The sequence below is a fragment of the Apodemus sylvaticus genome, chromosome 4, assembly GCF_947179515.1.
Source record: "Apodemus sylvaticus chromosome 4, mApoSyl1.1, whole genome shotgun sequence".
NCBI lineage: Eukaryota > Metazoa > Chordata > Mammalia > Rodentia > Muridae > Apodemus > Apodemus sylvaticus.
In genome coordinates, this window is record NC_067475.1 from 130,610,703 (window position 1) to 130,682,136 (window position 71,434).

General features: G+C 45.9%; 1 protein-coding gene and 1 long non-coding RNA gene across 2 annotated transcripts; both read left to right on the top strand.

Annotated features, from left to right (window-relative positions):
- The first annotated feature begins 18,118 nt into the window (after nucleotides 1-18,118).
- Nucleotides 18,119-55,166, top strand: Ankrd50 (ankyrin repeat domain containing 50). The gene is made up of 5 exons (XM_052180594.1): nucleotides 18,119-18,289; nucleotides 18,973-20,270; nucleotides 42,609-42,838; nucleotides 48,301-51,845; nucleotides 53,329-55,166. The coding sequence occupies exons 2-4, from the start codon at nucleotides 19,759-19,761 to the stop codon at nucleotides 51,840-51,842; spliced, it is 4,284 nt and encodes a 1,427-aa protein (XP_052036554.1). The 5' UTR covers nucleotides 18,119-18,289; nucleotides 18,973-19,758; the 3' UTR covers nucleotides 51,843-51,845; nucleotides 53,329-55,166.
- On the top strand, nucleotides 38,134-38,695 carry LOC127683392 (uncharacterized). The gene is made up of 4 exons (XR_007977533.1): nucleotides 38,134-38,177; nucleotides 38,211-38,309; nucleotides 38,475-38,573; nucleotides 38,640-38,695. It is a non-coding gene; the product is annotated as an uncharacterized LOC127683392 (long non-coding RNA).
- Nucleotides 55,167-71,434: the final 16,268 nt, after the last annotated feature.

Here is a 71,434-nt window from a genome sequence, read left to right on the forward strand (position 1 = left end):
GCTGTGAGGTGACCTCCATCACTAAGACATTTGCTTTCCAGGACTTGAGTTCCTTATCCAAATCTGTAAGAAAGAGTTGGAATTGGCTGGCCACAGCACAATCGTGCTGAAGATGTGGAGACTGACAGATCTCTGTGGCTGGATGGTCAGCTAGTATAGTCCACTTAGTTAGTTTCAGGCCAGTGAGAGATCCAGCCTCACCAAAAACAAGATGGACAGTGTTAGCAGTATTTTTTTTAACCATTTTATTGGGTTCCTATATCTCTCACCCTTCCAACCTTTATTCCATCCTGATTCCTTCCAACCCTAACACTAGGTAGGAGAGAAAATATGGTAGAGAAGAAATGGGGCATAAAGTAATCTTTAGATGACTTCCTGTTAATTAGGGTCATTGTCTTCCTAGGAGCAAGACCAATCTTCAGAGTCAGCGTATCTCCAACAACAGAAAATAAGAGCAACAGCCTTCTCAAAGTGCTCAAGGCTCTCTCAGGACTCTGATGTCACCAAAGGCCCCAGAATTAAACCAGCAGCAGCTGGCAATGATCACGCCCCTGATAGTGCCTGGTGCAAATCATAATCACCTGCTTTGTAGCAGCCTCTGATCTTATTCCTGGGATTAAAACAAAAACATATTCACATAACATAACTGAGTTTTTATAGAAACTGAAACTCTCACTACAAGACAATGTCAGAGAAACAATAGCATGGTTGTCCTCTGACCTCTGTGCACATGCATATTTGTGCATATGAATAAGCACACAGACACACACAGACACACACACACACACACACACACACAGAGAGAGAGAGAGAGAGAGAGAGAGAGAGAGAGAGAGAGAGAGAGAATCACTCTTTACTATGTAGGGGTGAAGGTTAGCCCTCATGCAGTAGCAGTAGCAGAAGAGACCAGAGAAAGTCACAGGAGAGGTGATATTTTTGGCATGTATATAGTTTGTTTATGTATTTTTTTCCTGCAAAGTGTAAAGTGAACTCACTGCATCAGTAAAGAAGAAGGAAGTAATAAAGTATCCCAAGAGTGGAAAAGGTTTTAAACAGAGGAAAAGTGGGTCAGGGCCTAATTGAGAAGGGTCATGAATAACAGTAGAGACCCGGTGAATAACTTACAGTCACCTCGCCTCACTGGAGACCTGACATATCAGCTGTTGGCTTTGTAATTAAAACCTTGTTCATAATATTAATGAGGACTGTTTCAATACGGGTGAAAGGCAAGTGCTAATCAAATAAGGAGTAATGGAGTGGGGGAAGCTAAGGTGCAGAGAGGTGTTTCGGGAACTGTGCCCCCAATGCCTTCACCCACCCCACCCCACCCCACTCCCATCCCCCCCCCCCCCAGTTCTACTCTTGGGAGTCATTCCTGAAGTTTCTCTCAGGACTTGTCTCACTCAATCTCCTCTGCAAGTTCTGAGCCTACAGTCAGACACACCCACAGATTCAACCACCCACAGATGGAAAACATCTGAAAATAATCACATCTGTTCCCAACATTGGGCTTCATTCCTTGTCATAAGTCAGTGGGCAGTACATAGAAGCTACACTGACAAACTGTGATGATGAAGATGCTTACAGTATGCAGTCACCAGCAGGTTATACGCAAACACTATCGCATTATCACATACCCCCACCACCACCCCAGAGTGAACCCAGGGCCTGTGTAGGTTAGGCGAGCACTCTACCCTCAAGCTACATTCCCAGACCAAGCCACAAACTTTAGTAGCTGCAATCGGTCCAAGAACCAATCCCTCTAGATATCTAAGAATGATTGGACTCTCCATGGAGACGGCAAGGGAACTAGAAAAGTGATTTCAGGGGTACACAAAGCATGACAAAATTGCAGGCATGAAGTGCTTAGTATAATCTCAACAGAAGAGCCTTGTGTGTGTGTGTGTGTGTGTGTGTGTGTGTGTGTGTGTGTGTGTGTGAGAGAGAGAGAGAGAGAGAGAGAGAGAGAGAGAGAGAGAGATCCCTAGCTGCACCTTAACTGTTCATTCTAGGACATACACGCTTCACAGTGATTCAGCGAGCTATTTACTTTTCTTGTCACAGTGGAAGGGTTATTTTAGCTCATAGTTCCAGACATACAGTCTGTCATGGTGGGAAGGCTTGGTGGTGGGACTAGCTCCTGCTGATTATGGTGGAAAGCTGCTTGCTCACATTTGGGAATTCAAGAAGCAGAGACAGGGGTGGGGTGGGGTGTCCTTTCCATCCTTTACACCCTGTTAGGTATCCCAGGCCCCTGCACAGAGCTGTTTGAGTCCATGAGTGGGTCTTTGCCACGCTGATGCCTCATTAACACCCTACCTAGAGCTATTGAATGGAGTGGCCCACAGGCCACAGGCTGCCCAGAATAGCTCTGACTTCAGTATACCACAAAAGAATAAACTTATTTTAAAGTATTACAATTTTTCTTTTTATGATACTTTTATAACTTGATTGCAAGGTTCTCTTGAGTGTGAACTTTGTAGCTGACAAGGTCATGTTAAATTTTTAAAATGTTGGATTCCCCTGAAAAGTTTTCTCCTTTCCTTTTTTCCGTTTCCTTTTCTTCTTTCTTTCATCCACTCTTCTGAGACAGGGTCTTACTATGTAGACCATGATGGCCTCATATTCAGAGATCTGCACGCAAGACATTTCTTAATTCCTTCGAGACAGGAAATGGTTATGAGCTAGGAGAGACAGAGCCTGAGGAAAAAAAAATCTAGAGAGAAGAAGCAATATAGCAAAAGGATAGAGAGAAGAGGGGAGGGAGGAGAGAGGAGAGGAGCAGAGCCAAGAGGAATTGCATCTCCAAAACTAACTCTTAGCAGTCCTGTGGACAGATAGAAAACAGCAAGGATTAGGGTGTTCTCTATGTAGACAGCCAGGGCCAGGAACCAGGCTTCACCTACTGTACTGGGAGCTACAGTCTTCAGAGAGGGGAGAATTCATTTATTTTTATTTCAACCCAAACTTAGGGCAATGTCTGACATAATGTACACTCACTGTGCATTAATCAAAGAACTCCAGAGTCAGAAAGACAATGTGAGAGAGCCAACAGACTAACAGCCCAGCAAGGACGGCGCTCTTGAAGCGGTGCGTCCTCACACGCCATGCCAGAGTCCACTCTGATCGCTCGATCTGCGCATTTTAGATGACATTTAATAGCTTTACTCCTCTCCCTGGAGCCACAGTTAAAGCATGAAGCATCTCCCGCAGCTGCTTCATGTGCTCTGGCGTGTTCTAGGAGGCCTTGGAAACCTCAGGAGTTCAGGCCTGGCGGGAGGAAGCCGGTCCCAGGGCATGCTGTGGTAAACAGTCTCTAGGTCCTCTCAGCAGAGCGTGGACTCATCCTGCTTCCTTCCCCATGATTGACCAACACCTCAGAGGCCACCAAAGTGCCCCCAAGGAGTTAATTATGTTAGTTACATCCAAAATTCTTACTCCTGCAAAGCAGAACAGACCGTGGACATAACCTCCGTTGTATTGGAGAAACAATAACTTGAAGAGAATGGAGGTTTTAAATCCCCTGAAGTTCCTTGAGTGCTTTTCATCTATAATGCGAGAGTCCCAGATTGCATGTTGCCCATTCATTAATTGTATGATATATTTACAATATACAAAATTGTGCATTCTGAGAGGAAGAACGAGGGAAAGAGATAGAGACAAAGAGAGAAACTCGTTTTCCTTTACAGCAGGGATTTCAAGGCATTAGAATAATAACCATTACTCAATCATTCCCATCGCTAAAACAGGCTATCAGTAAGTTTTACGATGACAGAGTTCAAAAGTAGGAAATATCCCGTGCACTTTCAAGTTCTGGGAAGTAATCGTTTTAATCACAATCTAGAATTCTACATCTCTGTTCTCATCTTACCTTTTAATTCTAAAAGAAAACCCTGGCTGCGGCTGCTGGCTTGTGAGCTATAATTTTCATTCACCGCTCTCCTGCTGTATGAATTAAGGCAATGGTTATTACCCCTTTTCCTCTTCTAAAGGTGATTTGATAATCACTGAAAGTAGAATAAAGAATGACTTAGTTCTTGGCAGCTTCAATGCCTATCTTTCCTGTAATTCATATTCATTCATCAAATTATTGAATGGCCGTGTGGAACAACTAGGTCCTGATAGAGGAAATGCTGAAGAAAATACGGCCCCGTGTGGCTTCCAAAGTGTGGGGTCTGAATTGCTAAGTGGGTTAGCGCATGTGCATAGCGCATGCGTGTGTGTGTGGGGGGGGGTGGGGGGGAGATGGCAAGATGGAGTGTTTCCTGGGCGGTACCCCGCCCGTGGGGACTACTCAATGAGCCTTACATACAATAAAGGTGGCCAATGCTCATAGAATGCAACGGAGATCAGTTAGAAGACAGATCGCTCTGCAGTAGCGTGAGCTACAGTGAGGACGGGAAGTGATGATCTTACCTGGTACTGATAAGTGTGGTCGCAAAGGTGCTTGGTTCCGCAAGGCCACACATGCCCTAATCTCAGCCCTCTGGAGAAGGAAGCGGGAAGATTGGGAATGCCAGGTGAGCCCGAGCTGTACAGGGAGAGCCTGTCTCAAACAAGGAACGGGGTGGCATGAGTACTGCCAAACGCATTGAACGGATAAAAACAAATTCCACTAAGAAAAGAACCAAATCAAATAGAAGGTATTCCGGTGAATAGGGAGATTTCATATAAACGAGAAAGAGAGAGAAGGGAGAGATGCGGGTAATGCCTAGTCTTATGATTTGAGCAGCCAAAGGGAAAATGTACCCAAACAGTGACAGCAATCCAAGAGGAAGAACAGATTTGTGTGGGATGAGGAGATATGTTCATCGAGATTACAATGAAAACACCGCGGCGCCACTATGTTACATGAGAGTGTTTTTATAAAAGCAGCTCCGTGGCTCTCTGGGCTCGGCAGAGCACATGTCTTTACTCAACAGGAGTTAGAGAGGAATAGAAGTGACTGACAGAAGAGTAGCAGGAGCACGGGTGAGGAGTGGAGGGTGGGAAGTGGGGGGAGGGTTGCTGGGGAGGGTTGCTGGGGGTGGGGGCGGCAACACCCCTGTAGCAATATGGCGGATGCATTGGAGAAGGATGGATAAGAAAGAAAGCGTTGTGGTTCCCTGATAAAAACAGAAACACCAAACAGATCCCAACCGTGGTGATAAGGAATCAAATTTGGACATGCTCAAAGAAATTACGATGAAACATGACAGCTGAGTGCTCAGGGTATGCTCAAGAGAACAGGGAGGCCTGGAATCTGAGAGTTATTGGCCTGATGTTATTTGGGCCAAGTCTAAAGGCCTTTGAAGCATGTGAGCTAAAGGACCCGATGCTGGAATTCTAAGTCCCAGGACAAATGCTATAGAATGGCTGCAGAGGCTTGTAAACCTCACAGATCCCAGGCCAGGAATTTTGGAAAGAAATATTATGCTTTTCATGGTGGTGAGGGAGAAGGGGGTATCTCAGGACGGGGACAAACAGACACGTCATCCTTTTTGCCCTCTTATTCTGTCTGACTCCCTTTCTTTAGGTGGTGCCAAATCCACTGAGGTTGATGTTCCGCTAGCAGTCTGCCAACTCAGGCACCAGTCTCCTCTGGACGTCCCTTCACTGACTCAGAAACAATGCTTAACCAATAGTCCTGGCTGATTGTGGTGGTACACCGTTCTATCCCAGGGAAGGCAGAGGCAGGTGAATCTCTGAGTTTGAAGCCAGCCAGGGCTGCACAGTGAGATCCTGTCTTGATATAAAAATCCAATCAACCCTTTTCGGCAGCTTACTGGAGTTGCTGCTCTCCTGCCATGGCCTTAAATGGTGACATTAATGAAGATAGTGACCATAGTTTTGTGTGTGTGTGTCTCTAAACTGCATTAAAGGGCCCTAAGATAAAAGGCAATTTGCTTTTTCTCTATGCTGATATTCAACTGATAGCTGGGGCTGGTGCCTCTCCAGATCCAGCTGTCAGGTGCACCCAGTGGGGCTGTAAGTCACTGCAATTCACCCCTCCACAGACAGGGTGAAGAGGCAAAGCCAGCATGACTTAATGTCACTGCCAAGGAAAGTACAGAGGTTATTTTTACTAAAAGTCTCACAGCTGGGTGTATTTCCTGCTATGTATCTGTGTGAGCCCGTTACCTTGGTAACCGCTCAGAGTGCTCTGAGCGGTCAGTTGAACTCTATATACAGTTTTCATGAACACCGTGCTGCACTGTTGGGGTGACTAACACAACAGTCACACTTTGTCATTCAGTCTAGGGAGTATAGTGTAGGTTTTCTCAACAATGAAAGACATATGCCTGTCATCTACAGGAAAACAAGTGGTGATATTTATTGCTGATGGCAAAATATAGGCTTTCAAACTGCAATAAGAGTCTTGGAGTAGAGCTGGAGAGATGAGTCAGTGCGTAAGAGCGCTTGCTGCTCCTCCCAAGGACTTGACTTCAATTTCCCACACACACAAGGAAGCTCACAATGGTCTGCAACTCCAGTCCTGGGAGATCGGACGTCCTCTTCAGTCGCCAGGTGTGAACTTGGTACATGAACAGACAAAACACCCATACACATTATATTTATCTTGGGATGCTAGTGGCTATCTTTGTCAAACTAGCCAATATTTTAAAATTATTATTATTTTTTTTAATAAAAGGCTACACACAAAGCAGAGTTCGAAGTAAAGGTTTCTTTCTGACATGCCAGCGTGCCTTGTCCTTATTCTTCCTTCCCTGCTCAGACAGTCCCCTTTCTCTCTCTTTAAAATAAGATTTGTGGGGATCCCAAGATTTGGGTTTTCATTCCTGTCATTCTGTATATTCTATAAGAGAATGTGTCCACCTCAGTGAGTATTTGCCACATAATAAAAATTCAATGTTATACAATCATGTCTGGGATTAAAAAAAATGCCCATCTGAAGTTTGAGATAGAGCAACTGAATTTATTTTAATATGCCAATAAAATATACATGATAGTGCAAGACAGATCAACCAGATTTAATTGAATCAGTCAATTAAATAAATCACCATGAACTCGGATCCCATTTTGAAACTTAATGTTTAAGATGACTTTGGTTGCCAAGTTTTGGTGCAATATAAAGCCAAACATTAATTGTTATATGAAAAAGTTATTATAACTCTGTGTATCTTTTTAAACAACTTGTTGAGCTCAGCTTGGCTGTTGTATGTAAATATATAAGAGTGTATTTCCCAGCAGGCAAAGATCCCAGCTGCCTTTTATTACATCTGCCATTAAAGTGGGAGTACTGAAGTCTTCTCATGGTCTTTCCTATTATTGCTTTGGAAAAAAAACTTTTATAAAATTATATTATTTATATCAGCATGTAATTGGCTTATGGTTATTTAAACATAATATATTTACACTCTTTGTTTTAATAGGGCAAGTACATTCCCACATGAGCATAGTTTGGAAGCTACATAAACATGATTATTCAATTATGCTCAACTATAAATGTGTGCTGAGCCAAAAAAATGAAAAAATTAAAAATAAGAGCTTGATGACCCAACATAAAGAATGAATAAAGCAAAACAAGTGGCTGGTTTTAACATCTTAGTAGAGTTAGCTTCAAGATGTCACAGGTGTTCTTTTGACCCACCTCCCTGGTAGAGGATGCACATCTTAAGTCCTGCCGCAGTGGCTTCCGGCCAAGAGCATAACAAACTTGGGGGCTTCTGGCCCTGGCAGCCATCCAGTCCTCCTGTTTCTTCCTTGCAGATTCAGTATGCCCTGTTCTGTTTTGGTTTCTTTGTCTTTAGAAAGGCTGCACTGCAAAACTATTTACTCCCAACTCCACGATCTTCACTGTCTCCGGTTCTAAATCTTCCTCTATTTCAAAGTTATCCTTGGCATTTGTTGGTCAACACATTGACTTTCAAATCTTTGTGAAACCAAAGAGGAAGTTAGTGTCAGAGGCCATGGTACAGAAGAGAGTTGTTCAGGGGACAAGAGCAGAAGTGAACATTTGAAGGTGACCCTGTCTAGAGATGAGAAATGGGATCTGAACCCTGGAAGCCATCACACTAAAGGGGTGATGGATGAGATGGACCAAAAGAAGACCGCAGAAGTCAGCTCAACTAGCAGGGCCCTCAGAAAAAGTGTAATGCTAACATTGAATATCAACCTGACAAGACCTGGAGTAATGCAGGAGACCAGCCTGGGCACGCCCGTGAGGGTGAAGCTGATTGGGTCATTTAAAGTGGGAAGACTTCCATAGTGGGCAGCACCATTCTGTGGCCTGGGGGTCCTGGACTGAACACAAAGGAGAAAGCAGGCTGAGTGCCCACATTCATCTGCTTCCTGACTGCTGCTTCTGTTTTCATGCTTTCCCCGCCATGATGGACTCTGTGGGCCAACATAAACCCTTCCTTGGGTTGCTTAGGTGAGGTATATTGTTACAACCAGGAAAGTAGCTGATAGAAAGGCATTGTCTGAAGCCCCTGGATTCCTTTGCTAGGATTGCCACTAGAAAAATCAGTGGACAGTGACATGACCTACAGAATGCATCTTGGTGGCTCTGAAAACCAGAAGCCTAAGACTTAGGCACCAGCAGGCTTGGTGTCTGGCCAGGCCTCTGACTCTGGTTTGATAGGGCCAGTTGGCACTGTGCCTTCATTTCACTTACCCGTCTTCTCTGCGAACATCCTGGCCTCTTCTTTTAACACATTTAACACATTTAACTTGATTCACCACCTTATCGGAATGCATTTAGGAGTGACGGAGAGGTGTCATTCAAAAGGACACCCAGTATTAACTGGACTGGCAGACATGTAGCCTTCTGCTTTCTAACCACAAAAAGTGCAGAGTAGAAAGCCCTCAGCCAAAGTGGCAGCTTAAGTGAGAGGCAAGATGAACTCCAGAACTAGTGTTCCGAGGGTCAGAGGCTGTGTACGTGAAGTGTGGCTCAGGCAGACAGAGAATGCACAGAATGGATCAAAGCACAGAAGTCACAGCTGCAGCAGGGACAGTTACAGAGTTAATAAGATGTCCCTCTTTGTATATGCATATATGCAAAAATTAATAAGATGCCCCTTTATGCATATGTAAATGTAGACACATTTCAGTATTGGGTCTCAAAAGTTCTACTTTCTGTATTTCATTGTATTTTGCATATTCATAAAATACCCAGTTGTGCTGAAGTACACAAAGGTGAATCCACGGAATGAGGCACACTCAATCAAGGTGGTGCTCACACAGAGACAATGCCTGTGCTCTTCATTTCCAGTGGGGAGACTAATGTCTTTTTACCTTTTAAGGTTATTATTTTTCCTTATGTTTGTGTGTATGCCTGGCTGGGCCTTAGCTCTGTGTTAGCAGATACCCTTGGAGGCCACAAGAAGGTGTTGGGTCCCCTGGAGTCACAGATCACTCACCACCTGCTTTAAAGCACTATAGGTGTGGCAGGTCGTTAAGGGGCAATTGGAAACTGGTTCGAGCCGGGTGTGGTAGCACACACCTAAAATCCCAACCGCTGAGGGTAGAGGAACTTTGTGAGTTAGACGCTAACCTGGGCTACAGAATGAGACCTTATTTCAGAAAAAAACAAACAGCATCAACAAAAAAAGGAAACAAAAACTAATGAAAGGGAGGAGAGGAGGGAGATAGGTAGGAGGAGGTGGAAGAGGAGGAAGAGGAGGAGGGGAGGGGAGTAGCGGAATGATAGAATTATAAACATTCTCATCCAGAAATGGGAAACTTAGAAAATAGTTTAAAGCTGATCTGGGAGAGGCCTGGGAACATCCTCTGTGGTTTAGGTCCTGGGCCTCAGGGGTTTTCACTCTGAGCCCTTTTTCTCTTCCCATGAAAGGTGGTTTGTGTCAGCTGAGTGGTTCTGCCGGCTTCCGCTTCCTGCTGGGATGGAAGGTTCTGAGTCTATGCTACAGTATAAGCATGGACCATCTCCTGGGGGTGACATGTCCTCAATCATATGTGGGGCTTCCTGTGCTTCTTTCCAGGTTTATGTCCTTGAGACACAAAGTTGTGTTCTGAGACACTTGTGTTCTTTGTGGTTTCTGCTGGGACTGGGAGGAAGCTAACTAGGTGGGCATGGGTTTGACTGGCATCCTCTAGGCTACCTTCAATCTTGTTGATTCCTTACGGTTTTCACTCTTTCTGGGGTTTTAGAAAAAACAGTCAGCCACACAGTGAGTCTCTGTCTGAGCCCCCGTTCTGAAGCTGGGGAACTCCAGGAGCCACCAAGTCTCTGAGAGCTTTTCACAGTCCTTTCCTGAGCTGCACTCATTCTAAAGAAAACAAAGGGCAGCAAAGGGCAAGACTTCACCTCTGACACTTGGCAATCTCTACTAACTTGCCAAGTCCATGCTACGCATTACACATAGCCACATGAACTAAGGTCCGTAGGGCTGCCCAGACAATGAATCAAGAATGTCCCTTCTTCCGGTTCTGATAACGTGTTCCTCCTTAAGGGCTTCAGACCCCTTCTCTGGCAATGCTTTTGTTGGTTTGTTCTTACTGGTTTGGGTTTTGTTGTTGTTTTAGTTTGTGCTTCTAGTAACCACCATTCTAAGGCTGTGAGTCTTGTCTATTATTCTTTAAAATTTCAGTGGCTTTTGTTTATGCCCCCACCCCCAACAACCCTATCCCCTACCCCCCAGCTAATCCCTCTCATGGATCTACCTGAGAATTTGCTAGGATAGCCTTGTGGTACTGGGTTCTATTGTTTTCCTATGGTGGGCAAACAAGTTACCAAAGACTTAGCAGCTTAAAATAACACCTGCTTATCATCCCACAGTTTCAGCCAGATTCAGATGTCTCTAGGTTTATGGAGTCCAAATCAAGGTGGAGGCTGTGAGACTCCAGCTTCTGTTCCAGACTCCTTCCTGTGATGGGGAGATTTTAGTATCCTAAAGATGTTGTCTGGTTCTGCCGGCTTCCCTTGGCGGTTAGCCAGGCTTCCCGCCCAGCTCCTCAGGTCATTGTCCTGTCCTTGCCTGTGGCCATTGCTGTTTCCAAGCCAGCAGAGTGCATTAACCTCTCCTGCTGCCAATCCCCTTGTACTCAGAACACTACCAAGAGACTTCCTGAAACGGTCAGGCTTCTGTGATTGAAACTGGCGTGTTGCATTTGTACACAGTGTCCCTTTTATGGGCACTCTTTCTGATAACTCCTGTGTTGGCTAATGGTGGTCATCCATTTGACCCAACTGGGAAAAGGGAACTCAACAAAAGAACTGTTTCCATCAGACTGGCCGTTGGCCATAACTGTGCCATAACATTTCTTGATTGCTAATTGATACACAGGGCCCAGCCCACCTGTGGGCCGTACCATTCCCAGGCGGGTGGACCCGGGCTGTATAAGAAAATTAACAGAGGGCCGAAGAGGTGACTCTGAGGGGCATGGGTTGCTCTTCTGGAGGACCCAGGTTCAATCCTCAACACCCACAGCCCCAGGGGATCCGATGCCCCCTGCTGGCTTCCTACCAGAGCCCTGCCTGTACATGGTGCACAGACAGACATGCAGACAGCCATGCTTTTAAAAAAAGATTTAATTAAAGAGATGGGGGAGGGAACTGAACAAAACGGGGTAGCAAGTCAGTAAGCAGCATTCCTCCACGGTTTCTGCTTCAGTTTCTGCCATCGGGGTTCCCTGGCTTCCTTTCAAGGTGGGACTTATAGGATGTGAGCCAAATAAACCCTTCTCTTTCTAAGCTGCTTTGGTCAGTGTTTACCACAGCATCAGAAGGCAAACTGGAGCAGTTCCCTGAACTTTTGGGTTCTGCTTTGTCCTCAGGGTACACTCTGATGGCAGTGTTCTCTTGCAGCTCCGCCTTGCTTTACCAAGTGGTAGCACCTTGTCCGTCCTTCTGGACAGTCGGGAACTGTGTGAGAGTTTCCAGTCTGAGCTGTGTGGACACAGGCAATGCACCGCGTGTATCTTATCGATCACAGAAGAGTGCTGGTTGCCTGTGCGTGCATGGGAGTTTTCTAAGATCTTCCGGAAGCAAATAATGAGTGCATATAAGAATAGAAGGGATCAAACACCCTCTATTCATTTTACTTGAAACCCAGCCAAATTAAACTACCACGAGTTATAATACATGCTCACAGTACCAAGATCATATCAAATAACAAACTTATCTGGGGAAGATACGTCCAGTGCCAACTATTATGTCATATAGTAAATTACCTTTGAAAAACATTTATCTTAATAGGTTTCGGTACATATTGTTTAATTTTTAACAATATAAATTAGGTAAAAATTTGACTTTCTTGTTTGATGGAATACCTTCCAACCAGTACCTGGAGTTTAAAAATTAGTTGATTTTAACCTTCTTAGTTTAAAATAATTTACTCTTCAAAAGTGCCAAATTTATGAAGCAAGACCCACTTTCTAGAATTAGCTGAGGCTAGATGGCTATTTTGTTGTGTGTGGATTCGTAGAACACATAATGTGTTCTGCTCATGATCTCCATGTGTACAGTTCAGGATCCCAATCAGGCCCTGCTTGCCACCCACAGTAGGCACACCTTCCCACCACAATTTGTTGTTGTTTTTTTTTGTTTGTTTTGTTTTGTTTTGTTTTCCGAGACAGGGTTTTTCTGTGTAGCCCTGGCTATCCTGGAACTGAGTCTGTAGACCAGGCCCGCCTCGAACTCAGAAATCCACCTGCCTCTGCCTCCCAAGTGCTGGGATTAAAGGCGTGCACCACCACTGCCCGGCTCTTCCCACCACAATTCACATAACCAATCCCCACCCTTGCTCTTAGAAGCTCACCTCCCAGCTGGCTCCTGCACACTGACTGGAAACTTGCTAAAGCTGCTTTTGACAGTTATTTTGTGTAGCAACAAGAAAACTAACAATGTAAACGCAAAATTCATTTGTTTCATGTACATATTATACTCATAGCTGGACGTGATTTTTATCTCATCTTCTCAGCAATGCTGAACTAACTAGGACCCAGCCTGTGAAGATGCAAGCGGAGTTTCCCATTCATGAAGAGATTTCAGCACTTTACATGGTTGGAGCACTTTCCATCCTAGGTTCTGAGTTACTGTGTTCAACCTGTGTTTGTGGGTCACACTGTAACTTCTCTCATCACCCAGCAGGATACGGCTCTGACACTGACTGTGGTCATTTTGTTAGCCCTGGAGTTTCCGAGGCTTCACAAGCTCAGTTGGACAATCCTGGCACTGGATACAGTGTGGTTCACGGTGCTGGAGGTGTGACATTGGGACATCAGTGTTTCCTGGGATGCTCGGCTGGCTGGGACTGTCTTTGCTGCCCCCCCCCGCCCCCCTGAGGGGTTGGTTGCTCTGCATAGCCTCTCAGATTAGATAATGACTTTCTTCATGACTGTTCTTATAGGTGAGCCTTCCTAGGTGGGAAATCCAGGCCTGGAACTGGTGTAGTCTTATGTCTGTCACATTCTAATGTGACCAACAGGATACATGGAGAAAACTAAGGACACCCACTTCAGGAGGCAGGGTGCATCTTGACAGCGACCTAGGAGACACAGGTAGCTGGGGTTAGGGTAGGGGGATTACCATTTTTATCTCCCCTTTGAAGAATGGGAATCTTTGCACTTGTAGGACATTTTCCATGTTCTGTCATTGAAGCCACCACGGACAGGACAGTGTTTAACAGCCTCGCTGGTCAGGCTTCATAGCCATGATTGTCAGACTCCGCTTTAACCAACTCAGTGTTAAACCTGGAATTTCAATTACATTTTTTCTGCCAGAAGGACTCTTCACAGCAGAATAAGCTTAGGTGACATTCAATGAAAGTAAAAGGAAATTTTAGCACCCGCTCCCCACCCTGAAGCCGGACGTTATACCCGGTTAATCAAAAATATAGTCACCTACCTCAGTTGACTTAAGAAAATACAAATTACATCTTGGTGGCTAGCAAACAGCCAGTCTAACATTAAACAAACGGGAACACACTGCCCAGACGCTGCAGCAGGGGCAGGCCTGTGTCTGTCCTGTGCAGGCTGCTTCTGTCCTGTGCATCACAGTACACGTCAGGGGTGCTGCATAGAACAGGACCTGAAGGGCCCACAGGAGCCTCTTGAGACCTTAAGAAAATGTCTGCTTTCCTAAGTCTGTTTTTAAAACATTATGTAATAGCATGTGTGTGTGTGTGTGTACACGTACATGTAGGTATATGTATGTCACTGCAGGTGTTCCCAGAAGACAGAGAGGTAGGATCCCTTGGAACTGTAGATTATGAGCCAACCATTGTGGGTGCTGGGAACTGAACTCCAGTTCTCTGCAAGCACTCAGCTCTTAACTTCAGAGCCATCATCTCTCCAGCCCCTGAGAAGAATGTCCTATAGGATTTGTGACTCAAAGACGCTCGCTTCAGTTTATTTACCCTTGTGCGTTCTAGCAAGGCATGTCGGCCTTCCTCGTGAAGGCAAGCTACCATCCGGAAGTTATCAATGTCGCTCAGCAGATAGCAGTGGTTTGGAGTGAGAAAAAGTGAGGTGTGCTGCTGGGATCAGAGACGCCTGAGGACAAGTGATTAAACTGTGCCTTTCATTTCCCTGGGAACGTTCACGGTAACAAATTATATGCAAGCTAATGAAGTGATTAATTTAGCCAGTTTCCTTGGCGTCTCACTGGAGGATGTGTGGCAGACATAATAAAGTTACAGAGGTTTACCTTAACAGATGGTACTGAACATTAGTTCCAAATTGGTGTAATTCTGTGTGATTATTGCTGTTTCTATATGACCACGTGGCACAGGCCACACCGGACTCATGAAGGTCACTTGTTACTAAGTTGCTTTCCAAGGTTCTCGGATATTTAAAATGTGGTTCAGAGGATGTGTAGGAACAGAACCTCCTCTGTGAAAGGTGGAGGCTGACTTTGAGGTTGAAGTCTAAAGCTAAAGCGGTATGCAAGGTGGACCCCTACTTGACATATGGTTAGAGGACACTAACACGAGGCTAAAACAATCCTTTCTGCCTCTGAGAGGTGGACAAGGGTGAGTTCTAAATTCACATGACTAAACCTTTTGTGGGTGTAACACTAGGGCCTTCTGACAGTTTACGCTCTGTCTAGCTTTGCAATCAACTGCTTAACTGTACTTTAGAAGGTCTTCACCCCCACTGTCCTAGCATTCTACAAAACACAACACATCTGGGGTCTCTCCTATCCTTTGAGGGAAAACACCTATACCTCTTATGTCTTACAAGCAAAAGCTACTTGTGGTATGTTTTCTAGACCAGGGCAGGCAACAAAGTACCTTCAATATGTAAAGCTTATATAGACGTTCCTCCAAAAGGTACTCAGGAGGCCAGCTACAACAGGATGATCCTTTAGTAAGCTCAGGTCCCTTTGTCTTGGTCTTTTGAAGCAGTGTCCTGCTAAACTGCCCAGACTGGCCTAGAACTCTCAGTAATCCTCCTGTCTCAAACTCTGGAGTGCTGGAATTCTAGGCATGAGCTACCATATTCTTACATGGTAAAATCTTTCCTATGGGCTCCATTTCTGTTAAGTTCACTCGGCATAACCAGTATGTTCCTTGCACCTGTGCTAACAGCAACATTAAAAAATCATATGAGATGGGTGTGGCACCTTCAGTACTTTACCTCTAGCTCTGCCCTGTTGAGTGGTGTGTGGCATAATCTATGTAGTATTCTTTAAATTTGTGGGGAAACAGGTAATGCCACTTAGGGTAATTTCTTCCCTAGTCCTTCCATAAGAAAATTACTTTTCTTTCTAGAATTGTGAGTTATCTCAAAACATAAAATATAACTTTACAGGAATAGCTCGTGCTCTCTTACACACACACACACACACACACACAGGCAGTGTGGCTATATACTTGTGAACTTGTTCTATGCTGTGGTCAGCCACTGCCTCCCACACTTGGGACCTGTGCAATGTGTGCCTTCCTGAGATTCAATGGGATTCAAATGAGCGCTCTCTGGAGTATGTGCAGTAAAGACTGTGTCATTTGGTAAGGAGGCACACATGAGGCAGGGTTTTTCAAATCAGTGACATAATCAGAAGATGCCCAACTCCTTAAAGCTTGACTTTGTGAATAAACTCCAAATCTACACCAGGGTACCAACAGAAGTCATCTACGCTTTCAAAACAGCGTACTTAAAATCTCTAAAATCTCAACTTTGATGTTTGTGGCCTGTGCCTGCTGAAATGACTGAAATTGGGGTTTATATTAAAATGGATATTTTCCTCTGCCACAGAAAAGAACAAACATTCTTTATATAAGAGTATAAATACAAAAGCACCAGTTTGAAATTTTATTTGTGCTTCCTAATACTTTAGTTTGTAGGGTCAAACTTTGGGTTGGAAGTACTGATCCTAACTGGATGAAACCTTATTTTATATATAAATGAGTGAAGAAATATAACTTCACAGCAAATAAATCTGCTTAAAACATTAATATAAACATAAAATTTTAAAGTATGAGCTTCTTTTTCAACCATAGTTCTTAAAGGATATAACTGTGAATATGGATAAGAAACAATCTATGAAAATATTTGGAATGAAAAATTGTAGTTTTCAAATAAAGAAATTTGAAATTTAGAATACTTTATCCAGCCAGTTTGATTTGAGCTAAATAGGGACCTCACCTCTAATAGGGAAACAAACAAACATAAAATCAATAAAACATAAATTAAAAGAACAAATTGGTCTACAAATGTCAAATTCGTTTAAAGGTGTGAAGAATTTCAAATTTATGCAACTCTGAAGATTTAAGAACATTTCATTAACAAAGTAATAATAAGGAAAAAATTTTTAAAATATCTTTTCTAAGAAAGATGCCAATTTCTTCTGTTAGAGAAAATATGGCTAAGAAACTAAACAATGTATGTGAACCAGCAGGCTTGGTGGCACTCAACTTTAATCTCAGCACTCAGTAGGTGAAGGCAGGAAGATCTCTATGAATCTGAGCCCATCTTGGTCTACACAGTTCAGGTCCTCCAGGGCTGCACAGTGAGAACCTGTCTCAAAGCAAAACTAATGTATACAGCAAGGGTAAATAATCTGCTAATGTTATTTCTAGTATTAATAAATAAAATCTTGATAAAATTTTATGTAAGCTATTGTTATTTTTTCTATTCCTAGGATGATAGGAATGATAGGAATATTGTATACATAAATGAAAAATTAATATTAAAACGGGCCTAAAGATTAATGACAGTTATAGCTAATGATAGTCTCTCAGCAGGCACGATCTATGCCTTGTAATCCTAGCACTTGTGAGGTAGAGGCAGGGGGACAGCCGGTCAAGGTTAGCCTATGCTACATATAAACAACTGCCTCTCAAAAACTGTTCCATGTCCTTCAGGATAGCCTACAAAACCAGGTTTCTCTACCTTCTGGTCCAGGCCAAAATTATTCCGTTAATTAACTTAGCAAGTAGTTTAATGGAAATTATATATACAGAATAAGTTAAAACATATATTTAAATCTCTCCACTTTCCGACTTGCCCTATGCTGTTAAAGACACAGGCTAAGTAATGACTAAAGCGGTTTAAGCAGAAATTAACCCAAATTTAGCCTTATAAAAACCAGCCTTCATGCAGTTCTGGAGAATGTATTCTTCTTCAGGTTCACTTGCAACCTGGACAAGTTGCCAGGTACTACAGGTGTAGGGAGTTAAGTGTACAGGAAATAACGCCCCGCCCCTCAGCCTGAGCCAGCCTAACTGAGCCGCCTATCTAGCGTGGTAGGAGCCGGAATGCAGTTTAGCTTTCTCGGGAAAACCCAAGGACCAGACGCACAAAGCCGCCAAGAAGCCGAGATTGGGGAAAAGGACGCTACCCCGCACTGAGTCATCCACCACACAGCGACCAGGCTCTACGCGGGTGCGGAGGACAGAGGGCGGAGCGGGGCGGGGCTGGGACGCGTGGGTCCTGCGAGGAATGGCCTGTCAGATGAGGCAGGGCTATGATCTGGGCGGGGCCTATAGAGAAAGAACGATTGGGCAGAACCTGCGAGAGGAGAGCCAATAGAGTGGTGCTTAACCGAGAGGGGCGTGGTCTATGCAAGACGTGACCTATAGGAGGGGCGTGGTCTTTGAAAGGCGTGGTCAGCATACAACGGGGCTGTATTGGGCGTGGCTTGTGCGGGGCGGGCCCTCGTGGGCGGGGCTTGCGCGGAGGGCGGGGCTGTGGCTCCGGCAGAGACAGTCTTTGCGCCGGCGGCGGTGGCGGCTGTGGGGGCTGGGCGGAGCGCCGCTGTGCGGGGCGGCCGGGCTGGCGGCGGCCGGGAGCCGCAGGCGGGTGCGAGACGGAGCGCACCGGGGCCAGGACGGCGGAACGGCTGCGGGGATCCCGGGAGCGTGGAGCTGGAAACACTGAGGTAACCGCGCGCAGCAGGCCGGGTGGAGCGGCCTCTGTAGCGGAGCTCGGGCCGGGCGGGTCAGACCCTCTCTGGATTCCCGGGGCTGGAGGCGGCGCCCGCGGCGGGACCTGGGCCGCGCCCTGCTCGCGCCGCACCGGGCAGCACCTCGTTCCGAGCCTTTGTCTGTCAGCTGAGCCGGGCCGGAGCGCTGGCATCGAGCACTCGTAGAAGCGGGCGTCCTCCGGGGCCTGAGTAGGGTCAGCCTGCCCGGGCTCAGCTGGCCTTCTGCGGGAGCCGGTCCGGTGCCGCCGCAGCCCCTTGCTTCCCCTAGGGTCTGTAAACTATCAACAAAGAAGCTCCGCCGGACGGGGTTCCTCAGCTGCCTCAGTGGCGCTCTTGCACAGCTTGCTACACTGAGAGGGCTTTCAGGCTGAAATCCAGGGTGTTGCTGTAGGTGGCATAAAGTACCATTTTGTTTCCGTTTCGACAGTGAGGCTTTCAAAATCTGGGTTAATTCTGTAAAAAAAAAAATCTGTTTTAGAAGCATACTCATGGAGGAAGAAAAAGGTATAAAAAGGAAAATAGGTTTATTTAAGGGGTATCCATCTAACTTTTTGAAAGTGTTTTCTGGGGTGAGTTGTAACCAATAGGTTTTAACGTGGTGTTTTGGACTAAAGACATCTTTATTTGCTTCATTTTAGTTTGGGGAATTGTTGACTACCTGGGCACAGGAACACCGAGGAACCTGAAAACAGGTCTATTAAGAATCTGTCATCTCGAAAAATGTATTTTATGAATGTTTTCCATTAAGAAGGTGTCAACAGAGGTTTGTGATTTTTGCCACATAAGAGACTCTAATTTGAAACAGTTCCCTGGCTGCGGTCTGATGTCTGAAACTGGCAAGAACTAGGCTCTGGGCTCGGAATGCTCATCCTTCAGCGAGAGAGACACAGCGCTACCTACATCCTGTCTAAATGCAATCTCTCTGGTGCCACTTAACATAATGGATGGCTTTTCTGCATCTCGTTTTCAGATAGAGCACTGAGGCTTGCAGTGCTGTGGGGGCGTTTTCTACAGATCCAAGCACTGGCTCTTCTCTTCTGTTTTCCAGATGTGTTTTCTCATTTGTGTACTTGAAGCATCTACCATCACATGAACTCCAGATTGAGCCATAGAGTTCTGTGACCCCCCCCCCCCCCCAAAAAAAAAAGATCCAGGAATGGTGTTGCCCAGCTTCGGGACAAGCCATTTTTACATCCTGCTTGGCAATTAAATAAATATATCCCTTGCTAATTAAGGCTATGGAACCAAATAAAGACATGCACATTCCTTTGCCGAATGAACTCTGAGACTGTTGAATTTCACTGTAACTGGCCATTCTCAGTGAACTCACATAGAAGTTATGCCCAAATGGAGGTGAAGCCTTTGGTTTTGTATCCGGATCCTAGCCCACACTGAAGATATAAACAAACAAAACAAAACCTATTATGACTAATCCTTGGGAAGAGAAAGCCTGCAAAATGGCCCAAACAAGTCTCCTGCAAGGGAAGCAGTTTTACTGTCGGGAATGGGTTTTCCATAAACTCCAGCACTGCCTCCAGGAGAAGTCAACCTGCTGTTCCAGTACAGCCAATGCTCAGTCCCTCACCGGGAATGCTGGGAATAATGCTAGTGCCATCTCTGGAAAGGGGGCCTCCTGGGGCGTGTTGCTGGTAGGAGGGCCTGGCAGTGGGAAGACAGCCCTGTGCACTGAGCTCCTGTGGCCAAGTTCACCCGCCAGCCTGCAAAGAGGCCTGCATCGCCAGGCGTTGGCCTTCCACTTCTGCAAAGCCCAGGACTCGGACACCCTGTGCGTCGGAGGGTTTATCAGAGGTCTGGTAGCCCAGATCTGCCAAAGTGGACTCCTCCAAGGTTATGAGGACAAGCTAAGAGATCCAGCCGTCCAAAGTCTCCTAGAGCCCGGAGAGTGTGAGAGGAACCCAGCGGAAGCATTTAAAAGGTAACAGTGGGAAGGTGGCCATGCTTGCATTAGTATCCATCCATGTCTGAGATCCCTTGACTACACCATACTACTCAGTCGCTGGACTTAAATCACTGTCAGTACACCTCCTTAGGGCTATAAAAGAGAACCAAGCTTGAGCTTTGTATCATTGTGTAGTGTGTGGTTTAAAAGTGAGGCTTAAGTTTGCTGGCTTGATAAGAGAATGCTGCTTTCTTCTACAGCGCCTGTAGATAGGGGTATTTGTAATAAGACGCAGCAGTTAGCTGCTGGGACGCTCAGATTTCAGTGAGGCTAGCTTTTGTCATAGTATTTATAGTTTCTTTAAGAAATGTACTTTGTCTAAAACGGAGTCCTTAGGAAATCTGCTCATGTTGTGGGATTTATTCTCTTATTAACTAATAGCAATTTGAGTGACCTATGGTGATATTTATAAAATAGTGAACATTTGAGCAATCTGAGTATTTTGAGTGATCAAGACAACATTGTTTCACTCATTTAAGAATCTCTGAGTGATAGCTGGTGGGTGGAAGTGAGCATGTTGCTGTTGAAAATGGTTTCAGATGAAAAACTGCATTCTAGGAAATGCCAGTCCTGGGAGATAAGTTTTGCTTGCCAGTCTCTTCTCATTTAGAAGTTGGCATATTGTCCTCTCTGCCTCACTTCTGCTCGGCTCTCTCATCTCCCTGTGTACCTGTTTCTCCACACTGCCTAGCTCCTCCAGAGCCAGGTGTGTGCTCTGTACTCTGTGCTCTGGTGCCTGAGAGGTTTGTGTGTCTGGAGGAGGGATTTGCAAAGTCTCTCCCCAACCAATGTTTGTTTTTATGTCCTGAAATCTAAACCTTGTGCAGGTGATACTGAAAGAATTTGGTAATGATAGTAAACACTGTGGGGGTTGCTATGATGTGTGTTACAAATATTAAGCCATGTAATTTTCTTAGGAATTCTGTGATGTGGGAACCTTTTTTCTATTTTCTTGATGAGGAAACAGAGAAAGAAAACAGAAGGAAATTACCTAAGGTTATACAGGTTGGGAAGTTGCCTACTGATATTTGATATGTACATATGTACACATGTTATTTATATATATTTATATGATATATGTTTGTATACATATACATGCAAATATATATGTATCTATCTTAAATACACAGACAGATTGAGATGAATATTTATGTATCTAAAATACATATATACAGATAGATGGATGGATGGGTGGATGGATGGATGGGTAGGTAGATAAATAGATTAGTATAACTAGAGTTTTGATGAATTTGATGAGTAACAGTTTGAGTGGAGAAGTGGAGAGCCTGGAGCTCTGTGTTTAGTACCATGTTCCGATGGCCCCTAGGGTAACAGGAAGGGTGGGGTTTGAATGGGAGCTGTCTCCATAGACTCATGGGTTTGAAAGCTTGATCCACAGCTGGTCACAGCCCTAGAGGTGAGGCCTAACTGGAGGAAGTGGGTGATGGGGGACAGACCTTGAATTTTGTAGGCCCACCCCATTTCCTCTCTGCTTTCTGACTGTGGACATAATGGGACCATCTGCCTCCAGTCAGGGCTGTCATACCCTTCTCCCCTTAAGTTGCTTCTTGCTAGGTATTTGATCACAGTACTAGAAAGTAGTCAGTACAGGGAGTGTGGCCGGGAGGGTGGAAAGGGAGAAGTGCAAGTACGAAAGTCAGCTTGGGGCTGGGGATGAGAGGTGTGACCTTCCTCTAGACCTTTAAGCGAGTAAATGCAGTTGGTAAGACACTGGACAAGTCTTCTGTTAGCCATCAGATTCAGGGCTACTGCCTATAAGCTGCTGAGGAAATCAGGACAAGCCTGCGACACAGACTCAGCCAGGTCGTAGGCTTGGTAGAGGGCACCCTGTGGGCAGGCTTTGCCTGCTCGGTGCTGTCGCCTGAAGCACAGCTTAGAGGCTGTACAAGAACACCCCTCATCCCCTTACTGCCTTTTCTGAAGGTAACTATTAATAATTAATGTAATTTGTTTTAAATAATTTCACAAGCTATCTGGGTGACATCATAAACAATCACTTGTAGCGTGTGGGGTCTGATACTTAAGAGTTCAACCTCTTGTTGGGTAACTGTATGCTTATGTTTTATGTATTCTCATCCCAAACAACTCTTTTCTTCATAATATCATTGATTTTTCTGAAAACATTCAGAAATTTTTCTCTCATTCAGACATTGGTCTGTAACTATTTTTCTGCCTGATTTGAAGTTATTAACTAATTGATGGGAAGGAAGCCAAGTTAGGGCCTTGGATGAAAACCACACCCACATTGCCCTTCTGATTGACGGGGATGCCAGTCCCTTAGACATCTATACTTCCTGTGTGTCTGCTTGCTTGACTTTCTACCCAGTCATCTAGCAAGAAGTGCCCCAAGAGCTAAGGCTCCTCCATTCTGGGTTTCCCACCCTTTAGACTTGTAAGCCCAGAAAAGCCATTGTTTATACCCGTCCCACTCTGGTATTTGGTTACATCAGTATGAAGTGGACTTAAGACAACCCACTTTAAGTGAACTCTTCAGAAAAATGTATTGGAACATATGTTAGATTTGGACATGAATAGACACCATTAAACGGATCACCCAGGAGAAGGCTGTTGTTTCTAAGCAGTTACTTTATTTGGGGAGAGTTAAAAGCAGGCAGTTAAGGGGCATGCTCTATTTAGGGTTACTGGTTAGGATTTCTATGATGAGACATCATGACCAAAGGCAACCTGAGGAGAAAAGGGCTTATTTGGTTATGCTTCCACATCACTATTTATCAAAGGAAGTCAGGACAGGGATTTTAACAAGGCAGGAACCTGAGGCAGGAGCTGCTGCCGAGAGACAGCACGGAGGAGTGCTGCTTTCTGGCTTGCGCATCATGGCTTACTCAGTCTGCTTTCTTATAGAGCCCAGGACCCCCAGCCCAGGGATGACACCACCTGCAATGACCGGGGCCCTCCTCCCCATCCATCATTAATTAAGAAAATGCACTGTACGCGTGCCTGCCTACAGCCATCTGATGGAGGCATTTTCTCAGCTGAGGTTGCCTCCTCTCAAACGGCTAGCTTGTGTCAGGTTGACATAAGCCTCGCCAGCACGGTGTGAAAGGAGATAATTGGCGAAGAGTTAAATGAAACAGAAATGTAAGCCTAGAGACACAGAATCTTTTTCTTTTTGATAAAATCAAAGCCAGCTTTTGTAACATTACCTAACATGTAGATCTTGGTAGTATTAGTGGCTTCATGAATACACAGGAAGCAGGGCAGCAATCTACACTTGATGAAGCAAAGTCTTAGCAGAGGAACTGGCTGAGGAGAGACTCAGTCATGAACTTTTTCATCTGCTTGATTTTTCCCCCCTCAGTTGTACTTTTTAACTTTTTCCTCGTATTTTGCTCTCTACCCATGACTAGACTGTGCAGTACTGCTGGTTAAATATTACATGAGATGATGTATGGCTGATTTTATTGGAGTGACTTTTTTTAGAAGATGTATTTACTTTATGTTCTTATACTGTGGCTGTCTTCAGACACACCAGAAGATGATAGATGGTTGTGAGCCACCATGTGGTCCTGGGATTTGAACTCAGGACCTCTGGAAGAGCAGTCACTGCTCTTAACCTCTGAGCCGTCTCTCCAGCTCCGGGAGTGACTTTTAATCACATGGCAGTTCCTTTCCCCTCAGACATGGTGTGCGGCTTCTCAGATGTAGTGGTCTAAAGTTGTCTTCTCATTCATTCATTCATTCATTCATTCATAAGCAGACAGTGAGAGCTGTGCTGAGTTTTAGATCGAGTTGAGCTGGAGATAAAGCAGTGTGTGGTGCAGTTGCAGTCCTGCCTTCGAAGAGACTAGATTCTAATAGCCATCCTGCTTCTATGAAGAGAGAGTACACTTGAAAACCTGTTAGTGTTCATGTGACACACTGTATTGTTCATAGGATTATTCCACTTATTGACGAGACATGGAAACACATGATTGCTTGTTTCTTCTCATTTTACTTAGTTTGCAACTAATTGTATATATTCACTTTTTTTCTTTGAGTCTGTTTGCTACTCAAAGGAACTAAGTTTATAATGCTTTCATTTTTATTTGTGCTGAGAACTGATGGCTGATTTCTTTCATTCTGTTCTCCCTCTACCCCAGGTTTTCAGTGCAAAGCTGTGTGGTTTGCCTTCAACATGGCTTCTTCTCTAGTGTTAGAACAAGTAAGTCAGGGCTTCCTGTATGCCCTGTAACCATTAGCAAATTTCAGTTATTTCTGACTAAATGGTAACTATCTCTGTAGGAAGTAAGGCAGTGTGCTTCGGGTCTCCTGTGCGCTTTAGAAGCAGGACAGAAGCTGTCATTTCACTAGGCCCCAAACGCCCAGCTAGGCCTTCCAGGGCTTTGAGACACAGAGTCCGGAAGCCCTCCTCTCTATCCCTGCCTTTGTTTCTGGATGACACTCTGCAGGTGTCCTCTTCCCTCTGGATTAGAATTGTGAGGAAATATTAAAGATGGATGAATGGCTGTAGGCATTAGGAGTTTGGAAGTTACATGAAGGGCTATGGACTTGGAAAAGAAGATCTCAAGCTGAGAGATCAGTCCCTACCCCTAGCCAACAGAGCAGGCGTCCTGGAGGGTCTGGATCTGCCTGGTGCTTTCATCTGTCACCTCCAGCTTCTCACCTGGGATCTCTTAACTCATTCAGCCATCCTTCCTTCCCCTCTCCTCCCATCTCCATGACTTCATTCATGCCTGAGGAACTTCTCCTGCCTACTGTAGTGCTTAGTTAGCATGATGTCAACAGCTGCTAAGTAATTATCATTTAATGAATGCAGAATGCTGCTTGCCTATCTAAAATATTCCCTAACATAACTGAAAGGCCTTTGAATGAGTAAGAAAAATGAAATGTTTTATTGTTAAGACTGATTTTGAATGCAGAAGAGACTAGTGTAGTGATTTTTAATTTATTAACCTGCTGTGCAAATGGGCATTAATCCAGATAATTTGGTGGCAAGGTACCCACTTCCCATCTCTTCAACAGAGGGCTCAGAGCAGAAGGCCACTTTCTTGTTCTCTTCTGTGTGCTCATGGCAAAATAGTCTTTTCCATCACTACTGTGTAGGATAATTATCATTTTCATCCCCTTTTAAGAGTATTTTGAAATTAAAAATACGTGCATGTATATGTGCATCAGAATAAGTCATGAGATCTCCAGGAACTATAGTAGTAGGTGGTTATGAGCCACTAGATGTGAGTGTCGGGAATCAAACTCGGGTCCTCTGCGTGAATAGTCTGTTTTCTTAACAGCTACACCACCTCTCCACCCTCTTCATATTCTATTCTCAAGTATTTTTAAACTGAAGATCCCTGTTAAAATGTCTTTTTTGTCCACCGTTTAAACACAGCAAAATCATAATTTCATTTACGAAACTCGGCTGGTATCTTTCAGGCCAAGACCGTTTCCACCTTTTGCTGTATCATTTAAAATATGTGTGTATGTATGTTGTGTTTATTAGTGTATAAAGGCAGTTTAGTTGGTTATATGTTTGTGAGTGGCTGTGTGCACATGAGGTGTGTGCAGAGGGCAGAGGAGGGAATTGGATCCTCTAGAGCTGGAGCCTCGGCTGATTGTGAGCTGCCATGTGGGCTCTGGGAACTGAACCATTCCTTCCTGAGCCATTTCCGCAAGCCCACTGATCATCTTCCTCTAGGATGGCTTTCCGTTCTTTGGAGCCTCCACTCCCTCTCCCTCAGGTCTGTCCTCTGGAGCCTCCTCTCCCTCTCCCTCAGGTCTGTCTCTGGAGCCTCCACTCCCTCTCAGGTCTGTCCTCTGGAGCCTCCTCTCCCTCTCCCTCAGGTCTGTCCTCTGGAGCCTCTACTCCCTCTCCCTCAGGTCTGTCCTCTAGAGCCTCCACTCCCTCTCCCTCAGGTCTGTCCTCTGGAGCCTCCACTCTCTCTCCCTCAGGTCTGTCCTCTGGAGCCTCTACTCCCTCTCCCTCAGGTCTGTCCTCTAGAGCCTCCACTCCCTCTCCCTCAGGTCTGTCCTCTGGAGCCTCCACTCCCTCTCCCTCAGGTCTGTCCTCTGGAGCCTCCACTCCCTCTCCCTCAGGTCTGTCCTCTGGAGCCTCCACTCCCTCTCCCTCAGGTCTGTCCTCTAGAGCCTCCACTCCCTCTCCCTCAGGTCTGTCCTCTGGAGCCTCCTCTCCCTCTCCCTCAGGTCTGTCCTCTGGAACCTCCTCTCCCTCTCCCTCAGGTCTGTCCTCTGGAGCCTCCACTCCCTCTCCCTCAGGTCTGTCCTCTGGAGCCTCCTCTCCCTCTCCCTCAGGTCTGTCCTCTAGAGCCTCCACTCCCTCTCCCTCAGGTCTGTCCTCTGGAACCTCCTCTCCCTCTCCCTCAGGTCTGTCCTCTGGAGCCTCCTCTCCCTCTCCCTCAGGTCTGTCTCTGGAGCCTCCACTCCCTCTCAGGTCTGTCCTCTGGAGCCTCCTCTCCCTCTCCCTCAGGTCTGTCCTCTGGAGCCTCCACTCCCTCTCCCTCAGGTCTGTCCTCTGGAGCCTCCTCTCCCTCTCCCTCAGGTCTGTCTCTGGAGCCTCCACTCCCTCTCAGGTCTGTCCTCTGGAGCCTCCACTCCCTCTCCCTCAGGTCTGTCCTCTAGAGCCTCCACTCCCTCTCCCTCAGGTCTGTCCTCTGGAGCCTCCTCTCCCTCTCCCTCAGGTCTGTCCTCTGGAGCCTCCTCTCCCTCTCCCTCAGGTCTGTCCTCTGGAACCTCCTCTCCCTCTCCCTCAGATCTGTCCTCTGGAGCCTCCACTCCCTCTCCCTCAGATCTGTCCTCTGGAGCCTCCACTCCCTCTCCCTCAGGTCTGTCCTCTGGAGCCTCCACTCCCTCTCCCTCAGGTCTGTCCTCTGGAACCTCCACTCCCTCTCCCTCAGGTCTGTCCTCTGGAGCCTCCACTCCCTCTCCCTCAGGTCTGTCCTCTAGAGCCTCCACTCCTTCTCCCTCAGGTCTGTCCTCTGGAGCCTCCTCTCCCTCTCCCTCAGGTCTGTCCTCTGGAACCTCCTCTCCCTCTCCCTCAGGTCTGTCCTCTGGAGCCTCCACTCCCTCTCCCTCAGGTCTGTCCTCTGGAACCTCCTCTCCCTCTCCCTCAGGTCTGTCCTCTGGAGCCTCCTCTCCCTCTCCCTCAGGTCTGTCTCTGGAGCCTCCACTCCCTCTCTGGTCTGTCCTCTGGAGCCTCCACTCCCTCTCCCTCAGGTCTGTCCTCTAGAGCCTCCACTCCCTCTCCCTCAGGTCTGTCCTCTGGAGCCTCCTCTCCCTCTCCCTCAGGTCTGTCTCTGGAGCCTCCACTCCCTCTCAGATCTGTCCTCTGGAGCCTCCACTCCCTCTCCCTCAGGTCTGTCCTCTGGAGCCTCCTCTCCCTCTCCCTCAGGTCTGTCCTCTGGAGCCTCCACTCCCTCTCCCTCAGATCTGTCCTCTGGAACCTCCACTCCCTCTCCCTCAGGTCTGTCCTCTGGAGCCTCCTCTCCCTCTCCCTCAGGTCTGTCCTCTGGAACCTCCACTCCCTCTCCCTCAGGTCTGTCCTCTGGAGCCTCCACTCCCTCTCCCTCAGATCTGTCCTCTGGAGCCTCTACTCCCTCTCCCTCAGGTCTGTCCTCCTGCTCTGTGTTGGACACTGAGTGCCAGCACCTGTGCTGCTCCCTGTGGCTGCTCTGCGGGCTCTGCTCACTTCTTGTCCAAGGTTTCTTTCTTTTTTCTTCTTTTAACACTGTGTGCATACGTGTGTGTGTGTGTGTGTGTGTGTGTGTGTGTGTGTGTGTGTGTAATAGACATACTCAACATATACACACAAAATGAAAAAAACCCACTAAATGTTGCAGCTACTATCCAGAGATATCCTAATTCGATACATGCCAAGGAATGAAGACGGAAAGCAGGGGAAGACTTTGTTTTCCATAATTAAGCTGCCATGTTTCTGTAAGAGCAGAGGGCTTTGTCTGTGGAAGCAAAGTAAGGTTTTATAATGCAAGCCATTAATCCAAGCTGAAGTGTTTCAGGCCTTGGACCTAACAGTGTGCACAATGTGGCATTCCAATGTCCCATGTTCAGAGCCAAGGTTTCTGTGAAGCCCTGTGACACAGCATAGGCAAGCTGCCAGACATTCCCTGGATTCAGTCTGAATTTTATGTTGAGCTATGTTGGGTTATTGTATAGTCAAAAACCAAAGTTATGTCATAAAAGTTGTGGAACCCCGTATGGAGTTGCAAGCCACAGTTGAAACAACTGAGTTCTAGAGCCATGGCTGTCTCTGGTGGTCTCAGGATTGAGACCTGTACCGTGGTGGCAGATGCGGCCTGAACAGGGCTTCAGTTTGGCTTTTGCTCTGCCATCACCATGGTAACAGAACTGTGGGGTGGATATGTTCTGATTGCCCTGATGGCCCAGAGATGATGACAGTTATGGAGAGACAGGATCCTGGCTGTAACTTACGCACGCCTGGAGTAGATAAAATATACACATAGACACAAGAGAGTATACATAGTTGTTATGGGGAGGTATAGACCATGATTATGAAACTAACTGCAAAGCTAAGAAGGAATATTTCCAATGGAAGTCATTGTTTGCATTAGAAATCTGGGAGTCATGGATTAGTCAGAGTCACTCATCCATTCACCCAGTCTGTCAGCAACTTGTTCTACCTCCAAGATTAAGCCAACACCTCCTGTTCCCACTTCCCACCATAGCTAGATCCCACATTGCCAGAACTGCAGCAGCCTCCCTGGACCATCAGAGATCAAGTCAGGTCGTGTTTCGTCCTCTCTTAGACCCGCCAACTGCCCTGAGAGGAAAACCTGAGCTCTCCAGGGTCTCCTGCTGGCCTTTGACCTTGCCCTGCAATGCGTTGACCCTCTTCCTTGCTTTTGAGTCACAGTGTCTTTATCCCATCAGGTTATGTTACAGCCTACACATTTTCGCATGGCTGTCCCTCCTGGGATCACTTCTTGGTAACTTTACTTCCTCAAGGCCTTCTGAAGCCTTCCTCTTCAGTCCTCCTCAGTCCTCCTCAGTCCTCTTCAGTCCTCCTCAGTCCTCCTCAGTCCTCCTCAGTCCTCTTGTTTCCTGTAGTGCCAGGGCTCATGCTTAGGACGTAGCACTAGTGAGCCCTCTCCTGCCTGCCGAACCCTGCCCCCTCCCTCAGCTGGCCCCAGCTCTCCTTCCCACTCTGCTCTTTATTCCGTAACGATCCCGTGATATCTGGAGTTATCCTGTCTAATTTTAACTTTGACTTTCTGACTACTCTTTTGAGGGAGTAGAGCATGTGGTTGCTAGAGTTAGAATATAATAAGAGCCAAACACTATTAAACTAATAGCCAACTACTTGTTTTAATTATAAGACATTCTAATTTTGGCCACGTTGATATAATATTTATTTTTGAATCACATTCAGTTTTGAAATATTTCATTTTTGTGTGAGAAATAGTTTACACCTATAGCTATATGTATTATAGAGTTGTCTTTTGTACCATGCCCCTACTATAGCCAGAATATTCCTATATTCTGGGGAAATGAAACTGAGAGCAGCTAAGGAGGTCCTTCTTTACCTCGCTGTGTCTCTCTGAGAGGTGGAAGGCCTGGGGTGTCTGGGGTCCCAGAGAGACACAGTATGGATCGTGTTGTACAACTAGAATCATTAAGCAACACCTTCGTGTGTGTGTATGTGTGTGTGTGTGTGTGTGTTTAAAGATTTGCTTTACTTTTTATGCATATGTGTCTGTGTGAGCATATGCCACATGAATGTAGATATTGAAAGAGACTAGAAGAGGGAGTATGATCGGTTGGAATTGGAATTGCAGTTGTGAGGCAGTTGATGTGGGTGCTGGGAACTAAACTCCAGTCCTGAAGAGCAAGCAGCCTTAGCTGTGCAGTGTTGCTGAGGCCTCTGTTCATTCATTTCTTTGAATTCATATTGAGTATGAGGAACGTTCCAGGTCCTGTCCTAGGGCATGCAGTAAGCAGATGTGGCAAATATTCTGTTTATTGGCTTATTTTTGCTAGGTAGCAGAGGTCATTAGCGCAGAAGACAAGACAGTTGGTACCATTGTTTTACAGAAGACCGACGCAGGGCAGGAGCTAGGGCCGGGAGGGTGGAGGCCTGCTCTGCCCTACATGGCTACTTAGGGTGTTGAGAAGGAATTTGACAAGAGCTTCAGACCCAGAGATACCAAGTACAAGGTCATAGCCTCGGTAGGAGTTGGTTCAACGTCTAGGACACAGAGACTGCAAAATTGAGAATAAAGGAATATTTCTTCTCCAAGAGAGCTCACAGGGGCAGACAGTGGGAGGCGGAAACAGACCCTGAGAGAGCTTTAGATAGTTGCAAGAACATTAGGTTTGTTTGTATGTTTGTTTTCTTTGAATAGATTGGAAGTCATGGAAGCTCTTTAGACAGAAATAATTCGACCTAAGGTTTCATGAGGTCACACTGACTATGTCCTGGGAAGAGGGCAGATGAGCTAAGACAAGGAGGCAGTAAGCGGCCAGTGTGGCCATCCATGTGCAGGCCCTGGTGCTTAGACTTGGGAGCACGGAGAGCCCAGCAGACGTGTATTCTGAGTTTGGTTTCAGATTGACCTGAGAGCTTGTTGGATGTGAGTTATGACAGAAATAAAGCAAGATCTGCCTCTTGGGATCTTGGCTTGGAAGCTTGCAGGCTGGAATTTCAAGTTACTGCAAAATAGAGGCTGAAGGGAGGAGCCCAGTGAGGGCTGGAAGCTGGAGGGCGCAGCTCTGAAAAAGCTGAACTCCAGCGTCTAAGCACAGAAGGCGAGCAAGCAGTTCCGCTTCAGCCAAAGCTTGCCTGGGATGTTCCTGGCATCCGAGGCCACTAATAAGCAGGCACAGGAATAACACGAGGCCTAGAACTTGATGGGGTTTCTGATTAGGGGTTGTTATAGCATGAAGAAGGAATTACTGCAACGGGATGGGACCATGCATAAGGTGTCGGTGGTAAAGTGTTCCTTCCTGTGAGTTGAGGATCATGTGTGGGATGAGCAACAGGCAGGTCATCTCCATAGCATGAGAAGCTGGCTCCAGCCACTGGCATTGTGAATGCATGCTAGGGCTAAGCACCCAGGAGACTGAACTCTTCACTATGATGCAGGGCTGACATCTAGCAGAAGCTGGAGACGCTGTGGGCTCATGGATTGCTTATAGAAGGCAGGGAACAAGGGTGGAAGGAGGGGAGTAATAAAGAAGAGATGGACTGTCTGGTTCGTGGCAGACGGTGGAGTGTTGGGAATTGTTGAGTAGGTGCGGTTGGAGGATCTGAAGAACAGAAGAGCAGAGGGAACATTTCCAGCTAGGGTGTGAGTCTGTCCCCCATGGCCATGGCTAGATGAAAATTGTGGAGCTGCTAGCCAGAATGGGCTAGTTCGGAGCAGCTGAGTGAAGTTGTTTTCTGGCACGTGCCCATGTTTGTGTGGTGCACTGTGCTGGATGGTGTGGAGTGGGTCCAGAAGCTGGAATGCTGAAAGTACCTGGATTATCTGGTCTAGGTATCGATGGTTTCTTTTGCCGGTAGCTTACTAATCCACATTCCTATTTTTTATACATGTATTTATTTATACATGTCTGTTTATCTGTGGGCATGCTATGCCATAACACCTGTGTGGAGGTTACTTCTCCCATCAAGTGGACAACAGGATTGAAGTTGGGTCTTCAGATTGGCAGCAAATGTGTTTACCCACAAAGCCATCTTACCAGGTCCATAATAATTATTTTAAAGATTTTGTTGAGCTAAAGAAGTGACTTAGCAGTTGAGAACACTGTCTGCTCTTCTAGAGGACCTTGGTTCCATTCCTAGCATCCACGTGGCAGCTCACGACCATATGTAATGCTAGTTATAGGGGATCTGACACTTTCCTGGTCTTTTAGGCCTACACATGGTGTATATAGGTGTACTGGCAAAACATTCATGTACATAAAATGTGAAAAAGGGGTTCGTTTTTTTCGATTATGTGTCTGTCTGCGTCTGAAGTGGATTTGCGCACTTGAAATCAGGAAATGGTTTTGGTTTTCCTGGAGTGAAGAGTTAGAGACACCAAAACGGTGATGTGACTTGTCCTTTCAACACCGAGCCATCCCTCCTACCCCCACCCCATAATCAATTATGTAAATGTGTGTCAGTGTGTTGACATGTCACAGGTCACTGACATGTGTGCCAGTGTGTCAGTTGGATGAGTACAGCAGTGTCCTGATAGTGCCTCTCTTCAGTGAGGGCCTTTCCTTCCCTGGGCCAGCCATGCTGTTGGGACTCAGCTGCTCTTTCTGATCTTTGCCAATCCTCTGGTGTCTTCTTTGGTATAGCTTGTCTCACTTTTGTCTGGGTCCTGGAGGCATCTCAGCTCCTTGAGGCCCCAAGGTTCTGCTCTTCCTTAGAGGCCTAGATCAGGTCTTGTTACCTGCTGCCCTTCCCAGCCTCACAGCCCTCCAGCTCTCTTGAGTGTTGTTTGTGTTTAAGGCGAGCAGAATCCCCGTGCCAGCACGTGGACTGAGCTTTCCTGCCGGCCAACTGGCCGGCCAGCCTGCAGACACACTTGGCCTCCTTCCTTCAGCCTGTTAAACACCGTCCAGGACTTAGCAAACACACCTTGGGGAAAACTAATCTTGTGTGCTCAACTCTTCAGGTTTGCACTTGCTCTTTAAACCAGGCCGGGCTGACCTCTGCCAGCCCTGTGGATTTGATTCCTAGCACAGTTTCTTGGCGAGCCAAGCAGGTTTTGGGCCTGCACCTGTAAACAGTAATGTAATTTTTCTAATCCTTGAGTGGTGTTTTGTAAATGACTTCTCTTTGGACATCAGTACCAGGTCTGACCTGGAACGGCCACTCTCTGGCCATCCTGCATAACTTTTATACCATCTTGTCTGGGTCCCCAGACTCCCCATCCTGCTCGCTGGCTCCCCAGGCCTTGCCATCTTAAGTCTCACTGTTCAAATGAGAGTAGCAATCTGAAGGTTAAAGTCACTACCACGAGTTGATAGCAGTTTTCTCCTGTTCAGCATTGAAACAGATGTGTTTACACTCGGTGTCTGACTTCATGAGACTAGCTTTGTGTGCGCTCTGCAGGTCCAGAGAGTCTCTCTGGCTGTCACTCATACCTTTGGGAGAGGCTGGGCTCTGCTTACGCAGAGCTAAGCTTCTGATGCTCGTGTGTCCTTTGCCTGCTGTATGTTTTTTATGCTGTCATATGCCATATGCACCTCGGTTAAGATTTCAGAGACGGGTCTGACCTTGCTTTAACCATCAGCTGGTTGTTGGTACTGTTGGTTCAGTGAATGAATAGATAGTATTTTACTCTCAACTGATTGGAAATAGCTACCACCATCATCTTCTTTCCCCTCTTACAAATGCCTTAATTTATTGGATGGATGCTTTTCTTTTTAAGAAAAGAAAACACATTCTAAGCTTGTTGTCTCAAGAAAAGACAAGATAAAAATTATTGATAATTTTATTTTCTGTAAAAAGAAAAATCTCTTAGGAAAAAATATTTTTATTAAAGTCTGGAATTTTTTTAAACAATTGAATAATTTATTAGTAAACTGACTAGCAGATATGTCAGTATGTAGTCCAAGATCATTTAGAACATGCTAGATCTAGCATTAACCACTATGTAAATGACCTTCACGCATGCTGGGTTGGGGAGCTCTACCATTGAGCTGAAGTTTGCAGGGAGGAGAGAGACTTGAGACTCAGTGGCGGCGTCACACTGACAAACCCGTGAAAAGTCCAGTTCAAAGACAAAGGCTGCTTAGGCTCACTGGTTTCCAGGTTCTAGTCCCTGAGCCTGGGAGCCCATTCTGCGTAGGTCTCTGTTGGGGTGGTGCTGTGCAGCAGTGGGGGAGCACAGTCAAAGCACAGCCGCTGTCCTTACGACTGGGTATTGAAAGAGAAGACAAGGCCAGCGTCCCAGTGACTTTTTAAGGGCATGCCCTAGTGACCTGAAAACCCATCAGCCCTGGGATTTAGTGTCTAGTGTGGATTTTGAGTGTTAAACACACGAGGATCTTGGTGCTTCGTGCTCCCCTGCGATCACAGCCGCTTAGCTTTAGTGCCTGCCACGCAGGTCCTTCCCGTGGCACATGTGTGGAAGCTAGGGGCTGCTCTCACTGCCTGTCTTCATCTTCTCCTTGCCACTGTTGCCACTGTGTACTCCAGACTAGCTAGCCTTTGAACTTCTGAGGATTCTCCTAACTCCAAGTCCAGCTTTTCTGCAGAAGTTACACACTTCATGTGATTTCTGGGGTTTCTGGCTCTGGCCTCCGGGCCTGTGCAACAAATACTGTACCCACTGTGCCGCCCCACTCAGCCCTATGATTCAGAGTTTTCCATCGCACATTTTAAGCAGAAATGGGGCAGCCTTTCTGTAACACTTCAGTCACGGGCCACTCATCGCTGAAGGCCAGAGAAAGAAAGGCTCATGTGTGAGTGTTAGACATGTGTAGGTATCCACAGTGTGAGACCAGCCGGAACAAAGAGAGCAGAGCCACTCATGTTCTGAAGCCACAGGACCTCTCTGGCTCCTTCCTCTTCTTCATCCGTCCTCCTGCTCGTGTCCTCTCCACAGGCCCAGGCTTGAAGAGAAGTATGTACTTGGAGTAGAATCCAGTAATTCCATTACGGAGGAAGCAGAGTTAACACTGAGACAGTGTGCTTTAGACGTGGGGGCTCCCAAGTTCTGTGCGTGCCCCACTTTCCACTCTCTCTCATAGACAGAGGTCGGTGACTTTAATGTCTGCACACCCCAGTTTAGTAAAGGATTCTGGTATTCTATTATATATAAAAATACCAGGAATTGTTAACAGCACCAGTGCTGAGGGGACGGGGTTGTCCTAGTTAGGATTACCTAGTTAGGATCCTAGTTAGGATAACACCACGACCAAAGCCTCTTGGGAAGGAAAGGGTTTATTTCAGTTCACACTTCCAGGTAAGTCTATCACTGAGGAAGGGCAGGGCCGGAACCTGGAGGCAGGAGCTGATGCAGAGGCCACAGAGTGGCTTGCTGATCGTGCATTGCTCAGCCTGCTTTCTTATAGAGCTAAGGGCCAGCAGCCCTAGGATGGCACCACGCACAGTGGGCTAAGTCCCTCCCTCATCAAGCAGTAATTAAGGAAATACTTGGCTTGCCTGTGGCCATCTTATGGAGGCAACTTTTCAATTGAGGTTACTTCCTTTCAGATGACTTTAGCTTTTGTCAAGTTGACAAAAAGTAGCCAGCACAGGGAGCCTATAGCAGGTCACTGTAGGATATAACCTTTTTAAAATGTATTTGCAAAGTTAATGCAACCTACATGAAATAGTTGTAGTCGTTTCATTTAGGGGTTTTTGTTTGTTTGTTTGTTTGTTTTTGGCTTATCCCAATTTTAGCTACTGTTTTTTAGCTGCTGTCCCCCCACCCCAATATCTGAGTATGTGTTTTTGTAAATGCCTTTTAAACTAAGTGTTCACATACACACACAACTCTTTTTTCAGAACTTGGATTTTTCTCCTCAGCATTGGGGCAGCAGCACCCCTCAAGGTCATGCCAACCGGGGTTTGTGCCTCAGCCATGTCCAAACATTGAGTGTAAATGTTTGTCAGAAGTGGAGGAATCAGGCCACTTTGCTTCTGCTCTATTGAAACTGGACTCCAGAGTTGGCCTGGGTACTTCTAAAACAGTCCTAGTGTCTGAGAAGAAGGTCAGGTCTCCATTGTGACATTGACTGTCATAGTGTCATATAACAACCCCGTGGAGTCTTTGGATCGCAGATGCCCTCCAGCTGGGTGGTTACCTTTTTGAATATGTGACAGTGCTTATCTTTGTGGGCTCAGAGTGTTCTCTGGAAACATTTTCATTTGTTTATTCTGAGACCCTAACCCTAAAAGAAATCACAGAACGAGTTGTTTTCCAGTGCTGTGGGGGGTAGTGATCTCACAGCCCCCTGTGGAGAGGGGTGGCTGGTAGAGGCGAAGTCCAAGTCTGGAATCCCCACAGAAACCTTTGAAGTACATTAAGAGAGCAACATGCAGGTGGCTTCAGAGTAAGCCTGTGTCAAATACTCCATAGAGGTTGTAATAAATGGATTAATTATAAGGAGTTCGCTTCCATGGTGATGGATGCTGAGAAGCAGCTAATAGGCTGGAGACCTGGGAAAGCTGACCTGAGTCAGGGCAGCAGGGGTGCAAGTTCTCATTACAAGCTCATTTCCTGAAGACCCAAACAGAGGAGTGTTTGAACCTGAAGAGAGGAGTAAACTGATACTTCCACTTGGGCAGTCACACAGTCAGCCTTCAGCTGACTCGGGGAGAGCCAGCCTTTGGGACCTTAACCTTAGAAACATCCAGAAGAACAGAAGACCATGTGTGGGGATCCTGTGGCCCAGGCAAGTTGACACATAAAGCCAACCACCACCAGCCCACAGGAGCTGGGTGGAGGCCAGAAGTAAGTCGTCGTCTGCATTCACATTCGGGAAGGAAGAACACTGTTCTGGAGTTGTAGCTATCTTATTCTTCTGTGTTGTGAGGTTTTTATACATTTGGGATAGAAATCTTTTTAAATGCTTTATAAATATATTAGGCCACTCAGTCATTCACGCAACCAACATTTAAAGGTAATCCTTCCTCAGGGTCCTGGGGGAGCTGTTGGGGGCGGCAAAGGCCAGTTCACCTAACCATCCTTTCCCTTCCCTAGAGATCAGAAAGGTAGATGCCACACTACCAGTTCCTTGGTGACCTGATTGGCACAGTCATTGAGGGCTTTTGAGCAGTGTGTGTCTGCAGCACCCTCCCCGTGTATCCCCCGCCCTCTACGTGTGTATTTGAGCTGAGCTCTGGGGATAGGCAGGAGAGTGAGCATGGCAGCCGGCGTACGAGGAGGGCTCTGGCACGAGAGAGGGGGGTCTGTTCAAAGGCCCACAAGCAGGCCCACAGAGTTGGAGCGAATGGGTAAGCAGTAATTATTGGCCAGGGCCTGGAAACAGAAACCTGTGGTTGGACTGAGCATGCTGCCAGGGCAGTGTGGACCTTGGTAGCTTGAGGGGTAATGATGGGATTGAAGGCCCTGGCCAGGCCAGCCCATGAACAAAGGGCTTTCTGTTTAATGACTTGCTCAGCATTAGTGTGTGAAGAGCAGAGTCAGCTGCTACCAAGAACTCAGACTCCCACACCAAGGGACACATTACCAGGAGATTTATTATATTTTTTTGCATATCTTATTGTATATCATGTTAATATTTTTAGTTTTCGGGCAGTAATAGTGACACTTGTACAGTTGCATAATTTTGACAAATGTAGAGTCAGTGATGATGGTATAAAGCAATCCTGCCACTTCCAGAATCCCCAGTGTACTCCTTGGACACTTTCCCATAGCCAGGTTCTAGATCACATTCCCACAGTCTTTCTTGGGAAGCCATTTTGATGCACTCAGACACAAAGCCTTTTGGATCTTGGTCCATTTTCTTAGAAGGGAAGCTGTCTGAACCCCATTAGCCTGTTGTTTTTGATTCCTTTTTGGTTGGAGTGGCACCCTCTTGTGTGATGTGTGCAGTCTGTTTTTTTCCCAGGTTGCATGCGTTGAGTGTTTATGCTGCAGGGTTGGTTGTCGGTGGAGCTGTGGAAGCGCTGAGGTTCCTTCCGACCGATGCTCACAGGGCTGTGAGTGCTAAATACTGAGGACAGAGATCTTCATTTCATGTGATAGATGTGTGATTAGGGGACTGCTGGACTCACCTGTGCTACTGTTTCTTTAATTTTGTTTTGTTAACCAACCTTTGTGTTCACAGCAGACCAAGTACTATCTAGGGTAAGGTGCAGCGGTCAGTGCACAGTAGGTAGGGTAAGGTGCAGTGGTCAGTGTACTGTAGATAGGGTAAGGTGCAGCGGTCAGTGCACAGTAGGTAGGGTAAGGTGCAGCGGTCAGTGTACAGTAGGTAGGGTAAGGTGCAGCGGTCAGTGCACAGTAGGTAGGGTAAGGTGCAGCGGTCAGTGCACAGTAGGTAGGGTAAGGTGCAGCGGTCAGTGCACAGTAGGTAGGGTAAGGTGCAGCGGTCAGCGCACAGTAGGTAGGGTAAGGTGCAGCGGCCAGCGTACAGTAGGTAGGGTAAGGTGCAGCGGCCAGTGCACAGTAGATAGGGTAAGGTGCAGCGGTCAGTGTACTGTAGATAGGGTAAGGTGCAGCGGTCAGTGTACAGTAGGTAGGGTAAGGTGCAGCGGTCAGTGCACAGTAGGTAGGGTAAGGTGCAGCGGTCAGTGCACAGTAGGTAGGGTAAGGTGCAGCGGTCAGTGCACAGTAGGTAGGGTAAGGTGCAGCGGTCAGCGCACAGTAGGTAGGGTAAGGTGCAGCGGTCAGTGTACAGTAGGTAGGGTAAGGTGCAGCGGTCAGTGCACAGTAGGTAGGGTAAGGTGCAGCGGTCAGTGTACAGTAGGTAGGGTAAGGTGCAGCGGTCAGTGTACTGGATGGTAGGGTAAAGTGCAGCCGTCAGTGCACAGTAGGTAGGGTAAGGTGCAACAGTCAGTGCACAGTAGGTAGGGTAAGGTGCAGCAGTCAGTGTACTGTAGATAGGTTAAGGTGCAGCGGTCAGTGCACAGTAGGTAGGGTAAGGTGCAGCGGTCAGTGCACAGTAGATAGGGTAAGGTGCAGCGGTCAGTGCACAGTAGATAGGGTAAGGTGCAGCGGTCAGTGCACAGTAGATAGGGTAAGGTGCAGCGGTCAGTGTACTGTAGATAGGGTAAGATGCAGCGGTCAGTGTACTGTAGGTAGGGTAAGGTGCAGCGGCCAGTGTACTGTAGATAGGGTAAGGTGCAGCGGTCAGTGCACAGTAGGTAGGGTAAGGTGCAGCGGCCAGTGTACTGTAGATAGGGTAAGGTGCAGCGGTCAGTGCACAGTAGGTAGGGTAAGGTGCAGCGGTCAGTGTACTGTAGATAGGGTAAGATGCAGCGGTCAGTGCACAGTAGGTAGGGTAAGGTGCAGCGGCCAGTGTACTGTAGATAGGGTAAGGTGCAGCGGTCAGTGTACTGTAGATAGGGTAAGGTGCAGCGGTCAGTGTACTGTAGATAGGGTAAGGTGCAGCGGTCAGTGCACAGTAGGTAGGGTAAGGTGCAGTGGCTTGTTAGATGTCATTATTTTGTTTTCTCTTTGGACTATAAGCATCAAGAGAATAGGACCTTTGTTCCATAAGGTCCCCCAGAGCTTCACAGGTGATCTCAGCAGATCTAACTAAGTACAGTGTAGACTGACTTCATTGTAGTGTGCACAGCTGCAAGGAAAGGTGACAAAATTGCTACTTTACAGTCTCTGAGTGTGAGTTAGACCTTCTCCACGTGTGGGTCCCCTGTGAGAAATGTTCACAGAACCCTTTTTAATTCCATTGATCATAGGATAAGTGTATTAGCTGCTCTTCTGTTGCTCTGCTAAAACACCATGAGCCAAGGCAACTTGAGAAAGAAGGGTTATTTCAGCTTACGATTGTAGTCCATCATGGTCAGGGCAGATCTGAAGCAGAAGCTGTAGGACAGTGGGGCTTGCTGACTTGTTACCCTGGTTTTCTCCCAGGACTGTCTGCCCAGGGGTAACGCAGCGTCCCACAGTGGTAGACTCTTTCATATCAATCACAAATCAAGAAAATGCCCCCACAGACATGCCTACAGGGCCCCCACAGACATGCCTACAGGCCGGCCTGATGAAGGCACTTTTTCAGTTGAGGATCCTTCTTCGTGAATGACTAGCTTGTGTTAAGATGATAAGAAACTAACCAATAACTACTGTTAGCCCTTGTCAACTTGACAAACAAACATAAAACTATTAAACCATTACCTTTTCATTTCTGTTTGTCCCCATGATGTCATTTTACTCTTAATATTTGCAATGTGAACCAATGTAACTAAATATCCTGAAGTCTTTTTTTCTTTTTCTTTTAAAGTCTAGCACTTTGAAAACTCCAGTGTCTTAGGTAGAGTTTCTGTTGTTGTGATGATACACTATAACCAAAGCAACTTGAGAACAAAATGGTTTATGTGGCTTACATTTCCATATCATAGTCTGTCATCGAAGGAAGTCAGGGCAGGAATGCAAACAGGTCAGAAACCTGGAGGCCGGAGCTGATGCAGAGACCATGGAACAGTGCTGTTTCCTGGCTTGCCATCACGGCTTGCCAGGACCACCAGCCTAGGGATGGCCCCGCCTACAGTGGGCCTGTCCTAATCAATCAATAATTAAAAAAAAAAATGCCCTACAGCTGGATCTTTTGGAGGCATTTTCTCAATTGAGAGTCTTAACTTTTCAGACATCTCTAGCTGTGTCAAGTTGACATAAACCTAGCCAGCCCAGAGACTTTGGATTTTTAAAGAGACTTGGATATTTTAAAGAGACTGAATGTGCTGGCCAGTTTTATGTCAACTTGGCACGAGCTAGAATCATCAGAGAGGAGGGAGCCTCAACTGAGACTATGCCTCCTTAAAATTGGGCTATAGGCAAGCCTACAGGTCGTTTTCTAAATTTGTAATTGATGTGGTAGGGCCCAGCCCATTGTGGGTGAGGCCATTTCTGGTCATCCTGGGTCCTATAAGAAAGCAACCTGAGCAAGCCTGGGAAAATCAAGCCAGTAAGCAACACTCCTCCATCAACTCTGCATTAGCTCCTGCCCTGCCTGAGTTCCTGCCTCCACTGCTTTTGATGATAAACTGTTGTATGGAACTGTGAGTGAAATAAACCCTTTCCTCCCAAAATTGCTTTTGGTCATGGTATTTTATCACAGTATGTGATAAACCCTAACTAAGACAGTCTCATGACTATAAAAAAACAAAAACGAACAAACAAATGAAACAAACAAAACAAGAGGGAAGAATTAGGGCACAGTCACAAATCAAAGCAAAACCAAACTCCAGCAGTGTAAATAGCTTTAAGTTCATCTGGGACTCACAATTTCCTGGGCTCCGAAGAGTGTGGGCATCTCTCCTTCTCCAGCTCTGTCAGTGCACAGCACACCCAGCTCGTCGCATAGTGTAGTCTCAGGCTTGTATAGTGTAGTCTCAGGCTTGTTCCCTCCCACAGCGGCTGCTTGCTGTCCTTGGTGGTCACCTCATGATGCTGGCATGTCAAGAATGCTGAGGTCCCATTGCAGCTGGACTCAACCTTTACCATAGTCTCTCCTGAGCTGTTTTCAGGGACTGTGACCCTGTCACGTGGTGCCAGGTTTCATCTCTACATGACCTCTTTAATCCTGGGGCTTTTTAAGGCAACTGAGGTTGTACCTTTATCAATGGCTTCTTCTGGCCTCTCACAGTGCCAATCCTCAGCTGTTTTTTATGGCCTCTTTATGCCTTCAAAGCCACTTGGGAAACTCTTACCCATTACCAAGTTCAATGCTAGCACTTAGGCACAGACTTAGCCTTCTCTGCACTACTGTGCATGTATGCTGACCCTGAGGGAACACTTCCCAGCAGACATCACTGGACTCAGTAATGCTGCTCTCTTTATCACAGCTGATTCTTCAGTCTCAGCTGACCAGTATCAATTGTCAAGTTGATTAGCAAAGGCAAGGTGTCCCGTTAGTCGTTCTGGTCCTGTGGTAGCAGTCTCTGTCCTCTTAGGTTAGCATCACTGTGGTAAAACCATGAGCAGAAGCAGAGTGAGGAAGACAGGTTCATTTCATCTTGAGCTTCCTTGTAGCGTCTCTGAGCGGAGTCAGGCCTGGAACTCAAGGCAGAAACTGACTCAAAGACCGTGGGGGAGGGAGGGAGGGATGCTGCTTATCCCCTGGCTCACCCCGGCCGTGTTCGCAGCCTGCTCTCCTATACTTCCCAGGACCGCCCGCCCGGGGGCACCATCCGCGGTCGGTCAGTTGGGTCCTCCCACTTCACTGATGACCAAGAAAATGAAGTGCAGACTTGCCCACACAGCAGTCTAATGGAGTCATTTTCTCAGCTGAGGCTTCTTCTTCCCAGATGACCCTAGCTTGTGTCAAGTTGACCAAAAACCAAACAGGGACAATAGGTTTCTTCCTGCTTATCTGTCTCTCTGTATTTAACACATTCAGAACCATCTAAGCATTTTATTACTGACTCAGAACACAGAAGGGGGTTGAAATCCAGCTTGATCCAGTTCCTAACATCCTTAACTGTGCTGAGTCACAGCACACACACAGGCAAGAACGTAATACAATACTCACTGTACCTTGGAAGAGGGTGCTTTTAGGAAATGACTTAGTAGAGGCTACATTTTTATCTGAAATCTCTTTACTTTTATAGCATATAACTAATCATTTGAACTATGAGACATTGACCTGTGACATTGGTCTGTGACATTGACCTGTTGTGTGACTGTCTTACAGGTGTGTGCTGCTCCCACTCCTGGGGATGAAGCCACCCCCGCAGAGCCTCTACCTGTTGGTTGACTCCGTGGATGAAGGCTGCAATGTGGTGGAAGGGGAGCAGACGTCACCCAGCCTCTCCGGGACTGTCGCAGAGCTCTTGGCTGGTCACCACGAGTTCTTTCCCCCATGGCTCCTGCTTCTCTGCTCTGCCCGAAAGCAGAGCAGAGCTGTCACTAAAATGTTCACTGGTGAGTGTTGAATATTCTCCTCAAGTACTTGGACAGAGGTCTGAGTGCTATATAAGCCTTCTTTGCCTCTCGCCACCACCATACCTTAGGATCATATTTAAAATAAGGGGTGGTGTGCTTTAAAACCGCTTACATTGGCTTTTTCTGAAAATTCTTTCCCTGAGCTGAGGGATAATTCGTGAGTAAAGTGCTTGCTGTGCAAGCATGAGAACCCCATACATGAACCACAGCAAACAGCCAGGCATGGGCACACAAACCTTTAATCCAGTGCTGGGGAGACAGAGACAGCCAGACCCTAGGGTTTGCTGTCCAAACCAGCTTTGCCATCAGGAGTGACCCTAAGGTTGTTCCTTGGCCTCTACATGCATGTACACACACATGAGTGTGCACACATACAAAAACAATCTTACCCTACTTCCTGTAGTAAGACCCAACATAGTGATTAATTAGCCGGCCAGTTTTCAGTAGTTCTATGCCCATCACAGCTCATTAGTCATTTAGTCAGTATCTCTTCAGTGACTGAAGTCCTGTGGCAGCTTCTCCTGTGTGACCCTCTCTCTATGACAGGGCTGAGCAAAGTTCTTCATATACTGTTAGGGCAGGGCAGGCAGCCAGCCGCAGCAGGATTTGGGTAAAAGCTTTGGGTGAGCATGGTGGTAGTCGGTGCTGTGTGGTGGCTCCTCTGATGGGGGAGGGTAAAGGTGGTCTCCCTCTCCAAGCATCTCCTGGTAGCATCAGTTCGTTTTATGGTTCATACACATAATGAACCTTTTATATGCATTTTTAAGTATGTGTGGGGGCATGGGACTTGAGTTCCTCATCCTGTCCAACTGGCGGGGAGATGCCCAGTGGAGATGATGAGAATCAAACTTGGGTCCACTTCAAAAGCAGCACATGCTCTAACCCCTGAGTGTGTCTCCAGCCCCCAGCTATGTCATATGTTTGCACAAATGAGTCACGATAGCATGTACACATTAGTGCTTGTACTCTCTGTGTGATCTTGGGCAGCGTGCTAACCTCCTGCTTCCTGTCTGTGGAGTCCTGTGAGTCTAGACATGCCTGGGGCATGGTAGGGGCGCTTATTCTAATCATCTCATTCTCATTTGTTAATAAAAATCAGTTTTGACCTGAATTTTTAGTATTGTTCATAAGCCTGGGTCTTTGGCTTCATCTGCCAGGTGTTGTTTATTTTGAACAAATGTTTCAGCTAGAGGCGTTTGAGAAGATGGAACCTCAGTTGAGAACAAGACCGATCTGTGGGGCATTGCTTGATTGATGTGGGAGGTCCCAGCCCTCTGTGGGCAGTGCCACCTCAGGGCAGGTAGTCTTGGGCTGTATAAAGAAAACAGGCTGAGAAAGCTTGGGGGTGAGGTTGGGGGCAGGGGAACCAGTAAGCAGTGACTCCAGGGTCCCTTGAGTCAGCTCCTGCCTTCAGATTCCTGCCGGGTGCTCCCTACATGATGGATTACAAGCTAGAAGGTGAAAGAAACCCTTTCCTTCTCATTGCTTTTGGCCATGGTATTTCCTCAAAGCAGTACAAACCCAAAGGAAGAGCACAGACCTCCTCTTTGTGCTTTCTTTCTCCTATCCATCCGCATGCAGGTTGGCGCGTTCTCACTCCAGGGTGATCGTCTTCAATCTAAAACCTAGAGTCTAAAACCTAGGAGCTGCGTGAGTGCGTCCAAGAACTCCAGGGCGAGATTCTGTTTTGTGTGTTATTTAAAATATTACCCAAGCTTTCAAGCTGTGTGGATAAATGTGCATGGGAGACAGATGGGTTTGTACATGGAGAGAGCTTCCATTCTTATGTATATTCAGATATTCCAAAATTTGAAAAATTCTAAACTGCTTCGGGCCCTAGGCATTTTGGATAAGATATTCAACTTCAGTTGCCAGAGTGGCAGGTCAATAACCCTTTGTCGTCCAGGCTACTTGTAGTCGCTGGGTGAGGCCGGGCGTCCTTCGGACATGAGTCACTTCTGATCTCTTACAGTCTTTCATGCACACAGTGATGCCCATGCCTGCCTCTGCGTGAGGACTCCCTCTGCGTTTTCTTCATCCAGGAGACGTCTCCTCGTCTGCATTACAGGCTTGCATACAGACTAGAGTGCCCATCCCTTGAGCTTCTAGCCATCTTCCCACTTGGGTCACAGCTCAAATAGGATATTCACAAGCAGACTATGTTTTCTGTTCTTGTTTATTTGTGCCTTCCTTCTACATAGTCACACACCCACTCTGTCTGGTTTTCTTTTCTTCATGGAGCTAAGACCACTTAAATCTGTCTGCATTTCATGTGTGTATATAACTAATTATCCTCTCATCTAGGATACAGGCTCCATGGAAAGGGGTCCTAACTGTGTGGGTCCAGACTTTGGTCCTGTAAGGACTGTGAGCACCCGCTTGTAAGGATGGGTCAGGCCCCTGTTGGGGACCGACTATGTATGCACTCATTTGTAAGCAGAGACTCAAACCCATTTGCTTAGCCAGTGCCAAGGAGTGTCATGCCCACTGAAATATTTTACCAAAAATAGAAAAGAGGTTTAGTGGGGCCTGGGAAGATGGTTCATTTGTCAAAGCACCTGCTTCAGAGCCCACATAAAAAAGCTGGCTGTGATAGCCTTGCTCCCAGAGAGCCTCACTGGTCAGGCAGCTCTAGGCCAGTGAAAGACACCGGCTCTAAAGGCCCCTGTGGGCACTTGCCTCGCATGAGTGTGTGTGGTGCTAAATTCTATCCCCAGTACCCAGTGAATAAGAAGGCCACTTTTATGGGTCAGTGTATTTACCTTGTTGGTCAGTGGATGGTCTTGATCCTGTGTGTTAGTTCAGCCTCTTCCTCAGGAGCTGCAGCTCAGTCAGAGCTGTCTGCACACTAGCCCGACTGACACTACTGAGCTAAACTAAACCTTCTGCTCTTATTTCTGTTTTGTTTCTGCCACTGAGTTGCCTTGGCTGGAGTGGACCTCACTGTGTGGATCTTGAGCCTATAGCCGTCTTCCTGCTTCTGCTTCTATGGAGCTAGGATTGTTGGCACAAGCTGCCCACTCCACAGTAAACATATAACCTTTACTGGTTTTAAATATAAAATCTTATTAAATCAACATCACTCTTTAGATTTTGGAAAGATTTGTTTTTGAGTTATAAATATTTTGCACCCTTCTGCACAACATCAGTTCCATGCCCTTGGACCTCCTCCTCCCATCTCTGTGCGCATCAGTTTCTCTCTCAGCTTTGCCAGGAAAGGAAACACATAGCATCACACAGAGCCCTGACTCTGACCCTGTTAGTCACTAGTCACGGTGAGTGACTCAAGCAGCCTGTGTGCCTACACTGCTCACTTATAAGGTAGGAAAACCTCCCTCACCGTGTACAAGGAAGGTGTGTGTGTGTGTGTGAATTTACAGCCCAGGGGTAGCCCTTGCCCAACATCTGGAGGCCCTGGGTTCAGTCCTCGGTACTGTACACACACAAGGAGAGCTGTCTCAATGGCATTTTCTTTAGCCGCCTTTAGAGGCATCAGGCACAGCACTGTGGAGGCCTAGCCCAATTCTGTTTTTGTTATCTCAAGTTTTCATCAGATAACTTTAGTTAATTAGCTTAAATTATAGATACTTTTGCATAATGGGTTGTAATCTTTCACATAAATCAGTCTGTGTGTACATCACTTTGGAAACTTTAAAACACTATTACACACCACTTTAGTAATCTTTTATTAGCCACAGGCCTGGAACTTGCCATGTAGCCCAGGCTGGCCTCAAACTCACAATCCTCCTGCCTCAGCTTCCCAGTACTGGGATTACTGCCATGCACCACCTGACCCGGTAGGTTGCTTTGTACCATAAACTGTTGCAGTGACTTTGTTAAGTGAACATGCAGGAAGAGGCTTGGAGGCCAGTCATCTCTTCAGGCTAGGATGTGGGTGGGGGCCGAACATTCCTGGGAATGTGCTCACCTTTCTTCAGGTTGGAAGGGTTTGTTTTATGCTATCAAATTAAAATAATGAAATCTCCAGTTGTCAGTAAAGAGCCCAAACCAAGAAGATGCCACTGGCCAGATTATGCTTACACAGCTCCAACACTGTGTAAGAACCACTGCTCAATGAAAGCAAAGTGTTCTCTAAGGGGAACCAGCATGGAGCACACGTGGGTTTACTAGGTAGCTGGGTAGTCATCTGCTGGAAGAGTCCCACTGGGTAAATGAGACAAGGCAGAACCGGCCAACTGTGCCATGTAGTGCATTCTAACACAGCCAAGAACGGGAGAGACCAGACTCAGGGCAAACTCGGTTCCCTACCTTCCTTGGAGGTCAGAGCCCTTTTCAAAGTTTATCTTCTGAAGTGGAAGATTTAGGTATTGTTGGGGAGTTGTGTGCATGTGGTGTGCTTAGAGGTCCCGCAATACAATGGTAGCTTTGCATGTGTTGTTTTATTTTGCGTTTGTTGGCAGATTGTGCTTTTCAAAAATTTCCTTCAAGTCTTTGTAGCTTGGGTTCAGATAGTTGTTTCTCAGAGCTATCTTTTCTCTTCTGGTGGTTAAGGCAGGTGTTGGGGTTACCCTTTACTTAACGCACACTCACTGACCCACCTTTTGCTCCTAATGCCCATCAAGCATGGGTTTTTGTACCTGCTGTTGTCACACCCTCTATTGTCCCCTCTGGAGTGTGTCTCTTCTCTCAAAGCTTGGCCTGCAGTCGTGCTTTGCTCTGCTCGTGACTGATTCTGGAACGTATTCTGAAACACACACCAGCCTTGACGAGTGTATTTGTAGCTTCTTCCATGAGGCAAACGGTCACCTAACAAATCCACCTCTATATAATGATGTTCCTCTGGAAGATGCTGGCATAGTCTGCTTTGAAGAATTTAAGAGTAGACACCACTGGTGCGTTCTTTAGCTTTGCTTGACTTTTTTAGTGTCTTTATTTTTACAGTGCTAGAGTTTTACAAACATAATTTGGCAATTTGCATCTTAATTGGTTCCAGTTATTTCTAAACAGTCTGAGATTTAATTATTTTAGTTTGATATCATAAAGCAATGTATTACAGTGTGACTGGTATTCTGTTTGGATATAAACCACTCACATTAAACCTAATGCTTGGTCAGTGGATGGGTGCAAAGAGCTAGTACTTGTGTGAAAAACAGTCCTATTTGTCGCTCACAAATTTGCTCAGGTATATCTTCACAGGATGCTTCTACAGCTGGATATGTCTGTCTCTTTCCACTTAGTGCTTCTTGCAAAGGAGTTGAAATGGGTACCACACTACAAGAACAGATAGTAGCCATGTTTGTTGAAAAGAAAATGAAATTATTGCTTTGCCATTTGTATGCTTTTATATGCAAACTGCTTTGCATACTAGCAGGTGCTGGTTATTAGTATTAATCTGTGAGTCAGGTTGTTTGTATTGGTGCACTGTCCTCACACATATGCCCACCTCTACTCCACTCACTCTACCGCGTCGTCTCCTGCAGGCTTCCGGAAGATCAGTTTGGATGACCTCCGGAAGGCATACATTGTCAAGGACGTACAGCAGTACATCCTCCACCGCCTGGACCAAGAGGAGGCGCTGCGCCAGCACCTCACCAAGGAGACGGCCGAGACGCTGAACCAGCTGCACATCAAGAGCAGTGGGTGCTTCTTGTATCTGGAGCGTGTGCTGGATGGAGTCGTGGAGAACTTCATCATGCTTCGGGAGATCCGCGACATCCCGGGAACTCTGAATGGTCTCTACCTCTGGCTCTGCCAGAGACTTTTTGTCCGAAAACAGTTTGCCAAAGTTCAGCCCATTCTGAACGTGATCCTTGCTGCCTGCCGGCCCCTGACCATGACAGAATTATACCATGCTGTGTGGACCAAAAATATGTCTCTAACCTTGGAAGACTTTCAGCGCAAGCTAGACGTCCTCTCCAAGCTCTTGGTGGATGGGTTGGGCAGCACCAAGATCCTGTTTCACCACAGCTTTGCCGAGTGGCTATTGGATGTGAAGCACTGCACCCAAAAATACCTGTGTAATGCTGCAGAAGGACACAGGATGCTGGCCATGAGCTACACCTGCCAGGCCCGGAACCTGACCCCCCTGGAAGCACAAGAATTTGCCTTGCACTTGATTAATTCAAACTTGCAGCTGGAGCCAGCCGAACTGGCTCTGTGGATGATATGGAATGGTACCCCAGTCAAAGACTCCCTGTCCACCTTGATACCCAAGGAGCAAGAGGTGCTGCAGCTGCTGATCCGAGCTGGTGCTCATGTCAACAGCGAGGATGATCGCACCTCCTGCATTGTCCGGCAAGCCCTGGAGAGAGAGGACTCCATTCGGACTTTACTGGATAATGGAGCCTCTGTCAATCAGTGTGATTCCAATGGGAGAACTCTGCTGGCCAACGCCGCATACAGTGGCAGTCTGGATGTTGTGAATTTGCTTGTCTCCAGGGGAGCTGATTTAGAGATTGAAGACGCCCATGGACACACACCACTCACTCTAGCTGCTAGACAAGGGCACACAAAGGTGGTTAACTGTCTTATTGGGTGTGGAGCCAACATTAATCATACAGATCAGGATGGTTGGACAGCACTGAGGTCTGCTGCTTGGGGGGGCCACACTGAGGTGGTGTCTGCCCTGCTTTACGCTGGCGTAAAGGTAGACTGTGCAGATGCAGACAGCCGGACTGCTCTGCGTGCAGCAGCCTGGGGTGGCCACGAGGACATCGTCCTGAACCTGCTACAACATGGTGCCGAGGTCAACAAAGCGGACAATGAGGGGCGGACTGCACTCATAGCTGCAGCATATATGGGCCACAGAGAGATTGTAGAGCACCTGCTGGACCATGGCGCAGAGGTGAACCACGAGGACGTGGATGGCAGGACGGCTCTCTCTGTGGCCGCGCTCTGTGTGCCTGCAAGCAAGGGGCATGCGTCAGTCGTGAGCCTCCTGATTGATCGAGGTGCTGAGGTAGATCACTGTGACAAAGATGGCATGACGCCCCTGCTGGTGGCCGCCTATGAAGGCCATGTGGATGTGGTGGACCTGCTTCTAGAAGGAGGAGCAGATGTCGATCACACCGATAACAACGGGCGCACACCCCTTCTGGCCGCAGCTTCCATGGGGCATGCGTCCGTGGTCAACACGCTTCTGTTCTGGGGCGCAGCTGTGGACAGCATCGACAGTGAAGGCCGGACAGTTCTCAGCATAGCTTCGGCACAGGGGAATGTGGAGGTGGTGCGCACTCTCCTGGACAGAGGCTTGGACGAGAGCCACCGAGATGATGCTGGCTGGACGCCGCTACACATGGCAGCTTTTGAGGGTCACAGGTTAATATGTGAAGCGCTCATTGAGCAAGGTGCTAGAACAAACGAGATTGACAATGATGGGCGCATCCCCTTCATTTTGGCCGCCCAAGAGGGCCATTATGATTGTGTCCAGATCCTGCTGGAGAACAAATCCAACATTGATCAGAGAGGCTATGATGGGAGAAATGCATTGCGTGTTGCTGCCCTGGAAGGACACCGAGACATCGTGGAGTTACTCTTTAGCCATGGGGCTGATGTGAACTACAAAGATGCTGATGGGCGCCCCACACTCTATATTCTGGCCTTAGAAAACCAGCTCACAATGGCCGAGTATTTTTTGGAAAATGGTGCAAACGTGGAGGCCAGTGATGCGGAGGGAAGGACAGCGCTGCACGTCTCCTGCTGGCAGGGCCACGTGGAGATGGTGCGGGTACTCATTGCCTGCCACGCTGATGTCAACGCAGCAGACAATGAGAAGCGCTCAGCATTGCAGTCCGCGGCCTGGCAGGGCCATGTCAAAGTGGTCCAGCTTCTGATAGAGCATGGTGCCGTGGTGGACCACACGTGCAACCAAGGAGCCACAGCCCTCTGCATCGCAGCCCAGGAGGGGCATGTGGACGCCGTGCAGGTTCTGCTGGAGCACGGTGCTGATCCCAACCATGCCGACCAATTTGGACGCACTGCCATGAGGGTGGCAGCCAAAAACGGGCATTCTCAGATCATTAAGTTGTTAGAGAAATACGGTGCTTCCAGTCTGAATGGCTGCTCCCCTTCCCCTGTCCACACGATGGAGCAGAAGCCTCCACAGTCGGCACCGTCCAAGATGCAGTCTCTGACCATCAGGTCCAACAGCTCTGGTGGCACTGGTGGAGGGGATCTGCAGCCTTCCCTCCGGGGCTTGCCCAATGGGCCAGCTCATGCCTTCAGCTCTCCGTCAGAGTCTCCAGACTCGACCGTGGATCGGCAGAAGTCGTCCCTGTCCAACAATTCTCTGAAAAGCTCAAAAAATTCATCTCTGAGAACGACGTCCTCCACGGCCACAGCTCAGACGGTGCCCATTGACAGTTTCCACAGCCTGTCCTTCACGGAGCAGATCCAGCAGCACTCGCTGCCTCGCAGCAGGAGCAGGCAGTCGGTCGTGTCCCCCTCTTCCACAACCCAGTCCTTAGGACACAGCCATAATTCTCCCAGTAGCGAGTTTGAATGGAGCCAGGTGAAACCAAGTCTGAAGTCAACAAAATCAAATAAAGGAGGCAAGTCAGAAAACTCGAGCAAGTCTGGGTCAGGTGGGAAAAAAGCTAAACAAAATAATTCCTCACAGCCAAAGGTTCTAGAATATGAAATGACTCAGTTTGACAAAAGAGGACCTGTCGCCAAGTCTGGGAGTAGCCCTCCTAAACAGACGCCAGCTGAATCTCAGTGCAAAATCGTGGTCCCTTCATCTCAGGACAGCAGCCGTGCCCAGCCACAGTTTCTCATCCACCAGCAGAGCGGTGAGCAGAAGAGGAGGAATGGGATAATGACGAACCCCAACTACCATCTGCAGAGCAACCAGGTGTTCCTGGGCAGGGTCTCTGTCCCTCGAACTGTGCAGGAACGAGGGCATCAGGAGGTGCTGGAGGGCTTCCCTCCCTCGGAGACAGAACTAAACCTTAAACAAGCTCTGAAGCTGCAGATTGAGGGCTCTGACCCCAGCTTCAACTACAAGAAGGAGACACCCTTGTGAGAGGTAAGGATGGAGGGAAAAATCATAAAGGAACCAAACTCCCTCCCCCTCGTTAAAACGCCCCCTGCCTGCTGCTCCCAGGGTCCTTGAGGCCTCTCTCGGTATGTATTCATGGCGCTCATCCCAGGTCTGCTCAGCGTGAGTTCTCCAGTCCAGCACCTATACAGATGCTCAGGTGAATGAGAGGATAGCTGGTAGGTAATAGAGACTAGGTAACTGATAGATATGCTGATATGTAGAAAACTAAGGCATAGATGATAGATGGATGATGAGAAGATAATAGAGACAATTGGGGACAGATTTTGTACCGTAGATAACATACATATACATAGATGCTTGATCTACTCCTTATCTCCCCTCTCTCTTCCCCTCAGAGTGTTAGACCGAATGGATGTGTTTGTATTTGATGCTGCGTTCATGTGCTTGGAACATGGTCCAAACCTGTGGCACTCTTTCAGTAAAGATGTATTGGATAAGTAGATGAACAGATCAATGTATCATTTATTAATCCTAGATTAAGAAGTTTATCCTGTATCATCCTCTTCTATCAGGAGATTTCTGATAGAGAACAGGGTTGTTTTCTAAGTACTCACTGATTTGTTTTTGAAGCACTGGGCTCTACCTAGTGAGTAATTGCTAAAGGTTAATTCCATGTTTCTCCAAGAAACAGATCATAGATTTAAATTAGTAATCAAGTTTTATTATAACAACTCTTGTAAAAATCTAGTAGTGTTGGCAGGTAATATACACAGGTGTGGACTGTGGTAAAAGGTATGGGTTTATCATATCTACTTATTTACATATTTAGGGGCAAGATATAGCTAGCATATATTAACTTCAGATCACTAATACATTATCTTAAGTAAGACCACTTTTATTCTCACGTCAGGAGGCTTCACTGCACAGGTTGAAGTGGGCGGAGAAGTAGCAGGTGCCCAGTTGTGCACTCTGGGAGCTCCCTGAGAGGCACTTTGCTATGTTATAAATAAACTGAAGATTTCATTATAAGTCTTGTCTCATGTCTAGTGACCTCTGGTGACAGCCACACTCAGGCAAGCTAGCATCAACATCTCTTGTTCCTCTTGTCTTTGGTGATACAGTTTAAAATTTGATAGATAAAATATCAGTAAATATGTCTTCTAAAACTAAACACCCTTCTGTATGGACAGATGGATGACCAATCCAAAGTCATTCAGAAATACTTCCCCAAATTCTTGGTTTTGGCCGTGTGATTCCCCCAGTGTGACCCCTCAACTCCTAAGATCTCTTATGAAAACAAAGGACTGCATCTATGTCAGATACTAAAAATAGGATATAAAAATAGGATATGAAAATGTTGGTAGAATAATGAATATTTGTTTATGTATTAAAATTGTTTGTTACATATTAAAATACATAAACATTAAGTGGATAATATATTCTTTTATAAGGTCTTAAAACTATCATAAGAAAAGTGTAGAAATTATTTTATTTTTATTTTTTCCAGTTTCCAGTGTATGAAACAGAAGGCATTGTGGTTGGAACAGCCCTTCAGCTGCCAAGTGGAAGCCAGCCACCTAAGGCTGTGCTGCGAGACTGGGACTCCCCGCAGTTCTGTATTCTGACTTCCTGTCGTGTGCCTACCCAGTAAGGCTGCCCTTCTCAGCATAGCCCCCATGCTGAAGCAGTCTCCACCACACCGAATAAATGCAGATGTAAACTGCAGTTCCTCAATACAACCAAACCTGGTTTTGAGTATTTTCCCATTTGGTAAACGTGCATGTGCCACGGTCAGGTGTCTCCGCAAAGGCAGTGTTCCGTATTTATTGTTTTCTGCGTTTTCGTGTGTACTCAGTCCCATTGCATTGTCTGGTGTGCCTGGTTCTTGTGTATTTAATAGATGTTACTCAATAAAGCAATTCTTGCAACTGTTTTCTGTCCGTTAACCTTCAGCATTGGATAAAAATGAGTGTCTGTGTTGAGGCCACATGGAGGTGAAAAATGACTTTGTGGTGAATTTTCCATGGGGATCAATTCTGGTGGTGTAGAGAGTCACTTGGGTAGTTAACTCTCTATTTTTCCAATCAAGGACGTCTGTGGCAGACTTAATGTGACAGAGCAGGCACCCGCCAACCACTCCAACTGCAGCTACTCTGTGCACTCACAGAGGCTCTGAGCCATCTTCTACCTGCCTGTCATCCCATCTGCAAGTAGATGGACCATCATCCTGAAATTTGGACATTCTCAGGGACAGAGCAGTCAGTGCCTGGGGGCACGTGTCAGACAGAGGCTCTAAGACCAGCCAAGGATGACACTCTGATTCCTGAATCATTCACCGGCTGCCTTCAACTCCTCCAGCTAAATGAAATGTAATCGATCATTGTAATTGAATGCTCACCGCTCTGAGCTGTTTCCACTTGCCAGTTACTGCATGATCAAATTAGCCCCAGTCAGAAGCAATTGGGTACATGTGAATGGCTTGGTGGAATGGATGTTCTCGAATGTACGGTGTGCTGTCTATCTCAAGTGATACCACTAACTGCCAGTCACAGCACATGTGGTTATTTGATAGAAGTGATGGGCCTGCACTTTTCTAGCCACAAACTCTTTTCCTGTTTTCTTCTTTGCACAGTTGCACACAAGATGTCTGGATGTCATGGTTAAGGGAGGCTTGTGGAGCAGCTTAGATGGATGTGTGCAAGCATTTGGCAGGACTATTCAGAAGCCAAGGACAGTTTGATCCTTGAGTGAGTCCTGTTCATCTCCCCAGCCTTGGGGACGGACTCTGTGGTCTACCTGCTGTTGCTAAGGGGAAATGGGGAAAGAGAATTTGGAAATTGAGCACAAAACCATTGCTACTACTGAAAACTTTGGAATGTTCCGGTGAGAGGCCAGTGATGGTCATTGCTTGTAGAGGGCACAAGGAGTGTGTTTGTGGAATCTCTGATGTGTAATTGCTTACAATGAGTGTTTCTCACTTGAGTCTTTGTGGAAGCTTTCCCTTGCCTTGTCTATTTCAGTGTCAGCCAAACTCATTTCCTGTGTGTCATCTGTCAGTTATAACCAGGATGAGGGACAGCTGATGAGCTCACTCAGACTTAAGGTGACGGGCGGTTGATACTGACAAGGCAAATGTGAATGTTCCAAGGATTGAATTCTTGTCCCCATGGGACATTGATTAGTGACACTTAACAGGACTCTTGGAAGGCAGCCTTAAAAGTGTTTCTGAATCTGTTGATAAGTGTGATCACACCCTGTTACTGGAACCAGTGTGAGTCCTCACACACTTAGACACATTTACCGTAGAAGAGGAGCCTCTGACTTCTTAGTAGGTGTATTTTTTTTTTTAAACGGTAACCCATTTTTTAAATCTGGTAACGCTGCCAGATTTTCTATTCACCTTGAATTATTAAGATCATATTTATTTAATTTTATTACTTTTAAAGTTGCACCTTGTGACCAAAGGGCAAAGACAACAATGCATTAGGGATTTGTGTTTTCCAAGTGTCTTTGTGTCCATCTTGATGAGTGTGGAACAGATGGTAATGGGAGAACCTGTTAGAAAAAGAAGGTTCTCATAAGTATTCCTTGGGGTGTTTTTTTCTTTTGTTTTGTTTTTATTATGATGATTTAAAGTAGAACAAAATGGTTTCTGGTGAGGACCAGGTTGACCAGGGTGCTGTAGCCAGCCTGCTGTACTGTTCATTTTGGAGTGGGGGAGGGGATAGGACCACAACTGGGAGAAATAATGACTTCTGCTCTATTACAAAGATAAGGAACAGTCCCACAAATGAAAAATAATAAATGGCTATTTTTGAAATTCAAATATTTAAATTTTGTAAGTCAACTGTTTAGGACGTCACGTGTCTGTAACGGGTTTATTTTTTTGGTAGCATCCCTTCCCAAAGGTCAGTGTCCCTGGTATGACAAGTGGCAAAACATCAAAGAAGTAAGCATCTGAAGGGGTCCTGGAAAGTTTGGGGGGGAAAGAGGACCAGAAACCAGTGCTCTGTGGTATATACAATGAATACCTTTTGTTCTGTCCTCCCACCCCTACCGGATTCTTCAACCAAAACCAGTCCTGTACTTCAGAGACAGGAACAAGTCCTGCCCCTCCCGCTGCTTGGCTGTGCAACTGTTCCTTTTGCTTACTGCCCTCCGTCAACACTTTCTGCAAATGTAGTTACAGACAGATGCTTTCTTTCTGTTGTTCGCTGTGTGTGGGGGGGTGTAAATAACCGAAAATGTACATTTCACAGTGTAAAGTTTTATTTTATTCCTTGTATTATATTATGCGAAAACATCCCGATGCACATGAAGTGCAAATAAATCTATTTGCTTTACAGAAGGCGCCTCGGTTCAGTGTCATCCTTTAAGGAGTGGCGTGAGCGTGGGATGCTTACAGCAAGAATTTTTCCTCAAGTTTATAATTTTAAAAAAACATTGAAGGAGAGGGAGATAAAATGCTGTCCAAAGGGAACTAAGAGGCCAGGATTTAGCCTTTATCTCCTGTGAAGCTTGGATAAGTGTTTGCTTTTCTGTTCTTCCTCCCTCTCCTCTGACAGAATTCCTATTGTATCTCACTGTCAGCTTTTTACTGTGACCCTGTGACCTGTGTCCCTTGGTTTTACTAGAGTCTTACCCTGAATATTTTTTAATTTTCTGGAAAAATGAATTGTTTTCTAAATAAAAGTGTGCTCCTCCTTTGGTAAGCCTGAGTCCCTTCTCTGGATATTTGTTTTCCCCAGAAGAACCCAGCACTGACCATGCATGTGTGTGTATATACCATTCATCATATATATATGTCTCACCAACATGCCCCCCCCCCCAATTTCATGTCTTGTTTTGAGAACCTACTAAGACCAGTTAGTGCTCCCCGTGTGTGTGGATATGGGACATCCCCTGGAGCCTGGGAATCCTACCAGTGCCTGCACCATCAAAATGAATGGCTCTCCTTCAACTGTCCACTCCTCAGTGAGGGCTGAGGCTTGGAGAGTGCCCCTTCCATCTATCCCAGAATTTCAGGTGCCTTGGTCTTCTGCAAGGCTTGCGTAGGAAACCATGGCTATTGTGAGTTCGTGAGATCGATCCCATGTGACGTCCAGAAGATGGTCACAGTGCTCCCCCACACACCCTTACTTGCTCTCTGACTCTTACGTTCCCTGGGCTTTAGGGCGGGGTGGGAGAGTGGTGAAGACTTCACTTAGGGTTGAGCACTTTGAGCCTGTCAGTTTGAGCACTTTGAGCAGTCTGCACTGGCTGCTACCCACTGCCAAAAGACGCTTCTCTGGCCACGATCTAGGGGTAGGTGAATGACACAAATGTTTAGAAGGCAACTTTACAACATTTTAGAATGACTTTAGTGCTGATTACACTCAGCAGCTCACCTTCAGGCTTCCTTAACTTTGTTAAAACAAGAGTTACATTTTGCTGGGAATAGGGCTCATTTAGCATGTCCTGACTTCTATTGTTACCACACCAAGCCAAAACCAAAAAAAAAAAACAGTAAATGTGCTGAGAGCTAAGCTAGCACTTTAGATTGTTCATTTAGGAACACACACTGCAGCCCCTACAATGTCAGGGCAGAGTTGCGAGCCGTTATTGGCACGGTACCCACTTAGGCTTCTCTGCAGACCAGGATTAATGCAGTGCTGGCTTTTCTAATGTTGTCCTTATGTCTGAGGAAAGTAATATACTTATGAAAAAGAAGACAGTGTTAAATTAACCACGTGGTTTTCCACATTTGCTGGCGCTTTAATCTGGCTACCGTATGTCTCAGGGAGGCTGAGTTTAGCAGGTCCCTGGGGCTTGCCAGTCAGCTTAGCTTCATTCACAAGCGCTAAGATAGTGGGAGACCCTGTTTCAAAACACAAGAGGAGCACCAGAGGAATGACACCCAAGGTTGTTCTCTGTTTTCCACACACCGAACACATTCACCCACACATACACGCACCAGCACACACATGAACATATAAGCCACACACATACCTTCTTGCCACCATATTTAAGTTTATGCGTGTGTGCACTCACATAGGCACACACGCATAAACTTAAACCAAATGTTGCCTTTATCATTTTCTCTCATAAAATTGCAAGGCTCAATATGTGAGTGTTCTAAGGACACTGCAAAGACTGTCTATCTAAACCTGAGACTGTCAGTTTCCATGTAGCCAGCAGGCACAGTTGTTCATTCTACTGAATAAGTATAAAAGATACCATTTGGGTGATACTTATGCTCAGAAGAGCAAAGAAAACCCCCAAAGTCTTTCGTTATATTTTGCTCAGAAAATCCAATAGCCCTTCTGGCTGGGTTGACAAGAGTTTCCGCTGAGCAGTTGGTTCTATCAGATGCTGAAGCTTCACTCTACCGTCGCTGAACTTTTGTGTCCGTGCTGTGGTAGTAGGTCTAAAACGTATTTTGTTACTCTTTGACTACTGTTGCTACATGGTAGTCGTCTGCTCTTCTGAAGGATCATACCTATGCATGTTGACATAGTAAAGGTCTATTGAGGTCATTTGAGAAAAAGATGAAGCATTTAAGTTAATGAAGAGGCTGTGGGAGCTCTCCTTTCTGAGGCAACAGCACAGTTAAGACACACAGGGCCCGTCTCAGACTTACCTGCCTTTCCGGTTACTTCCTCCAACACATTCCCTCTCACCAACCAACAAGATTCAGCAAGCCCCATCCTGCCCCGCCCCTTTCTAAAGCAATTTTCTCCTCTTTCACAGCTATATCCACCCTCAAGGACCTTAGTCTCCCTCTCCCAGCGAGACCCTTTCTTTATAACACTGCTGGAGTGTCTTTTGTCTTTACTTGCTCCTTGTTATCTGGAGTAGACTGTCCTTGCTGACGCTGGACTCTGCCATTAGATAGAAATTGAGCCTTCCTTATCCTGGTATGTTTGGATCAGCTTCTCAGAGCAAGTGTTCAGTTACTTTCTGTAGTGTTTTTCTTTTCATTCAGAAACAGCTGGGTGCTGGGAGACACATTTAAATCCTGCTATTTTAGGCCACCTGACAGAACATATTCTTAGTTTAGCCATGCTCAAACAGGAACCCAACTCGTAGCACAGGCGAGTGTATATCATCTATCCCTGCCTTCCCATCTGTTCGGTTCAGTTGTGTTGAGTGCGGTGCGGCAAGGGAGCATGCCAGCTATTCGTCACTTATGCAAACGTGTCAGCTGCTTGGTCGCTTTTAGCAGATACCAGGTCCCAGACTCTTTGAACTGACTGGCAACCACTAAGTTGACTTCAGTTGACATTTTAAAGAAGAATTTAGAAGCCAGTGATAATGCGAGGGTGGGGGGGATGATCCATTTGCTCTTTATCCTGAAAACACAGAGGGCAAACACTTCCATAGAAACAGTAAGAGTGAATATAGGCATCTACCCTCTCCCCATCAGAGGCCAAAGCTTCCTGGTGAACCAACTCTTTCTGGACAGGTCTACCAGAAGTTCTAGTTGTCAACTATCTATGTGTATCCAAGACCAGGTGATAACCTCTTTGGCAGACAGATATCAGCATAGAAACCAAAATGGAAACAGTTGGGTCTAATCACATATTAGTAATGAAATGAATAGAAGAAACAATGGATCAGTATGCAAAATAAAAGAAAGTATAATCTACAAAAAAAGAAAAGAAAAGAAAACCTTAAGAGGTAAGAGGAGATGGTAAAGCCCATTCAAGGAAAACAATGATTTTACTGTGCTTTTAGGTCTGAACGCTGTGCCATTTGCTCTGTATAAGAACACTCTTTACATTTCTTCATGCATTTCTTGAATTTCTTATTATTGTTTTTGCATTTCTGACACTTAGGACTTCTTCTGTTTAGCTGTTATCATATTCACCATCTAGTAAAATTCTTAATTCACAGAGTGATTTTTTATGACATCATATTCACCATCTAGTACAATTCTTAATTCACAGAGTGATTTTTGTGACCTGTAGGGCATTGAAAATTTGACACAGAAGTAAAGACTGGTAGCTTAGCCTTATGCACTTCTGAGAGCTCCTCCCTTTCTCCCCTCCTGAGTTCTGATGCTCTAATCTTCATTCTGGACACACGGTTTGCGGCCAAGAACTGCAGCATCAGCGCCTTTGCCTGGAAGGCCTATTTATTCCCTGGAAGGTTCATCTATTCAGTGCAGAAATACTGACTGAACACTTAAAGCTACTAGATAACATTCTAGAAAGTGACAAACTAGACTCTGTGATGTCTTGGTTGATAAGATGGCTCATTTGGTAAAGGGGCTTGCTGCCAAGTCCTACAACTTGGTTCAATTCCCTGGAGTCACAGAGTAGTCTCCTTGTAAGTGACTCCTTGTAAGGTGTCTTCTGACTTGCACATATGCACCTTGGTACCTGCAAATCCCCACACAAGATAAATCAGTCAATCTAATAACAGTATAACAGTATAATTCTGGCTGCAGCAGAATTGTTTTCTGTATACTGCCTTGTTCTTAGGCCTGCCTCAGAATCATCAGGATTATACACATTGACTGTTTTCTTCCCTATCATCTTTTTATAGTTCTTAGTACAGAGGAAGTGCCCATTAAGTATCAGTTTGAATGCTCTCACAAGGGTTTCTAACCAGAAAGGAGACTCACAAGTTCTACAAATGACAAGTATTTTATTGTCTTGTCTATACATTCAGTAGTATCTTGTTTCTAACCCTTAAGTTGCAGGCAGGATAACCACGCTCTAGGAAGAGGTTGTTCACACCACACAAAACCTATATTCTGACCAGGGGAAGTGAGCATCAGATCCCTTAGGATTGTGTTAGAATTCTTCGGGCAAAGGTAACAGAAATCAGCTTAGACTAAAAGGAATATATTTGGGGACTACTAGGAACTCACATAATTCATAGGAACTGTGGAGAGTCTGTCCAGACTCAAGCTAAGTTCAAGTTATCTATAGATCCATAGAAAGGATGCACAGAAATAGCAGAAAGAATTTGTTTAGGGTGTCACTGCGCCATGAATGGGCACCCATTGTCTCTTTGTCTTGGCTACTTTGTTAGTCCCGTTGAGGTTAGCTGGGGTCATGGCTCTGTCCTTTAACTACCAGAGGATAGAAGACCTAATAATTAAATTTCTGAGGGAATCAGGGTGCTAGGAGGAACAACAAAAAGAACACCGGGAAGAAGCAAAACAGAGAAAGCCAACTCTATTGTTCTAGTGAAGTGAGGCTTCTCAAGAAAGGGTATTATATACCTGGAGACTAGGAGATAGCCTGCTACATCCTCACAGAAGCCAGGAAACCCACGGTTGCCTTGGAAACAAGGGACATTACTGCTCACAGCCCCATCATGAGCTTGGACCAGTCAGTTCTAGATGGAGTCAGTTAGGATGCAGGCTGGAAGGATGCTGAATTCATTATTCACAGTGGCTGTGGATCATGCCCCCAGGATCTGGAGGCCTCAGTCTTGGAAAGCAGCTCCTAGTGAACTTACCCTAACTGGGCCTGAGAAAAAGAGAGCTGTTGGAGAAGTAGCTGCTTTATCTCCAGCATGTTGTTTCCCACACAGTCTCTTTCAAAGGAAGGTATAGACTAAATGATGATATAAGATGGGCAGAAACACGAGGGAAGAGTTAATTCCCAAGCAAGGTGGGAGAATGACTTAGGGTGGCTGCAGGAACAGTGGTCCAGGACCATCTGATTTAAATAAAAGACGAAAGAGAAAGCCAACATTGAAAACATAACTAGCAAAGGTCAAGGTAAGATCATGTAGGATGGGTGTAAAACCAAGGACACACAGCTAAGAGATCTGACTCAAGCAGACACAGAGAGAAGCAGGTGCTGATGGTATGAGAATTGGGCTTATACTCAGTTGCCCATTGCAAGGCTGGCTTAGCCCGGTTTACAAAAAAAAAAAAAAAAAAAAAAAGAGCAGGCGTTTGCTTTTCCATCTGTTTGGCAGAGTATGACGAAGCACAAGGCCTATCTCTGTGGAGTAAGTACAGGTGGGGGAACACATGGAGACTAGGGGAGCTTTATTCAGACTGCTATCACAGGTCAGGTTCACTCTGTTGCCTAGTGATGGAACACTCAGTTCAGATGTTGCTAAGTGAGGGATTCCTGACCTCTGAGGCTATTTCCAGTGAGTTGTCCTGAGGCTTTCACTCCAAGCCCAATGTCAGGGAGTTTCACAGGATTCGGAGGAGAGAGGAAAATGTCACTGTCATGCTTTGAAATAATTTCTGCGTCAAGCCTTACTGTGTATGGGAATTGTCTTCCCTCAAGTTCCCAGATACTTCCTAGGAGAACAGAGGCTACAGTCTACCTTTGCAGATCCCAGCCCTTCCCTCAGGCCAGTAATGATCTTACAAATACCTCCTGTGAACCAACAGTGACACCCAAGAACCCTAATGGGAGAAGACGGGCAAGTGTGGGCAAGGCCCCTGGCTCTCCTGCCTGCAGCTATTTCTCAAGCAACCTGTTTCTCAGGGCGACTTCAAGAAAGAGCTCCTGGTCTCTGCTTGAAAAGGAAACCAGTCATTCAAGGGCAAATCATCAGCACTAAATGAAAAGCTCTGTGACTGTACTCCAAAAGCTTTATCACAAGGTGATGTGGGCTGGGGTAGGTGGAACCGTGGGCCCCTGTGTGGGTGGATGGACCTACTGAGACAAGTTTTAGATATTTTTAACTGAAGACAAAACTGTGAAATCTTGGTGAAAATTAAGCCACACAGAACTAGTGGGAATGTAAAATAAAGCTTATATCAACTAAGAGAGATATTATGATATAAATCATAAGGACACACTACAACCTACATCCGAAATGTCTCCTCTTTCCTATGCATACCCCTGTTCAAATCTTGAATAACAAATAGCATCTTCTAATATCTGAGAGAAGTCTTGGACATTGTTACCTGTGAAGCTGCGGTGTAGAATGTAGCTAAGTCCAATGCCCTCTACAAGGAAGCTTAGTAATGAAGCCTTGGAACTGATTCAGAATCGCCAGGGTAAAAAGCAATTGCCCGGTAAGAGGATGGAGAGGGCAGATATTGGTGCAGATTTTACATTCCGTCTTGTCACTTTCATCTTATCATTCACTTGGGCACTAAGCTGAGTATAGGACCTATCACTGCAGCACAGGTAGAGCTCATCCGGCTCAACCAGACATTTGTCCATGAGAATTTTGCCTCGGATCAGCGAATCCCAAAGCTATGGATGATCAGAGCCTCCTTAGCCAATGCTCAGTGTCTGCTGAGTTACTGTGCTGTGAAGGTCCTCCTTCCCACCTGACTCCTCTTCCTCAGGGGACAGGGTGACTCAGAATGATGTCTCACCGCAGGACAGGTCTTAATCCATCCGGAGTGATTTTTCAATCCCCATCTCAGCCCTTGAAATTCTATGTTCTTGCTTTTCTTGTGACTTTTCTCACAGCTTACCTTCCTTCAGGGCAGCCTCGGTGACTTTCCATTATTTGAAAGGCAGAGATTACGTTGTTTTCTTCTGCCTACCACTTGGAGCATAAGGTTGTTTTGCACATCAGAGACAGGACAGTATCCAACCACAAGGAGGGAATCCAGCCAGAGTACACAAGACACACAGACTTAAATATGATCATCTGAAAAAAAAATGGTGTGTTGACATATGTCTAACAGGTCAACTTCTTCCTTCCTTTCTTTCTTTCTTTCTTTCTTTCTTTCTTTCTTTCTTTCTTTCTTTCTTTCTTTCTTTCTTTCTTTCTCTTAAACGGTGTGTTGACATATGTCTAACAGGTCAACTCCTTCCTTCCTTCCTTCCTTCCTTCCTTCCTTCCTTCCTTCCTTCCTTCCTTTCTTTCTTTCTTTCTTTCTTTCTTTCTTTCTTTCTTTCTTTCTTTCTTTCTTTCTTTCTTTCTTTCTTTCTTTCTTTCTCTTTTTCTTTCTTGTGTAACAGCTCTGGCTATCCTGAAACTTAGTTTGTAGACCAGGCTGACCTTGAACTCACAGATCCTCCTGCCTCTACCTCCCAAGTCCTGGGATTAAAGGCATGTGCCACCACACTTGGCTACCCAGTTTTTTTTCTTTTCTTCTTCTTCTTCTTCTTCTTCTTCTTCTTCTTCTTCTTCTTCTTCTTCTTCTTCTTCTTCTTCTTCTTCTTCTTCTTCTTCTTCTTTAAATTGGTGGTTTTGTTTTATTTTCTTCTTAAGACAAGTTCTTACACTCTACCCCAAACTAGACTGGAAGTCACTGTGTATTCCAGGCTTGCCTCAAACTTGTAGCAATCCTCCTGCCTCAGCCTTCTGAACACTGGAAATATATCTCACTATGGCAAGAGTTCTAGCTCTATGAGAAGAAAATGGCCTGAGAAATCAAGAATCTGCTTGGTTGTGGTCCCTTTACTTGCAGAAGTGATTCTGAGACCCAATAGATTTCTAATCCCAACAGATTCCTAACCCCAGTTCTCTTGCATATATATATATATATATATATATATATATATATATATATATATCCATCTTATATCAACCCCCATATATTATATATAATATATATACATATTAATATTATCATGTGCTTCCAATCCAAGAAATTGATAATGAAGACCACCTCTATGAAAGGTTACAGACTTAATTTGTATGCCACAAATTCTTTTTTTTTTTTTTTTTTTTTTTTTTTTTTTTTTTTTTTTTTTGGTTTTTTGGATTTGGTTTTTTCGAGACAGGGTTTCTCTGTGTAGCCCTGGCTGTCCTGAAACTCACTCTGTAGACCAGGCTGGCCTCGAACTCAGAAATCCGCCTGCCTCTGCCTCCCAGAGTGCTGGGATTACAGGCGTGCGCCACCAACGCCCGGCCTGTATGCCACAAATTCTTATTCTCCCACCAATTTCATATCACACCAACAGAATCATATAGCTCCCCACTATACATATAAAGCGGTGGTTCCTCACCCCAAATTGCCTGTCTGTGCTGGTTGGGCTCCTGTGTTCCCCACATACAATCACTGGTAACTACAATAGGAGAATCTAGAAACCATGAAGCATCACAACTGCAGTTTATAAGGATACATTGTGATGAAGGCCCAGTTCACTTTATGTTGAAATGCTGGCATTGCTAGAATAATCAAGGTGCCCCTCCACTACCCTGGGCATAAGACATAATAATGGAACACCAAGGGAACATGGGCACGGTGCTTGGTGAGCTAGATGGGAAAGTAATTCATAGGCTCAACCAGAAGGTTTACAAGAGCCTCTTGGGGGAAGGGCATTAGGTGCCACCTCAAAGGAAGTGACCAAAGGAACCTGATGACAACATTGGACAGCTTTTTCATTTGGACAGTCTCTCCAGGGACCAGCCCGTCTCAGGAGCTTACGCCTCAGAGGCTGCTTCGCTGCCATGCAGAGACACCGGGGTCTTTTGAAAGACTGTTTTCTAGGAAAATGTAATTTACTCTTACCAAGCCAAGGATGGAATGGCTTCATTTGATTGGTGTGGTGGGGGGTGGGAGGGTGGGGTGTAAGTGTGGTTGTGTTGGAGGCACTGGCAATAAAACGTAGGACTTCACATGGACCAGGCAAACCTTCCGCCCAGGAGCTGTGCCTCCAAATAAATGGAACTTTGAAAAATCTGAACATTTTCTTCCTGCAGAAGACAAGACATTTCAACGTAACAGAACAATATGCAGCCTGAAAGGGTTTTGGTTTGATTTGATTTAAGGGATGAAAAATAAGATATGAGTGTGGACATTTTATGAAGCCTTTGCATAAGAAAGATAACAAAACACCTGCAGCCAGACTTCCGCTGACACTAACCTAGAGGCTGAAGGAGGAAGGGGGTTGGGAGCTGAGCTGGCAAAGATGGACATCAGCTTTCTCAGCTGACACCTTTTTACATATTTGCCTTCTGAATTGACTTCCAGTTTAAAAAGCAATGCGAAGCAGATGAAGGATTCTTTGGACTTGTGTCGGTGCCCCATCTGTTTAAGGATTATTGGCTGGCCGACCGACCTCTTCATCTGACTCTGATTTGTAAATTGGCTCATCTGCCTCCTGGACCATCAGCCAGAAGTGGTTCTTCTGCGAGGCAGGACCCTGTGCTGAGTCACAATGGCGAACCTAAGTCAGCTTAGGGTGGGAAAGGCCATCCTGTCCCAGCTGCAGACCTTGGCAAGTATAAACTCTTTCAGTCAGAATGAACTTTAAATCTAGTTCGAGCTGATTTTGTTTCATGTGACCTCTGGCAAATGATTTAGCTTCTCTTGCTCCCTTTTTGCAAAATGAAGATCAGACTTGGGCTAGAAAGTTCTGAACCACAGGAGTTGAATATATCAGACACCTGCTGTGGCCCTAAACATGTTTCTGGTGTTTTCTTTTATGTTACCTCATTTTCTGCATCATTTCCTGCCTTAGCCAAAAGCATTTTAGTTAATAGACCCAAAGTATAAACAGTGTCTTAGATTAGTAGCTAGTTTTATGTCAACTTGACACAATCTATAGCAGTGACTCTCAACCTCTTGGCCATGAACCTTTGTGCAGAAAACGACCCTTTCACAGGGGTTGAATATCAGTTATCCTGCATATCAGATTCTTATATTATGATTTATAACAGTGGCAAAATTACAGTAATGAAGTAGCAGTGGGATAATTTCATGGTTGGGAGTCATCACAATATAAGAAACTATATCCAATGGTCACAGAATTAGGAAAGTTGAAAACCACTGAGCTACAATCATCAGACAGGAGGGAGCCTCAGTTGAGAAAAGGCCTCCATAAGATCCTGTGTTGTAGATTATTTGATGACACTGTAAACCCCCAAAATTGTAGCCCTAAACATGTTTCTGATGTTTTCTTTTATGTCACCTCATTTCCTGCATTTCCTGTTTCTAACTGTGGTGTGGCTTAACCCTTAGCATACTCCTTTAATACTCTGGCTGGAGTTCAGACCGACTCTTAGTATACACCTTTAATCCCAAACAATAAAGGTAAGGTTAGTTTGTATAAGGAAGCACCCATGTTTGAAAGTGGTATCTAATTGAGTGGCAGACAAAGTGACAAATCAGAGAAAGATTGGACAGAGTACAATATACCCAACTTTCACAAGAAAAGAGAGGAAGGGGATGCTATTTAACAGGCAATGCAAAGAGAGGAAGGAGATAGTTCCACCCAGACAGTTATAGAGAGGCGGGTTGCAGAGAGAGAACAAGCTAGACTCAGGGGAAGACAGAATGACTTACAGAATGAGAAGGAGGCAGAAGATTACAACATATTGTCAAAGTTAGTATTAGTCCAAGCAGAGCAATTCAGTCAGAAAAAGCTGAGAGAGCGTAGATTGAATCAGCCAGCTTGGAGAAGAGTTTGAGCCAGAACAGCTGAGTTGTACCATCCAGCTAGAGATCAGAAAGAACTAGGAAAAGGTGAGCTTATTCAGCAGTAAGTCTCAGAGACTAAACACATTTGAGGCCTAGATAAGATTGTACAAGGCTATAAGCTTTAAGGGCTAGGCCTAGGTTAGCAGATTGAGGCAGTAAGCCTCAGAGAGGACAACTACTTCAGGAGAATAAAAGTTACATTTATAGTCCTGCTACAGTCAAGCCTGTAGTGCATTTTCTTAATTAGTGATTGCTGGAAGAGGGCTTAGCCAATTGTGGGTAGTGCCATCCCAGGGCTGGTGGTCCTGGGTTCTATATAAAAGCAGACTTAGCAAGCTATGGTGAGCAAGCCAGGAGGCAGCACCCCTTCATAGTCTCTATATTATCTTCTGTCCCCAGGTTCCTGCCCTCCTTGAGTTCCTGCCTCCACTGCTTTTGATGATGAGCTGTTGTATGGAACTGAGAGCGAATAAACCCTTTCTTCCTCAATTTGCTTTTGGTCATGGTGTTTCATGGCAGCAGTAACCCTACCTAAGACAACTACTCATACTTTCTGCTCCAGTCGTTCTGATTTACTCTTCAGTCACACCAGGTTTTCTGTGGCCTTCCTGATGTGATGGTTTTACCCACAGCAGACAGCTAGATCCAGGTATCCAAATGGAGCACTCAACCTTTATTAAAACACAAATCACTGTTTCACATTTGTGGTGGTTTGGAAAGCAATTGTCCTCATAGGGTCATATGTGCTTGGTATATGTATGCAAGTAGTGGCACCATGCGACAGGGATTAGGACATTCGGCCTTGTTGTGATAAATGTGTTATGGAGGTTATGCTTTGGGGTTTCAAATGCTCAAGCCAGGCTCAATGTCTCTCTCTTCCTGCTGCCTGCCAATCTAGATGTAGCACTCTTGAGTCCTTCTTCAGCTCCCTATCTATATCCATTTTACCGTGCTTCCTGCCATACTGATAATAGTCTAAACCTCTGAACTGTGGGGCGGTTCCAATAAAATGTTTTCCTTTCTAATAGTTACTGTGGTCATGGTGTCTCTTCACAGCAATAGAACCTTGACTAAGGCAACAGACTTCATGGAAGAAGGTAATTCTAGGCAAATGCTAAAGTTTTTCCTTTGCTAACCAGGATTGCATTTAGGATCTATTATCAAATGATGTGTGATTTAGAAATTAGAGGGAGAAGAGAATTCTATGCTAAAGCCTGTCATGATGGTTATCTTTCTTAGGGTTATTCTTGCTATGATGAAACACCATGACCAAAATCAAGTTGGAGAGGAAAGGGTTTATTTGTCTTATATTTTCACACTGTAGTCTATCACTGAAAGAAGTCAGGACATAAACTCCAATATGGAAGGATCCTGGAGGCCCTGGAAAGGTGCTTCTTACTTGCCTGGTCATCATGGCCTGGCTAGCCTGCTTTTTTTTTATAGAACCTAGGACCACTAGCTCAGGAATGGTATCGCCCACATGGGATGCTCTCCCCCATCAATTACCAATCATTTAACAAACTGCCCTAAAGGCTTGTCTAAAGCCTGATCTTATGGAAGCATTTTCTCAATTGGGGCTCCCTCCTATTTGATGACTCTACCTTGCGGCAAGTTGACATAAAGCTAGTCAGTATGTTAGAGATAAAGACAAAGTGGGTGGAAAAAGGAATGGGATAAAAGCAGATTAAAAGCTACACTAACTTTGGCCTTAAGCTTTCTCTTACTGAGTTAAAGAACTCTGCTTGGGTAAATGAAGCCATGAGTAACCCTGGGGTGGTAAGTTGGGAGCTCTCGCAAGTGGATCACTCAAGCTTGGAAAGCTAAAGCATGAACTGTTAAAGAAAAAGAATGGGTGTCTGTCTGCTGTATGGGTGTCTGCTGTATGGTTCAGTGGTGTCAGTTGTATGATTCAGTGGTGGAGCAATAGCTTAAAGTGTGTGATGCCCTGGCTCTGTCCCTAGGAGAACCCTTGTTAGGAGCATAAAATGTTCTCGTGATAGTGTTTCAGGAAGTGTCAAGGCTCACAACTCTTAAAGTGGGAGGGCATTGGGTTATCCTCAGAGTATGTCAACACTGTAGGGCTGACAGCCAAGCAGTAGTGGCCTGGGTCTTTAGGGTGATGGGTAAGAAGAGAGTAAGATGACCAAGCAAGAAAACTAGAGTGAATTAATATGTCTTGCTGCAAGGCAGGGCAGTATGACCAGGTATGAGGAGTGTGGTGAGGTAGAAACTTCTAGTTTCTTTGGAAAGTTATGTCAAATGATGTGTCACTGGGGCCCACAGGTAAAAGGATGCCTTACTAAGCAAACATGTGAGAGAATGTTTTTCTGAAGCATACACAAGTAAAAGGATGTTTTACTGGAGCAGACACAGGAAAGAATGTTTTCCTGAAGTAGACACAGGTGAAGGGATGCTTGGATATAGCAAATACATGAAAGGACTGAGGATGAAGGAATGTAGATATGACCCTCAGACAGTAGGAGACGAGCACTGAGCACTGGTTTGGTTTTCTCCACCTTGCTATTCTTCACTAACAGCACACATGTATTGCTTCACCTTACATAATGTTGGTTGTTGAGCTCAACTTGTGATAACTCAGGCATTGAGAGAAACTCACCAAAAGAACTGCTCATGAGGTTCTTGAGGCAGCTTGTGGCTTCCAAGGCTTTGCCTAAGGTCAGTTGGTGTTCACGCCTGGTGTCTGCTTGCTGAAAGGACTGGACTGTAGCTTCTGGTTCCTGCCTGGTGTCTGTCTGCCTAGAGGATTGGTCTGCAGCTGCTGAATCATATTCGGTGTTTGGTACAGGACTGAACTGCTGCCCAAGAAGATCAAGCTTGCCCCCAAAGAACTATTGCTCAACAGGTCCACTGTGCCCATATCCTAGTAATTTTTCTCTTCTGCTACCTCTGCTGGGTGGCGGGCTAGAGGAGAAGTTGAACCCTTATTAAAAAAGAAGTAGGTAGCGAAAAGTTTATGCTCACAGTGCAGTTTACATTTGGTTAGGTGACATTCATTAGATCTCATGTTTAGATTTCAGGGTAGGAGATTGTCTCTGTAGTACCTTGGATCTGAAGTACTCCCTACCCTCACCCCAAGGCTCTATGAAAGAGGCTCATTCCTTTGCTTAGCACTGTGAGAAGGTTGGTGGCAGCATAAAGAGGCAGAGGCCCTGAGGGCTGCTTCCTGTCATTGAGGGTACACTCTTGGAGGGATTCGGGGGAGTTTCTCCTAAACTTCCCAATTGTAGTGAGGTAGCAGCTTTGGGTTGCCTGTGCTCCCCATCATGACACCCTGCCTCTTCTCTAGCCCAAGAGCAGAAAAGCTGACCACTGACCATTCTAGTAGTTTTTCTATTGTTGTGATAAAACTCTAGGACTTAAGAAAGAAGCGCTTAATTTGCCTTCCAGTTTCAGAGTGTTAGAGTCCATGTGGCAGAATGAAGAAATAGCTATAAGCTCACACCTTGATCCACAGCCACAAGACAGAGCAATGGGCATATTGTCTTTTAACACCTCAAAGCCCACCCCTAGTGACTCACCTCCTCCAACAAGGCCACACCTCCTAATCTTTCTTAAAGCATTCAAATCTATGAACTTATGGGGACTATTTTCTTTCAAACACTACACCTGTCCAAAGAAACCTCTGAAAACAAGCCGGAGAGATGGGCTGCAACTTCACCACCTGGACACTTGTTAACTGTGAGAAAGCCTACTAAGGGACCACTGCCAGGAAGCAAGATCATCCCTAGGAAAAAGAGGAAAGTGGGGTTATCTCAAGCCATGCTGAGGAAATGGGTGGGAAAAGTAGCTCTTTAAGGAGATATAATATGCCCCCACATCCTCTCCCCCTCCAGAATTCCCACTTCCTAGTGTAGTTCCTACAAGCCACTAGGAGGTTCTCTTACTTTTCTGGATCCTGACTATGATGTAACTTCCTTTTTTTTCTTTTCTTGCTGACCAGAGCAGATGGATGCCTTCTCTGATACTTTGGTTTCCTTACTTGCTTTAAAACTCCTGCTCCCTGCTCCCTGCCTAATCTCCATGGAAGTTTAACTCAGAAATCATGGTGTTTTCCTTGTCTCTTCATTCTTGTCCTTTGGGCGGTAACTGAGATTTACAGCTTGTCTGCCCTGGGGTTTTTCTTTGAAACTCCTCCAACTTCTGTTTGAGTTTTTCCTTGAGTTATTTTACTAATGAAACTACAAACCCTAAGAGAGGACCCTGAATTATCTTGTGTCAACTGGCAATCAGGAAGGGACTCCCCAGAATTTTTCAGTAATCCCAACTAAAGCTTAGAACTGTATTGGCCAACCAT

Excerpts from the sequence above, each read along its gene's own strand:
- Ankrd50 (XM_052180594.1), top strand. The coding sequence starts at position 19,759 with ATGACTAATCCTTGGGAAGAGAAAGCCTGCAAAATGGCCCAAACAAGT. Across the intron at positions 20,271-42,608 it reads CCAGCGGAAGCATTTAAAAG|GTGTGTGCTGCTCCCACTCC; the intron begins GTAACAGTGGGA and ends ACTGTCTTACAG. Across the intron at positions 42,839-48,300 it reads TGTCACTAAAATGTTCACTG|GCTTCCGGAAGATCAGTTTG; the intron begins GTGAGTGTTGAA and ends CGTCTCCTGCAG.